General features: G+C 40.4%; 1 long non-coding RNA gene across 1 annotated transcript; it reads left to right on the forward strand.

The window, feature by feature from the left end:
• Window positions 1–23,052: 23,052 nt before the first annotated feature.
• LOC125961256 (uncharacterized) lies at window positions 23,053–60,497 on the forward strand. Its single transcript, XR_007471706.1, has 3 exons — window positions 23,053–23,116; window positions 54,264–54,358; window positions 60,319–60,497. It is a non-coding gene; the product is annotated as an uncharacterized LOC125961256 (long non-coding RNA).
• The last annotated feature ends 451 nt before the right edge of the window (window positions 60,498–60,948 follow it).

The raw sequence follows: 60,948 nt of genomic DNA on the forward strand, positions 1-60,948 counted from the left end.
GGCCTCTTTATGTGGAAGCTCAAGGTTCTAAGAGAATGAAAGTGAAAGCTTCCAGACACCTTATAGGTTAGGCCAGAGCTATGGTTAGTTTACTTCTGCCATATTCTATTGATTAAGGCCAATTCCAGGGCCAGCTCAGATTCGGGGGAAGGAAATAGACTCCACCTGATGATGGAGGAGTGATCGGCACACAGGGTCGGGAGGGATTGTTGGTGTCCTTATTACAGTCAGTCTACATCAAAGACCGTGGCTACCTGAATGTGAATGGGTGTTTTATTACACTGTAGACGTCTTCATGCAAGTCGTTACATAGGTTCAACAAGGCTTCTTTCTCTGGTGATCATCTGAATTTACAAGCCGTGTCCTTGAACGTCAGCCAGCCTCAGCCCCCATGTGGGGCTCTCCCAGCCAGGCGAGCAGAGGTCGGAGGCAGCCTGAGGTGAGGTTCCAGGATCTCAGATTCAGCATGGGAGTAAGTGCAGTTGCCCATGGGAAAGATGTCGTGGCATTTCTGTGGCAGAAATGATTGCTTCTGTGAGATCAGTTCTGACCACAGGACATACCGCTTTCCCAACTAGAGTTTAAGGACGATGGTGTCTTTCAGTGAAAGACAGTAAATGTTGACACAAGGCAATGCACAGGAACGAGTGAAATGAGGGAAGAAGTAGCTGCAATAATAAAAATCAACAGCTGAAACTTAGCGTGAGAGTTTTAGAGGCCACAGGTATTGAACTTGAGTTGCTTTGATTCTAAATCCCTGTTCATCCACTACAACCTGCACAGTATTTTTTCGAAGCACTGAAATGTTGTGGAAGAACTTAAAAGATGGGTAAAAAAGGAAGATATAACTTAATGCTATTAAGAAATGGAATGATATTGTAGGGTAATGCAAAAGATGTCTCTTTTTCAGGCAACTTGTATTTTTTCCCTTAAAAACGTATTATGAATATCTGACACATGCAAAAGAATATATATGTTCTATATGTAAATAATGAAACCTAATAATAAGAGTACAACCTCCTATGAACCCACCACCTAACTTAAGAGCTGGAAGATTGACACTATCATTGCATCAATCTTCTTCCCCTTTCCATCTAGAAGATCTCTATCTGATCTTCTTTAATCACAATTCTGAATTTTGTATTTATCATCCCCTTGCTTATTAGGTAACTAGATCTTCATATTTGAATTAAAAGGGGGAAATCTAGTGGGGCTCCTAGTTAACTCCAAAGCAATTTTCTGGTTAATTGTTAACATAGGAACTCCCTGCTTTTTGTATATTCTGTAAAGGAGTGACAATGACACCGGTATGATGAGCAGCCTCTGGAAGCAATAGTCATTTCCTGAGAGCTGCTGACTTTGTGATCATGCTTCACGGGTAACCAGATGTAGTTGTTTCCTTCTTCTGGTCTTATACAGGCATTGCGAGCTCAGGGAACTTTCAAAACCCTTTCTTCTCATTCTTCTGCTCTTAAGTTGCATCTTTTTATCTGCTTCCCCTTGGGTGTCTGGGTCATCTATACTCAAACTTGAATCTGGGGCTTCTGGAAGGGTAGAGAGACTAAGTGTTTCAGGCCAGAAAATGTGGCAACTATAGAGCTGTACTAGCAGAAGCGTGTAAAGTGATTTGCATAATGTTTCCCAAGAAAATAGCAGAAGCATGGAAAGGCTTTTCCAGGGATACACAAAATCTCAGAGGTAAAGCGTCCACTTGGGACATATTTGCTGTAGAATTACTTCAGGGGCATATAGATCATGCAAATGCTGTTACGATCACTTTCAGTACAGACAAATACATTTTTTTCCACTTGGAGAGTTTTAAATTTCATTTCCCTTTTATCAAAGTAAAATTCTATGCACATGGTTTTTTTTGTTGTTGTGCAGATTTAATTAAAATGTGCGTTATTACCTCCTCTCCCACCCCCAATATGATTTCCTAGAGTCAACCACTTTGAACAGTTTTCATTTCTAGTTCTTCTGGTGACTACCTGGACATCTTTTTTTTTTTTTTTTAAGTTTTTAATTAATTAATTAATTATTTTGGGGGCTCTGTTGGGTCTTTGTTGCTGCTTGGGGGCTTTCTCTAGCTGTGGCAAGTGGAGACTACTCTTCGTTGCGGTGCATGGGCTTCTCGTTGCGGTGGCTTCTCTTGTTGCAGAGCACAGGCTCTAGAGCTCAGGCTTAGTAGTTGTGGCACATGGGCTTAGTTGCTCCGCGGCATATGGGATCTTCCTGGACCAGGGATTGAACCCATGTCCCTGTACTGGCAGGCAGATTCTTATCCACTGCGCCACCAGGGAAATCCCTGGACGTCTTTTAAAAATATGGTAGGTACTTCCTGACTTCTCAAAAATTGTTTATTCATTTATCCTTCTTGAACTTTGATATTATTTTATTTTTTCTAATGTCTGCATTTGCACACTCTCTGACTCATCCTGCTCCCCAAACACACAGGTTTCCTCCTGCCTGGATTTGTTGCATTTGTGGATCCCACTGCCTGGAATTCATTTCCTCCAGACATGCACATGTCCCATCTCCTCTAGTCTTTACTTAATCGTCACATCAATGAGACAGAGCTGGGGTTTAAATCCAGATAATCTGGCTCCAAAACCCCCACTCTTAATGTACTCTACAACCTCCAGTCAAGACTGATAATATTACATTTTGTGCTGTAATTACATTGACATCTTCCATGAGTGAATGCTTAAAGTCTGAAAACCAATCATCTGTTTTTACCCTGTGTGCTAGGTTTATTGTCCCTTTTTGCAGGTCCAAAGTCATGACTCTTTTGCCAATCAGAGGAGACTGTTCCTAGCCAACTCTTTTCTTTATGCCCAATTTCCTTTATTTCCCTTTCTGATCCTGGAGTCTGGTGATGTTGTGGTCAGTCAGAGCTGGTCTTTTCTCCACCAAAGTGTCCAGTGGTTGTCCCGTTCCCATTCTCTCTGCTGTTATGGATTTATCCTTTTATTACCATTTGACTGGGATCTTAACTGTAGTAGAAGGTGTGGCAGAAAGGGGCAGCGTGAATGACAGAAAGCAAATACTAGTGCTCAGTGTTCCAGCTTGACCTGGAAGCCCCAACAAAGGCATTCAAAAGGTACAGACTCCCAGTTAAAAGATAAGTAAGTGCTAGGGATGTAATGTACAACATGATAAATATAATTAACATTGTCATATGTTATATGGAAGTTGTTAAGAGAGCAACTGCATAAAGTGCTTAATTTATGGATCTCTAAAAGAAGCTGGAAGATAACTACTGATACACACCTGGTTCAGAGTTCATTGGATTAGACTATTGTTCAAATTTACATAAAATAAAGTAAAAAGACTTGGAAACCCAAGGCCAAAAGACTTGGAAAATAAGGCAAATTTCTATCATTCCTAATGATATTCTGAAAGGTCGTAAGTGTAGCTTTGATGAAGTTTTGGTGCATGGGGAAATATTTCCCAAAACTGTCTGACTTTTTTTTCCGTCAAGACCAGTTAGGGGGCTTCCCTGGTGGCGCAGTGGTTGAGAGTCCGCCTGCCGATGCAGGGGACACGGGTTCGTGCCCCAGTGCGGGAAGATCCCACATGCCGCGGAGCGGCCAGGCCCGTGAGCCATGACCGCTGAGCCTGCGCGTCCGGAGCCTGTGCTCCGCAATGGAAGAGGCCACAACAGTGAGAGGCCCGTGTACCGCAAAAAAAAAAAAAAAAAAGACCAGTTAGGATGGAAAAGATCTTACCTAAGACACAGATGGAACTGTAGGAACAAAAACCAGTGGATTAAAGAAAACCCTGCAGGCAACTGCAGAATTACATTTTGTAGCAAACACATTAAAGTAACTTCCAGTCCACATGTTTTAGCGAAAATGAATCTCCTCTGTGCCATCTTTGGAAATTCAAATTTAGTCCTTTTTCGAAGGGAAAAAAAGTTGCATAAATGCTAAGGGTGACTACTTCCTGATAAGCTCTATTCCCAAGCAGACAAGTGTACTGGAATTACTTTAGGAAGGTTGTCAGCTCTTCCTTGTTTTGGTCTAAATGAACTCCCTATATAAAAATGTTCCTGATTTAGACCTTGGCAGTTCCCAGTTTACAGGTGAATTGAGTTCCCCAAATTGGATTCTAATCCAGTTTTTAGGAAATAAGAATACATTTTTGCAGTGAAACAATGTTATAAATGATGGTTAGAGTCCCAGGTCAGCACACAAAACTCTGTTTAACTCCCAATGTTCCAAAAGGAGTATTCTAGACCACTGTTTTTCAAATTGAAAGCCAAAACTAACTAGTGGGTCATAAAAGCAATTTAGTGAGTGGTGACAGCCTTTATAAAAATAATGAAATAGAATAGAATGGATGAGAAAAGTACCAGAATGCATTGCATGAGGTAAGGGGAGGTACTATTTCATGGAATTTCTGTTTCAGATATGTGTGTCTATGTATATCCTGGGTAACAATGCAAATGTATTTCTCATTGTATGAGAAACACTGCAGTAGGCCAAGCCTGTTGCCACCAAGTAAAATGTCTTCCTGTAGGACATGTTCAGAATCACAGTTCTGGATGTCAGGATTCCATACCTGCAGAAACCTTGGGTTTCAGGTGATTCGAACCAACTCCTGTTAAGCAGGACATGGTTTATAGCAGTGTGGAAACATGTGTGCACACATGTAGGGTGTGTGTGTGTATACGTTTGTGTGTGTTTAGCTCTTGCATAAGAAGCTGTGGTGATTGGGGAAGGAGATGAAGAGTAGGAACAGTGTGTGCAGGTGGCATGGGAAGTTCTGACTGGGATTTTAGGGTGGGAGCTGGGAAACTTTTTGTGTAACTTCTGAGCTAAAAGTGAGTTTTACACTTTTGAAAAATTCTTTAAAAAACAGAAAAAGTGACAGAAACCATAGGTGGCATGAAAAGCCTAAAATATTAACTATCTAGCTATTTACAGAAAAAGTTTGCAGAATCCTTTTTTCTAGGGGAACAAGGAGCAAGTAATTATTAGGACTCAGTGAAAATAAGGACAACTCAAAGTGTACTCTAAGCACAAAGCCAGAAGGATGATGATAAACCCTCACCTAATGAAACTGCAAAGGATCAAGGGTAAGGGTAACTATTAAAAGCGCTCAGTGAGGAAAGACAGAGTACCCTGGAGGAAAGGACTGACAGCCGACTTCTCATCAACTACAATGGATCCCAGAAGCAAAGTGTTAGAACAAATACTTCGACCTGGAATTTTATGCCAGCTAAATTATCGTCCAAGATTGAAGGTCAAAGAAAGACATTTTCTGACATTAATTCCTCAATAAAATAACTATTAAAATAAGTATTCAGCAAGAACAAAAGAGACACCCCAGGGAAAGCAGGGGATGAATGAAATAATGGGGAATCCAGAAATTGTTAAAATGTGTCTGAAAATTTAACTATTGATTAAAAACTACTTAAAACGTTTTTTAAAAACAGGTAAAACTGTAAGACTAGAAAGCAATTATATGATGAAAGAGGGTGTTCAATGTTGAGGTATATTAAGGTTATTGTGGTTATTGGGAGGATGGTGGAAATTTTGAATAACTTTTGGCTATCTTAGGAAATTTTATGGTTAAATATATATTTTTTCAAAAATTAAAAAGTTGGAGCATAATTTTTAACTTCCAACTTGCTGGAGATGAAGAAAAGAAAGATGCTACAAAAACTGACAATAACAGAAAAAAGGAAATCAAAATGGCTGATAAACATGAAAAGATGCTTTCCCCAATCTGCTACCAGGAAAATGAAAATGAAAGTAACATTGTGACATCATTTCACTCACATCAGAAAGGGAAAAATTTTAAAAGTCTGACAGTGCCACGTATAGTGAGAATGTGAAGCGATAGGAAAGCTCGTGTATTACTGGTAGGAGTGTGAATTGTTACAACTACTTTGAGAGTAATTTGGGAATAACCAGTAAAGTGGAAGATGATTACAGCTCATGATTCACTTCTAAGGAACTCTCAGATTTGGGCCCAGGGACACAAGGACTAGAATGTTCACAGTAACATCACTTGTAAAGATATGAGCCTGGAGATCCATGAATGCAGATGGGTCCCCTGCAGAGGCACAATTTTATCAATATTATGGCCAGAAAAGAGCAGCCACCCGCTGGAGAAGAGGGAGGTCCTGTCAACACAAAATTCAAGGAAACAGTGACCCAAGATAAATACATTCAGAACCACCACGAGGTTCAAGACAGCTGTCCACCCTGGTGGTTAGAGATTTCTGTCAACTCAGCATGAAGAGATATTTTGTAATTAAATAAGAATTCATGGATGTAAAACATGTTGAAATTATAGACAATGTCTGCATATATAACATTATGTGCAAATATAGAACGTTACCTGTAATGTTCTTTTGGTCTTTTTCAGTAAATGCCTTTAATTCCGAAGCTTCGAGTTAAGAGTTAGAATCTCATTTAGGTGTGGTTTCTGTGGGAACTCCTGCACTGAACTGGACCATCTGATTATGATTTTGCTGCTTTGGCTGGGTGTGCCTTACAAGCTAAACACAGTCTGGGTTAAGATGCTGGTCACAAGTGAATGTTAAAGGTGATGCATTTCTCCAGGATACAGGTCTCTATCCAGTGACTCATTCCCATCCGTTCATTCACTCACCCATTCAACCCACAGTTACCAAATATTTACAACATGATAAAGAATACAGAGAAGACTTGAACAAGGTTCCTAATTTGGGGCACTCATAGTCCTGTGAGTGGGAAAGAAAAGAACACACAAATCATTGCAGTACAAGACAATGACTGCTGGAAAAACAATGACAGCCAGGTGCTCTGGGAGCTGCCGAACGTCCCCCAGAGTTTGGAATAACTGAATGGGTTCTTGAAGAATGAGCAAAAGGGGGTCCACGTTGTTTTTTGTTGTTATTGTTGTTTTGCCGTATTTGCATATGAAAAGCTATTCCCAATACTTTCACTTAGGGTTTCTCAACCGTGGCACTGTTACCATTGAGGGTCCAATACTTCTTTGTTGAGGGGGGACTGTTCCATGCATGGTACAGTGGTTAGCAGCATCCCTGGCCTCTACCCACTAGATGCCAGTAGCACCTTCCTCTTGTGTTGTAACAACCAAAAATGTCTCCAAACATTGCCAAATGTCTCTGGAGCGTGGGCACAAAATTTCCTCCCCACCCCTGTTGCGAACCACTACTTTAACTGACGTTGTTTCTGCTGTTCTTTTTCACTTGTTTTTGCCCTAGCATCTCTGTGCATTGTCCAATTAGAGAAATGATTTTTTTTTAATTCACCTCACACTGTACCTCAGTTTCCCTTTATTTCACTTTCCACTGGACTGGGCTAAACTGAGGTTCTGTTTTGTACTATTCTTAAGACTTTCCCTTTAATTCATCTCTCTGTTCTCTAAGGGTAAGTCCCTTATGGTTTCCTAAGGGGTTTGACCTTGTCCCCTCGATCACAAAATCTGAAGCTTTATCATAGTTACTCTCTGTTTTTTGTTTGTTTTGTTTTTGTTTTTTCTGCTCACCTTTAGGAACATATTTCTCAATTCTTTTCTAACTTTATTTTCTCTTGTGTCTACTCTTCCGTTTACCATAGCTGGAAGGGGCTATTTATTCTGCGTGTATTGTTTTAGAAAGCGATTGCTTGTAGCCAAAGTACTGCTATATTATTTACAATAATAGTCAAGACATGGAAACAACCTAAGTGTCTATTAATGAATGGATAAAGAAATGTGGCATATATATATATATATATATATATGTATATATATATACACACACACACACACACACACAATGGAAAATTACTCAGCCACAAAAAGGAGTGAAATCCTGCCATTTGTAACAACACAGATGAAACTTGAGGACATTATACTATGTGAAATAAGTCAGACAGAGAAAGACAAACACTGCATCTCACTTATATGTGGAATCTAAAACAAACAAACAAACTCACAGAAACAGAGTAGATTTCTGGTTGCCAGAGGTAGCAGGTGGGAGAAATGGATGAAGGTGATCAAAGGGTACAAACTTCCAGATATAAGATAAATAAGTTCTGGACATCTGATGTATGGTATGATGTCTATAGTTAACAATATTGCACTGTATACTTGAAAGTTACTGAAAGAGTGGATCTTGAAAGTCCTCAACACACACACACACACACACACACTGGTCACTCTGCGAGTGATGAGTATATTAACTAACTTATTGTGATAATAACTTTGTCATATATATATGTATCAAATGATCACATTGTACACCTTACCTACACAATGTTATATGTCAAAATATCTCAGTAAAGCTGGAAAAAGTGTGTTCTAAATTTTTTTAAAGTACAAAGGAAGAAGAATGTAAAAAAACTCATAAAAATTTGAGCAGTTATTATATATGGGTAGTGAGATTATGAAAAATTATTTGCTTTGTTTTACTCTTAAGAGTCTCCTAAATTTCTCCAAAATGTTACTTATAAAAATATATTTAAGAATCAATACATTAGGGCTTCCCTGATGGCACAGTGGTTAAGGATCCGCCTGCCAATGCAGGGGACACAGGTTCGAGCCCTGGTCCGGGAAGATCCCACATGCCACTAAGCAAATAAGCCTGTGTGCCACAACTACAGAGCCTGTGCTCTAAAGCCCACGAGCCACAACTACTGAGCCTGTGTGCCACAACTACTGAAGCCCGCGAACCTAGAGCCAGTGCTCCATAACAAGAGAAGCCACCACGATGAGAAGCCCGCGCACCGCAGCGAAGAGCAGCCTCCACTTGCTGCAACTAGAGAAAGCCCGGACGCAGCAATGAAGACCCAACACAGCCAAAAATAAATAAATTAATTAAAAAAAAAAAAGTCAACGCATTAAAAGAAAAAAACACACAATCAATAAAACCAAGTACTGCTATAAAAACTTCCCCACTAGGGACAAGCCCCTTTCCCTGGCCCAGTATATTTCCCTCTGAACTTCTCTTTTCCCACAATTGCTGGGCCAGAGAAAAAAATGGCCATATTTAATATGCAAATGCCACAGGTCCCCCCTCCAGTGGCAGCTGTCCCAGCAGAAAAGCCCTTTCTGGCCCCATTAAATTGTTTGGCTCCTTTCCTTCTCACAATGTGTAGATTACTTTTGTGCTTCCAAAAATCCTTATGAAAACACCCTCAGTCCTGGATAACAAAAAGGTCAACACAACTGGTCATTTTGGCAGATTCTATAGGCCTGCTTTTAACGTTCAAATACTCCTGACGAAAAGAGCATCCTTCAGTTGAGTAAATACACAAATTATTACTTTAAGAACCTAGGCATCACATCAAGAGCAATCTATTCATTTTTACATCAGCAGTTCTCAACTTTAGCAGACATCAACGTCACCTGGAGGCCTTGCCAAAACCCAGTCTCCACTAGGTCCCATGCACAGCGTTTCTGATTCAGTCCGTTTGGGGTGGGGGCAGGGAATTTGCATTTGTAGCAAGTTCCCAGGTGTTGCTTCTGCTGGTGTGGCTGGTTTGGGGACCACACTTTGAAAAATCACTGTTTCAGATTTTGCTGGCTGTCAGCCACTTTGTGGTTTAGATGTCCTTTTAAAAAATGACCTCTTTTATTTCATCTCCTTGGAATTTAAATGCTGGTTTTAGGGTTAAGAACTGGTAGATCCTGCTGTTTGCAACCCATGTTCTGTCCTGTGAAAAGATATAATACTGTCCATATGGAATCCATCCATCACTTGCCTCCTTCTCCCTGGACCTTGAGTGTTGAGCTCATAGGATTTTGATGTCAGGTTGTTGAGATACAGAGTTACCAACAAAAGCCTCAAAGATTGCCACTGTATCTTTTTTAGCATCAAAGATTGCCACTGTATCTTTTTAGCATCAAAGATTGCTACTGTATCTTTTGAAGCAAAGATTGCTACTGTACCGTTTTTAGTGTAGAAGATTGCTACTTTATCTGTTTTCTGATCTGCAGTAGAGAATTTGGGCTTCTCCTTTGGACATGTGCCAAAGGTAATTTTTAAATTAAATATAGAAATTATTATGCACACGCATGCATACACACACACACACACACAAACACTGACAATGGAAAAGAAAAACACTGCTCAGGGCTGGAATAGGGGTCCAGGGCATTAAATTGTAATTAACTGATTCTCTTGTCTGGTTTTATTTCTGACTTATTTAGGACTTTGCTCCATCAAGTGGATGTTCTTATTCTAAGGTTTGCCTTATTTTAAAGTCAGTTTTTTCCTTTTCCTTTTTTTAGAACGGTGAATTAGAGTCATCATGTCAGTGGCAGGAATAGCCACTGAACAATTCCTTTAATGGGGAAACACAAAAGAAAAGAGATACCAGTATTTTCTTCAATTAGTTATTATTGAAATCTTTTTCTGATGTTTAACTCTCCTTCTAAAAGACTATATTAGGATTCAAATGGAATTAACCTGATATTCTTTTATGAAAATATCTAGACTAACAATACTTAGAGAAACCTGGAAGGAAGAAAATCCTGATATCTGCTTAAAACACTGGACTTTTGGATAAGTTCTCCTGAGGGCAGCAGAAGAAAAAGCATAAGTGACCTTTCAACCAGTCTTCTAAATCTCTTTGAGGAAATTTCTATAGAGCCCTCTGGACAAAGATGGACCACTTACCAAAACTCCCTCTTCTCAATCTGTTTCCTGTGCTTCCAGCTCCACAAAGGAGTGCCTGCTAAGTGTTCTTCTATCCATCCCTTGTATCTCTGTTCTTCTTTCCCAAACTCTTCTCCTTTCTTATTTTCTTACCCACAGCCCTCTCTTCTGTTCTTAGCCCTCCAGAAAGCCCCTGGAGATAAGCTAACAATAATGCGTGTCTTCCCAAAGGAGAGATATACAGTAAGGAAAGGAGAAAGTTTGGGTATGTGGGGAGGTGGGTGGGGAGTGGGGGTTAGAACTTAAGAAGGGAAGGAGCATAATAACCCCAAAGTGGAAATAACCCAAATTCCACCACCAGATGGATGGATAAACAAATACTGGAATACATCAACACACAGTGGACTATTACTCAGCCATAAAAAGAATGAAGTCCTGATACATACCTGTATCAGGTATGTACATGTACCTGATGTACATGTATCATGTACATGGATGAACTCAAAAACCTTTGCTAAGTGAAAGAAGCCGGACACAAAAGTCACATATTTCATTATGCCACTTACATGAAAAATCCGGAATAAGTACATCCGTCGAGACAGAATAAAGCTTGGTGGTTGCCAGAGACTGGAGGGAGAGGAGATAGGAGAGTGACAGTTTCCTGGGTGTGGGGATTTACTTTGAAGGGTTGGAAATGTTTTGGAACTAGATAGAGGTTATGGCTGTACAGCATTGAAAATGTTCTAAACGTCACTGTATTGTTAACTTTAAAATGGTAAATTTTGTTACATGAATTTCACCTCCATAAATTAAATTTTTTTAAAAGAGCATTATTCATCAACATTTCAAACTCTACTTCTCTTAGATTTTACATCTGCCTTCATTAGCCTTCATTAGCCTTCATTAGCCTTACATCTGCCTACATTAGCCTTCACATCTGCCTTTCTCCTTAATTGTATTCCAAAGAAAGTTCTACCTTTAATTTAGATACTAAAGCAAGGAGAGGTCCTGGATTGACCTCTAAATCTAAGTATTATATCAGTCTTCAATAAAATAGCCCTAATAACAATGGGAATAATAAAGTCACCCTGTGAGTCAGTGATAGAACTGGGAATGGATCCCAAGAAGCATTACCTTTTAGTCTCTTCTGAATTCTGTTGGTATCTCTCCATGTCCCTGAAACTCCTGACATAATTGAAGATGACTTGTCAATGATGTCATTCCCCCAACCAGAAGAGACAGCGCAAAGGAGCCTTGAACGTAGGCTACACATCGCCATGTCCTCTGGAGGCTGCTGCTTTCAGATTCAATTTTGCCCTTGGCAAAATTGTGAAGCAACATAAAGTTTGTCTGGCCTGCTCTTAACTCACGCCTTTCTATATGCTATGAGCCTCTCTGGGGCCCTCCTCTTTATCCGTTAGACATCTAGAGAGAACTTTCTACTCATTCATCCCTCCATTTCTTCTTATTCCATCTGCACCAGTATTTAGAAAAGGGGTTGACATCATTTCTTCCCTGTGAGTAAATTTTATATCTAAAGTTGCTGGAGATATCACTGGACATTTTTGCAGGGTTGCTGGTGTCCCCACGATCTTTTGTCAGTTGTTAGGTCCAACTGCATGGTGTGCTTCAGGAAGAAGAACACAGGGGTAATTCACTACTGCAGATCACTGTCAAGTTTGTTTGAAGTCTAGGTACCACAGAGGAGAAGTAGTGAAATATAGTCAGGGCAGCCTAGCAAGTAAACTGACTTTCAAAAGATTGTAGACAATTCTAAGTATGTAAAAGTGATTAGGATTCTAACTTGAGCTTTGCCCAGAGGCAAACTGCTGGGTTCCTACAGCTAAAAAAATCAAAGAGAACAGTTGACTCAGTGGTCCAGTTTGGACTAGATCCGTTTTAACTCAAAAATAGTTTACCCTCAGAGAGTTTATGAGTCATTTCTATATTCTCCTCCCCACACCACAGGGTATCCACCTGTAATAACATGAACCCACATTATCCCTGTTTATCCAGATCACAAAGATGGAGCACCAGTTGATGGGCAGCTAAACTATAATCAGAAAAATAATACATCTGTGCTTGCAAATAATTCGTTGTTAGCCCCTCACTTTGTTAGCACAACCTCTTTTTGCAGCTTCATTCATTTTTATCTAGTTTCAAGAAAGCATACCTCATTTTTTGATTGTTCATTATCACCATGTTTCTAAGGGAGCCCCAACTTTCTAGGAACACAAGGTGCTGTTAGTGTTAGATGATCCAGTTAGTGAGTGTTGTGGACTGCTGGTCAACCAAGATGTCCGTGGGGGCTTGTCAGCTGTCGGGTATCTCTTGGGGACTTCAGCTTGCTCTGAGCACTGCCCATTGCCGTCTGTCAGGTCACAACCAGGCGCCAAAGAACTGGAAGTTTGAGCAAAACTATTTAGACCTACATGTTACTCCTAATTTTCATGAGTTTTAAATGAAGACTGATAAAATATGCAAAAATATTTTACAAAGTAGTGCAAAAAAAACCTTTTCAGAATCTTTATTCTTTCAACAAGACTTATAACATTCTTCTATACCTTTTCGTAACATTTTGGTTTTCTGGGCTTTCATAAAATATTTGGCATTAATTTTTTAAAATCCTCTTTGGGGGTGGGGACTACATTCCCCCCCGCCCCTGCTTATATTCAATATTTATTTTTCCATTTGGAGTTCAGTTCTTTTGGGGGAAGTTCCTTGATCTGTGTTTGGGAAAATTACTTTTGGGGCTGATGCCAAAACTCTGGGTGACTTTGAAATCCAGACAACACCAAACTAAACACAGTCATAGCCTTTCTGCTGCTGTTTGCGCAAGTGTCAGCTACATTCAGAGCCTCTGGACAGGCCCAGGGAATCTTTGGAAATTAGATTGTTCCCAGTGAGTAAATTAACTCAATACTGTACAAATAAAATCAACATGCTTTTGATTACACTAGCATGGACATTTGTAAATACTCTTTAAAATTTTCAAAATAGCATGGGCTAAAGAGGTAAAGTAAGTTATTATTTTAAAATCTTTTATCAACACCATTTCAGGAGATGTTAGGGGTCACGCTGAGTGATAACAGTTTTGGATAGATAACTTTTGTAAATTTTTTTTGTTAGGCTGATTGCCTGATACAGCCAAGGGGTGCTGTGGGGATGGGGCTCAAAATGACTTACTTTGGAAAAGTTCAGCTCCTCTTCCAGTTCCTAAGATGTTATTTAGAGAACTGGTTGAGAAGATTTACCCATGACATTGGTAAATGGAAAAAAGATTGAATGGACCACCCTTTCTTCACCTGCTAAACCAGACCCTCTATTTACCTAATATTTGTCCCTACCTGCCTGCACTCTGTAATGTAGATGGTGCTGTTATTCTCCCCTAACACTCAAATCTTTAGCATAGTTAAATCCTGAGAAGGTAAAATAACTCCTGGATTCGATGGGAGGCAATGACACAGTCAGGTTTTCAGGGCGTGTCTGTGTGTCTACAGTTTTCTCCACATTTCTGAGCTGTGGTCACCAGTGATTTTGTATTTAGTTATATGCCTGGTATATTAGTTATCTATTGCTGCATATCGAATGGTCCCCTACATTTAGCAGCTTAAAATAATAGCACACATTTATTATTTCACACAGTTTTTGTGGATTAGAAGCAGCTTAGCTGGTGGTTTTGGCTCAGGATCTCTCATGAGGTTGCAGTCAAGATATTGACCAGGGCTGCCGTTATCTGAAGGCTTGACTGAGATGGAGAATCAGAACGTGGCAGAGTCAGAAAAGTTAACACTTACCTGATCCAGTTCCCTCCTTTTGTAACAAGGAACTACTGTTCTTCACAAGACCAATCTAAGATAGTTCTTAGGCAAGTTCCCTATGTTAACCCATGCCTCAAAGTGAGATCATGGGATCAAAGTAAGGGCCTTTGGAAATTTCTTTTAGTGACTTGGTTACTAAGATACAGAAGGTCGAGAGTATAAGAGTCATCTTTACACTGCTTCCCTCCTTATTTTAGGGCTTTGCTATCTGCAGTATTGCACATCCCCCTGTACACCTAGGCCCCTGTGGTTGTATGAATGAATGAACAGAATATCTGTTTTGAATAAGGAGATGGGAAAATTGCTTAGAGTCTTTGATGCCAGGAGTGCAGAGATGGTGAATGACTAGAGGGAGGTTGGGGACACTTTATTTCTCAGGTCAGCCCAGTGTATGTTCCTTCCTCTAATTTGGTGGGGTGTGGGTCATGTCAGGCATTGGAGGGGTAAATGGACCAAACCTCTCCTACTCAAATCCACCCTTCCTCAGGCCCTCGCTGTCAGATTTCCAAACCAGCTGTCTTCTCTCAAAAGGACCCACGGAATGCCCTGTTCCTTACTCCCATGGCTGATCCTGTGAGCATAACTTCCAGCAAGGTCAACCAAATGGAAACAGAAGTCATTGCTTTAGGCTTGAATCATTAGTGAGTGGAAAACTAAAAGATAAACAATTACATTTCTTGAGAAGATGGAGCAAGAGCAAAGAATCCAAACTAAAAGTTCCTTTGAGGCTTTCTTTTTTAGAAAGGTATTTATTTTAGAACTGCCTTTCCCCTCAGTCTCCATTCTGTAATTATACATATTAACACAGCACCAAACGCCAACATAGCTCACCTCATAGAAAAACAGCAGCTCTTCTCATCACAGTTCTAATCTACTGAATAATGAAGAACGTAGATAACTCACGTTCTAAGTTAATCCCAGAGAAGTTTAAGGCAGTGTTGTTCTAGGCAAGGAGAGATAAAATTGCTAGTATGGATGATGTATACCTGAAATTAATTAACCTGGTCTCCCCTTCAATATCTAAGCTCTACAGATATTTTCTACCATATTTTGTTGGTGTTTTCCCATCCATTTGGACATGAGCCAGAGGTAACCCCTCTCATAAAGAACATTGAAAATATGACTTGAAATAATGCAGACTTGCATCATTTATAGCTGTTTGGCAAAGTGGTTTGAAAAATGTGAGCACTTGAATATTTCAAACTGTTGGCAATAATAGGATCTTCTGTTTCCAGGAACACTGTCTGGTTTCCTATCTTGTTCTGCTTAAATTATACCAGATACTAGCAATATTTCTAAGAGTGTTTCCTAAAGTGGGGTCTGAGATGGTCATGTGTGCGTGTGAGAGAAAGAGAGAGACAGAGAGACAGCAAAAGAGACAGAGGGTGAACGTTGATTGCAGCCCCTGAGGGAACTCTTAGAGGCAATTGGCACTACTGCCAGAGCACCAAAGACTGGAGTGGCAGAATTAGGTGAGTGTTGGCTGAAAAGTCAGAAAATCTCTTAGGAACACAAAGCAGCCGTTGAACAGAGGTTAAGGAATATTGTCTAACAATAAAGGGAAGGAAACATTCTTACTAAAAACAATAGGGGTCCCAGACAATCTGCTTGGTGGTCAAGAGTTCATGCAGAAAGAAGTTGGAGAATGTCACTTCTCAGAAGACAGGCCATTGGCTCAGTGTGGAAGGTGACCCGGCAGGTGCTTCCCAAGGCTGTGGCCCTGCGCTGTGACACCCCCATCCTACACCCCCGCCCCGGCCAATTTCAGGAGAATGTCTAAGGAGTCCTTCATAGCAAGGGGTGCAAACACCTTGTAGGTTTCCTCTAATCCAGCTGGACCAAAAGGAAGCCCTGAGAAACATAGATAAGCTGATTAAATGCGGTCGCATTCCTGATAGGAATTTGCACTGAGGAATAAAAGCACAAAAGCTAAACGAAGTGAAAAGATCCAGGCGTGTGTTTCGGAACCAAGAGAGGGAGCGTATCAATGTAAGTTGTTGCTCGCCACCAACATACTAGTAAAAGATGAAGATGACAGTACTTACCTCATCCAGAAAAAGAAAAAAAAAGACTCTGTACAAGATGATATTCCCTTTTGTATTATTAGGGAACTGATTTGTGAATATCATTTTTATCTTTCCATGGGGTTTTTAAGGACTTTATAAAAGTAAACATGTCACGAAAAGATGTTTCCAAATATTTGATTTATAAGCCACCTATTGTGCCAGAGGCCCTGATCCCCGTGACTTTTCTCACCATGGACAATGAGACTTGAAGAATGCGAACAGTTATCTCTGTGCCAAAGTGCCAGTTCTTCGTGGACCGAATGCATCACACAAGAGAGGATGGTGCCAAAACCAAAGGTGGACTCCAACAGGCGCTGTGAGCTGCCCTGTAGCTGAGGAGCCGATTCCCGATGACAGCTAAGCAGGTTTATAGTCTGCAGACGGACCTTGAGGGGTGAGAAAGGAAGCCTCAAAGCTCCTGAGAAGCTGGAAGGCGAAGAGAAACTGCCTCCTGAGCCTCCCAGGGGAGACGTGGAATGGGGAGGGGACCTCAGAGCAGCCCTCACAGGCCTCCCGGGGCAACACAAGGCACTGGGCCAAGACTCAGGTGAGCTGTGGGTGGAGTTCACCTGCATGCCCATGTGGATATGTGCAAGCTCACCATTTACAATATGTCAACAACAGAGAGTGAATATTTCTAGGCGGTGTGAGTGAAGATACAGTCGTCTCTCCGTATCTTGGGGGTTAGGTGACAGGACCCCGCAGGAACCAAAATCCAAGGATGATCAAGTCCCTTGTATAACATGATGTAATATGTGCATATAAACTACACACATCCTCCCATATACTTTAAATCATCCCTAGGTTACTTATGATGCCTAATACAGTGTAAATCCATGTAAATAGTTACTGGGCGTGGAAAATTAAAATGTTTTGCTTTTTGGAATTTTCTGGAATTAAAAAAAACTGCATTTCTGCTCCACAGTTGGTTTAATCTGCAGATTAGGAGCCTGTGGATACAAAGGCCAACTGTAATTACAGCCAGTCAGGCCATTCAACATGTAGGCAGGTTATTTCCACCCAATACCTCTCCCCTGGTACCAGCTGCCCCAAACTCTGACTGCTTTTCATTCCTCTAAACACTTTGAGTCTCTAAAAGCTGGAACACGTATTTATCTTTCTGTTCCATAATGGTTCTCATGATGGTAGCAGTGGGCCAGAGCTGTCAACTTGCAAGAATAACAATTTTTTGGATCCAGGGCTGGTATCGTTTTGGAAGAGGACAGTGGGAATGCATTCTACATTTCTAACAATTGCTTTAAAATGAAGTTTTCAAAAGTGGAGAATTGTTTGTATTTAAGAGATAGCCTCGGGGCAGTAGAAGGAGCCTGGTTTTGCTGAGACTGGCAAGAAGGTGCAGCAGGGATGATTCATGGGGCCAGGGATGAAAATCCTGCCGACCTCCTGTGTCTGGTGAGCTCATGGTGACAAGGCTTCTAGCTCAGGAGTGGGATTTGCTTAAACTCTTAGGAAGAGGTGAGGGAAAATCCCATGAGGCTGGGCTAGGTGGAGATGCAAATTGAGTTCTCTTACAGTGAACTGACTTAACCCCGGGTTATAAGCAGCCCACACTTTGATTTTTTTGTTTTGTTTTGTTTTGTTTTTTTGCGGTATGTGGGCCTCTCACTGTTGCGGCCTCTCCCGTTGCGGAGCACAGGCTCCGGATGCACAGGCTCAGCGGCCATGGCTTACTAGCCCAGCCGCTCCGCGGCATGTGGGACCTTCCCGGACCGGGGCACGAACCCGTGTCCCCTGCATTGGCAGGTGGACTCTCAACCACTGCGCCACCAGGGAAGCCCCACACTTTGATTTTAATAAGCTTGAGGGTTGGTACATCTTAGTAGTGAGCAGAATTTAAAGAAAATGAAACCAACTCATAAGTTTTAGTTCATTTGTTGTATAGCAGAAAGCACCCCGATTAGTGATGGGAATAGCAGTAGGTAATGTCTTGGAACCAACTGACAAGTTAAAAAAAGGAATTGGGAATCAGACTAGTTCTCCAGCCTACATTTTAGCTGATAGCATTTTGGTCTCTCTCTTCACAGAACAATGAGCGGGTTCTTCTCTGATCAAGAAAGAAGGTGACTGGACTTTCAAGGCAGCGCCACCCCCAAGCGGTGGAGTGCAGCCTTCCTTTATGAGATGGGCTAGCTCATCTTCAGAGCCGTTGAGGATATTATAATTAACACACCTGCAAAGACTTTCGGGCCTTCACTATGAGAGAATGTCCTGGGGGAACTCGGCAGCCATTTTTTAGTAAAAATAAGTATTCATGTGTGTCCAAGAAATGCCCCCGTGTCTACCATATTTAACCATACACAGCAGAAATGATAAATGTCCTGAGTCCTCACAGTTCCTTGCGTAACAGGTAAATGCGCGAAGAATTGACTTGTGGCATTGAAGGAGAATCCAAAGCACAGAACCATCGAGGGCTTTGGTGAATGCAACGTAACCAACGTCTGTGGAATGCCAGTGACAGGGCCGATCACCATAGAACTATCTAGAATGGGCATTGCCGAACCATTCCAGAGTGTTTATCTTCAGGCACCTTGAGGCCCATACTGAGGAATCCTGAGCTTCTGGTAGGATCAGCGCCCCTTCAGGCATCCTTGGAGTCACAGTATGTAATATTCCTAATAGTGCTTGACAGGGTGGGTGACAGGGAAGTCATGAGTATGAAGCCACAGTACTTGGTAAAACTTAAGAAATAATAACATGAATGGGAAATTCAAGCCCTGGAAATGCTTTCTCAGACACGAATTTACTAAATGTCCTTGGCTTTTGTTTTTTTCACCTGTGAAATGAGAATATAATTCTGCTCTGACTTTCAAAGATGCCATATGGGCTGACAAACTAATGCAAATCATGTTTGTAAATATAAAACTTTGATATAAATAAGAAATAATATGCTTTACCCTGCGTAGCCTGTGAACAAAATTAACGTGAATGCAGAAAGCTATTTTATTTAAGTGGTTAAAAATGAGTAGCATTTCCTTTATGTTTCGGTTTTAATTTAAACTTGGGGCTTTAAAAGAGCAAACCCCTGACTGAGCATAGACAAGGATGATGATTTGGAGAGAAAAATATGATTTTGAAACTCATGCTCAGTGTCAGAAGCTTGAAGGCACACATCAGGTTTCAGAGAAGATTGTGTGGTTTCCAAAGAGTGAAAATGCAGAGATTTCCTTTGTTACTGGTCCATGGTATGAGACAAAAATAAAACATAGGTGATTATTTCTCTCAGATCTCAAAGATGTTGCAAGGGATCTTGCCAATAGAAAGACACTGATGGAAAAATTCCTCTGCTCCCATTTAAAAATGTCGCCCCATTATAGTGAAAATCTATAATGGTGCTTATCCTACAATGTAGTTTTGCTTCTAAGCTTGGCAAAGAACATCTTCAAATTTACCTCTCTTCTGTTTAAGTATCCCAATCCCAATGCCTAATGGGCTCATAGCATCCCCGCACTCTGTGTTTGCATAGACTGAACTTCAATAACTGAAAATGCAAATCAAATTGTAGAACGTGAGTCACTGCCCTGGCTGGGTGGGCTTGATGGGGAGAAGCCGTTTGCTATCAGCACACCGGGGGCCAAGCGGGGGGAGCTGAGGTCTGGTTCTGGTCATGATTTGGCTCAAGGGGTTTGCACTCCTGTTCTGCTTCAGGTCCCAACGTGCTCATTGACTCATGAACTGGGCACCAATAAGCACATGGGTATTAAGATTAACAAAAGAAATTGAATTGAATAAAACAGACAACAAAGTGGGTGGGGACGCTCCAGGGGACGCTGCAGAGTCAGAGATGTGAGTGGTCTGCAGGTCAGATTGCACCAGGCTGGTGCATTTGTTTCTAAATAAGAATGGTGAGAGGGACGGAGTTTGCGGGGAGATGCCAGACCAGGTCCATCATCTTGAGGGCAATCACACTGCAGTGTTTTGGTCACAAGGGGGAACAAATACTGTGCAGGTGGGTGAGCATACCGAGAATTGTGCACCCCGGCTGCATCCCAGCATTTCTATATAGGGGAAAATACGGGTGGTTGTTCATTAAAGAACAGCAGGACAACCACCCTACTGTGAGGGGCAACAAGAAACATTGGGTCATATTGGGCCTATTCAGTGAGAGGAGGAAAGGGGTCTGACAGTTGCTCTCAGTGGTAGAGAGTGGTCTTAGCCCCAGCTTTAGAGCTCAAGTGTGTAGGTACAGGGTTTTTCCAAACTTTAAAAAAATTGAGGCATAATTTATATACAGTGTCTTAGTCCATTTGGGCTGCCACAACAAATACCACAGACTTGGTGGCTTATAAACGACAGAAATTTATGGTTTACAGTTCTGGATGCTGGGAAGTCCAAAATCAAGGTGCCATCATGGTCATGTTCTGGCGAAACCCTCTTCCTGGTTCATAGCCATCACCTTCTCCCTGTGTCCTTACAGTGTGGAAGGGGTGAGGCAACTCTGTGGGGTCTCTTTTATAAGGGCACCAATCCCATTCATGAGGGCTCCACCCTAAGGACCCAACCACCTCCCAAATGCCCCACCTCCTAATACCATCACCTTTGTGGGTTAGGATTTCAGCATAAGAATTTGAGGGGGACACAAATGTTCAGCCCATAGCAAACAGCAGAGTTACATGCAGTAAAATTGTTGCATTTTTGCATATGCACATCCCCCTGTAAACAAGCGCCATTTCTTTTACCCCAGGACCCCTGGCCAATAAGGCCACTGAGAGGCAGCCTCTTCCTGATTTCTATCATCATAGATTAATTTTGCCCGTTCTTGAGCTACATATAAATGGAATCTTAACAGTATAGACTCACTGTGTCTGCCTTTTTCACTCAACGTTAGTTATTTGAGATTCATCTTCGTTGGAGGCATTGGTAGGTAGCAATTTGAAGAACATGCTTTTCCCTTCCTTCTGTACTTATTTCACTTCAACTGGGATTGCTGTTAAGTGAGAAGAGGGCAGGTGTCATAATATGTAAATTCTTTAAACTAAGAAAGAAGTTCTGTATAAAAATACCTTGTACCCAGCATGGTACAGGGGACACCGCAATCCCATGCCATGGCACAGCAGCTAAGCAAACGCTCTTGACTTTGCCTAGTTTTTACTGTGCGTGCTTCTCTGCTTCCCACTGCGGTATAAGCATTTCCTCCAGCCTTGCGAAGGTGGCCTTTTTTTCCCAAAGAGCCACAGAACTGCTATTGCCTAAATCACAAGGTGGTTAAGGCTGTGATTGAAATTTCGGAGACAGTGTTCAATGTCACCTTTGATGATCTAAAATTGCACACAGGTAGACTGGAGATCCTCCATAATAGCGCACAGAGGCTCATTTGGGGATTATGGGCTCGCAGGGTCTTGCTGCAGTCGGCTGATGTTATTAAACTTTAAGGACCCCTCTGAGAAGGATGTTTGGCTCCGAATAACAGTGTTCTCAGGGAGATTGTGACCTGGTGACCTCACACAATTGAATTTTTCATTTTATAGAGAATCTGAAGCTCCTTGCCATTAAGCTGACCAAGAATAGCAGTGCAGTTTTTTCTTTTCTGCTTTAGCACATTCCTGGGGATTGGGGGCTGTGCTTTCTGAGCATAACTGGGACAAGAGCTTATGGAGATGTAGTGAGATGAGGGATGCACAGAGCGACGTTCACAGATGCTGCAGTGAGAAATGCTGGGTCCCTTAGCAAGTTGCACTAAGGGTCCCCTGACATTTGGTAACAGTAAAATAAACAGATCTCCTTTTGTGTAGTCCTGCCCCTGCAGACCAAAGAGCTAATTAAACCTCAGCTGAGGTGAGCTGTGTGCTCCCTTTGGAGTGACCACTCAAGCCTGTGGCTTCAGTGTCTCTGGGAGGTGAGAAGGAGGTAGGGGTCAAAGCAGCCCCTTCTTCTGATCAACATTTCGAGGCCTCATGAAAAAAATGCCCCAAATGAGAGAGAAACCGTCATCTATGGGGGCACCTGATTATGAAAATGTGGGGATTTTCCTCAAGTTTGGATAAACCAACAAACAAAAACATTTAGAAAGAAGAAATGAGAAAAAGTTAACTTGCAAAAAGGTAAAGGGAATCAGACATCAAAAAGACTGACCCTCCAAATAAAGACCCCAATAAAGGGGGAAAACCACAGGTTATAAATTGGTCAAACATATTCTTGTGTTCATGGTGGAAAGCAGTAACTTTCTCACACGATCATCATATCCACTGATCAATACATTGGTATTATGAAAGTCAGGCACTAAGCTATATTTTGCTTGGGAGTTCAGGTTTGTAGGAGTGCCCCTATCATTTCTGGTTTGTGTCAAGGTGCAAATCCTCTTTTCTTCTTGTTTCCTGATTGTGGTATGTTGTATCCTTAATCATGATGGAAGCAGAGCAAACTATCAGTTTTGCTTCAGGAGTCCATGCTTTGTTCAACTTCCTGCCCCTAAGGTATGGATTAGACCGCATAAGATGCTCAGTGATTTTCTGTTTCACTGTCATTAATATGATGTTTTATTTTAGTGGATGAGTTTTGTTTTCTTTTTTTTTGGCTGTGCCTTGCGGCTTGTAGGATCTTAGTTTCCCAACGAGGGACTGAACCTGGGCCACGGCAGTGAGAGCACGGAGTCCTAACCACTGGACCGCCAGGTAATTCCTAGGGTTGTCTTATTTTCATAGGCGTAACTAATGTTTAATACACAAAGACCCTCTTGTTGTACATTCAAAAGAACAAGAGCAACATGATATTAAGGCTTAAGAGTTACTTCTATCTGGAGGTCTTGTAAAGCCCCTAGGGGTATAAATTTTATGTCTCAGAAGTATTTTAATTTCCTTGTCAGTTTGTCCACTGAGATCAGGACCCAAGAAGCCTCAAATTCATTTCTACTGGGCTTTATCTGCAGCACCTTTAAGTTTTGGATGTAAGGATTAGCCAGGGCTCTCCAGAGAAACAGAACCAATAGGAGATTGATAGATAGACATACAAATGATAAATAGATTGATGATAGATAAGATGATTGATAGATAGGTAAGATGATTGATAGATGATGCACACAGATTTATTATGAGGAATCAGCTCATGTCATTATGGAGGCTGGGAAGCCCCACAGTCTGCTGTCTGCAGTCTGAGGACCCAGGAAAGCTGATGGTGTCTGAGTCTGAAGGTCTGCGAACCAGGAGCACTGATGGTGTAACCCCCAGTCTGAGGGCAGGAGAAGACTGATCCCAACTCAAACAGTCAGGCAGAGAGGGAGAAGTTTCTCTTTCTCCATGGTTTTGCTTCATTCAGGCCCTCGAGGGACTGGATGAGGCCCACCCACACTGGGGAGAGAGATCTGTTTTACTCAATCTAATCTCATCTGGAAACAGACACACCCAGAAATGATGTTTACCAACATCTGGGCATCCTGTGACTCAGACACACTGACATATAAAATTAGCCATCACTGTGTGTCAAGGTCTCCTCTTTCCCTGACATCCCCTTGTTTGTCAGTGTTTCACAGGACAGCTTGCAGACCAGGTTCGTGGGAGGACAGTGGCAGCCTTGTTCTGTATTGAAGGCATAGTTCTTGGGTTTATGCTACTTAATTAGATGAGAATTCTGACATGATCATAGTATAGAATTTTCTTTTCCCCAGAAGATATTTATTTATTTATTCTCAGATAAATATATTTAGAATATTGAGAGCTCAGATTGGCGTGATTGACGCAAGTAGATAATACCCAAAACAAACCTGGGCTAAGGAAAATAGTTATCATAAGCAGTTTCGTGGTCCAATTTTTTCCCTCTGTGAAACAGGTAAGAGAATGCACCAAGATATCACACATGGTCATTTACATACAGTGTCATTTTAGATCATAATATAGACTGGATTTGATTTATCCAATTGTACCCTGGTTGGAAAAAGAACACATTCTTAGTGAACCTGGGCAAATAATAACCATTGATACAGGGAGTAAAGAAACTTAGTAAAGGTACTTTGAAAAATATTTAACCATTGTTGCCATTGTTTTATCTTTTTTAAAAAAAGAATCATTCTTGTTTTCCCTCATGATTTATTAATTTGTAACCTATATTAAGATCTTTCATAGGATTCCCCTCACTCCCAATCCTCAGGGTCCAGTTGGAACAAGATTTCATTTAAAGAGGGTTTCATAACTAGTTTGAACAAGTATAACCTGTCAAACTGAGGGTCAGGGCTGGATTAAGAAGAAAAGAGTTTCCCCCACAAGAGCATTTAAAATAGAACACTGGCCACAGTTAAGTCAGTTCATCCCATTCATTAAGTTCTAAGGAGTTAATTTGTGTTTTGTTGATCTCAAAGTAAACAGTTTATCTCCATGAAGTCATTTGCTTTTGGAGGGGAAAGTTCTGGGTGTCCTGATAACGGACTCTTGACAGTCTCACAGAGTGTGGTGAAGATATGTCTTTTAATGGAGCTGTGAGTCTAGTCCTTGTAGTTTCAACTGTCCTGAGTCTCTGGCTCAGTCCTTTGCTGAAGCTCTTTTGATATAGTATTTTTTTCAGAAGATTCAATTTCTGATCTGTTCTTGTAGCAGAGACTTTTAGGCTAGTGTAAGGGAAAAGCAGAAAATGCGTGTGGATAATAAGACTCAAAAGTTCTGTTTAATTCATTATAATAAGCAACAATATCAGGATGCAGAAAAGTAGAATCCTCTATTGAGGTACAATAAGCAATCGGTTTATAAGGATTTAGTTAATACTTATCGTGAGGGTGAGAACACATTATAAACAGTGAGGGCATTGTCAAATCTCCAGAGTATTTAATTTATCTCACTAAGTGTATTCTGATTATCATCAATTGACAAGAGTATTTATTTAGAAAATCAGAGGTCTTTTGAAAAATTAATTTATTTTTTGAAAATCATAGTGCCCATCTTTGTGCATGAACGTAGTATGTTTCTGATGTAAAATTTCATAATTGCCAGAACATTTATGTCATTAAAATTTTATTTATATGTAAAGCTAAACAGAGAAGTTTAGCTTTTTGACTTGCTGATTTTTCATATGGTGGACATAATAGTGTTGAGTATAGTAAAATCAGATTATTTCTATGATCTCTTATTTTAAAAGCTGAGAGATCAAATTTTTGTGATACCCAGTGGACATCTGGGAAACTCCAAAGGTGACGTAGGTATAATAGATATCTTTACAGCTTTGGAGTTCTGATTTTGGGTCCTGAATTTGGGAAAGGCAGTACCAAAAAGAGTTATCAGAGGAGCCATGGTAAGAGCCTCAGTCACGATGAGTGAAGACAAGAAACGGTTTCAGGTAATATTTAAAGGAAACACGGCAACACATAAAAATGATTATTAGGAATTCTATTTCAAAACTAAAGACATTTTGTTAATATTGATACAAAAGTGAGACAAAAACAACAAGTTACACAGCATTTTAGTAAGAAAGAGAACCACTGATGTCTGGGCACAGAACATCTTTTAACTCTTCTCTTTTGTCTGTGATTTTGTTAGTAGCTTTCTATGTAGACAAGGATCAATTTACCATTTTAACAGAAGGAGACCCAAATTCTATTTTACTTTTTTTGATTACCGTTTATGTAGCAGTTTGCAGTAAATGATACACAAGCCTCTTTCCACCTTATGAATAGATCGATTATCACTGAGTCAAATTTGCGAACATTTTAAATATATTTCTTTGCTCATTTCAAATTCACTACATGCAGTTATCATAAGCCCAGCCTCTCGATCTTACTTTTTCCTCTGTTCTATATTCATGGTGTATCCTGAAATTGTCTTCTATTTCCTTCTTCATATTTTGGCACAACCAGAAAATTTTAATTAAAGCAAAACAAAATACATCCATCATCTTACACATGCACCTCTCTACAGTCAAATACATCTTTAAGAAATTCTTAAAATAGTAAATTTTTACGTCCATTGTAACCAGCTAACTTATAGCAAGAGTATAGTAAAACTAGAGTTTTCAGGTGTATAAGATATGTACTAATAGCTTGATTTACTATTAGTTCAAAGTCTTAAAGTTAATTCGTAGGAATGTAAAATGATGTAACCATGTGGAAAACAATTTGATTGTTCCTGATAAAAAGTTAAACATAGAATTACCATAGGACCCAGCAATTCTGTTTCTGGGTATATACTCAAAAGAACTGAAAACAGGTATCAAATAAACACTTGTACATGAATGTTTATAGCAGCACTATTCACGATAGTCAAAAGGTGGAAACAACCCAAATATCCATCATGAATGAATGGATAAACAAAATGTGGTGTATATAAACACAATGAAGTACTATTCAGCTGTTAAAACGAATGAAGTACTGATGTATGCTCCAGCATGGATGAACCACGAAAACATTACGCTAAGTGAAAGTCAGACACAAAAGGTCACATACTGTATGATTCCATTTGTTTGAGATAGCTGGAACAAGTAAATCCATAGGCACAGAAAGCAGCTTGGTAGTTGCCAAGGGCTGGGGACAGGGAGGAATAGGGAGTAACTACTTAGTGGTTTGAGGTCTTCTTTTGGGGTGATGAAAACCCCCTCTGGTTTTGGAACTAGGTAGAGGCTATAGTTGTACAACATTGTCAATGTACTAAATGCCACTGACTTAGACACTGCAAAATGGTTAATTTTATGTTAGATGAATTTCGCTTCAATTTAAACGAGGGATTTCATATATTTATATGATTTCATATATATATATGATATATAGAATTATAAACACTTAACAAGAGTAAACCCTTTTAAAGGACATTAATTATTATACTTTATTTAGTTGGACAAATAGTTTTACTTTTTTATAATAATAAAAACTTCCTTGACTCATGCAACTTTAAAGCATTCAGATTAATTAGGCTTTCCATGATAAAATAAACCCAAGTTTTGTATAAACTAGAATATTATTTTCTGTATTGTGTTAAAATCAAGAAGAAATATAATTAATTGCTTTGAATTAGAATTTTCACCTTGAGCAAGAATCTTAAGCTTTTCAAAAGCTTTATACTTTATGAATATCTATAGTTATAAACCTAATATTGAAAATTCTTTAAATTGTGTTTGAAGTACCTTATCATTCTTTTACTTTTTGTCTTATTAACCTATAATCAAGACTATTAATTTATCTGAGAGTTCAACTTTTTTATTCCTCTGAGGTATATATGCAGCAAGCTTCTGAAGTTTTTTCTTAAAGAGCCATCACTTTGAAAACATTAAAATTTGATTTTCCTCCCTTCTGGAATGTATTTATTCCAGATTTTCCTCCTTTTCAATTTATTTTAACCTTCAAAGTTATTATTTTGAATTTATATGAGTGCTTCTATATGCCAATGAAGAAAAGTACTCCCATAAGTACAAGTAACTTTGTAATGTTATGTGTTAATTTTTCCCTCCTTTGTCTGACTAGTTATCCATCAAGTGCACAATCATTTCAATAGATGAAAGATATTTATAACCAATTAATCTCTAAAAATTTTTGGGGGGGAGGGCAGAAAAAGGAAATGAAAAGTAGAAGAGAAAAAGTGAGTGACTACAAATACAGAAGGTGGTAAACAAAATATTTCATTACCTTCGTTTTATAAGGAAAGAAAAAGAAAAAAAAAGGTATTTTTCACACACAAAAAGAGCTAGCAGCTTCAGTTTTACAACCTCAGCTAGAGATAAAAAATAAACAGAACACAAAAGCTCACTCATGGGTCCAGCCACTGTAGATCTCAAAGGTTGTTTGCCTCTCCAGAAGGTACAGAAAATTTTCGTGAGTGATGTGATCTCATTGATGGGGAGGTAATTTTGGCTGATGACTAGCCATAAACCCAGTTCACCCAGAGAATCTGGGAGGCAGAGGTGAATAGGTTTGGGTTCCCTTTGGGCCTCAGTTAGTTAAGGACATCCTCTTCCGGGGCCTGATGGCACTGCTTTCGATGTCCAATCACGTCGCCAGCCTAGGATGTTTCTAAAACACGCCTCTCCTCATTTTATACAATGTTTGTATTAACATTTCAACAGTCAAAGATATCAGAATCCCCACGTCAAACAAATAAACAAAGATGACACATAAACCAGAGTCTCTGTTATTTACCGCCTGACAGAAGTCGCCAGAAACCTAGATTCTCAACTTTTCAGTCATTAACAGGGAATAAATTATTGCCCGGGCTCAAACCACACCTGGAACCAGACTTGATCCAGAAACACAAATAGAAACAGCCAGAAAAGCACAGAGTTAGGAAGAAGAAGAAGAAGAAAAAAGCAGTGATAGTATAGCTCTCTTGCTGCAGGAGATTTATTCTGTAAATGAAACAAGGCACGTATCTGTTCACACTGCACGTGAGATAAGTGTGTTCTGAGGTGAAGCCGTTCAGTCAGCTCCGGCAGGTGAAGGCCCTTCCTCACGTAAATCTCCTCCATGGAGCCTCCAGGACTGCAAAAAAGAATTAGGCACAACAGCACATGGAAAATAAAAACATTTTTTCTTCACTCTCAAAGTGCTAGATGTCAGACTTCAAAAGGACTGATGTGCCCAGTAAAAACCACAACAGGTGGGGACTTCACTCGTGGTGCAGTGGTTGAGACTCTGCGCTCCCGATGCTGGGGTCACGGGTTCAATCCCTAGTCAGGGAAAGAGATACCGCATGCCGCAACTAAGGAGCCTGCATACTGCCGCTGAGACCCAGCGCAACCAAATAAATAAAATAAATATTTAAAAACAAAAATAACCCACAACAGGTGTTTAGTGGGAAAATACCACAAAGCTTAACAAAATGATCAAATTAGATGGTTGGTTTATGTTAATTGGTTTATGTTAATATGATATTTGTATTTATTATATTTATTTATATTAGTTGTTACTTGTCTGTTCATGGGAGAAAAGAATAATTTTTTACATGATCATCACAGTCACAAAGTTTATGTTATATCTGTAAACACCACTATTATAAAAGTCAAAGATAAAGCATCCCCCCTCCTTTTTTTAAGGTCTGTGGGATGTGTTCAAATTTTTATTATCTTGGGGGCCATAACTAGGCAGAGTGACTTTGTTATTCTTGGTTTATTTCAAAGGGCAAAGATTTTCTTTTTCTCTATGTTCCGTCATGTGCTTAACTGCAACAGGAGCAGGAAAAAGTGTCAGTTTTGTGGACATGACAGTATACAGTGTTTCCTGGAGACTTTGGGGTCTCCTATCACACCTGTTATGGGGTGACATGTGTCTCCCCCCAAATTCATAAGTTGAAACTCTAACCCCTGGCACCTTAGAATGTGACTGTGTTTAGAGATAGGACCTTTAAAGAGGTGATTCATTTAAAATGAGGGGTTAGGTTGGGCCCTAATCCAATCTGACTGGTGGAAATTTGGAAACACAGAGATGCCAGGGAGGCACACACAGAGGAAGGACCGCGTCAGGACACAGTGAGAAGGCGGCCGTCTGCAAGCCAAGGAGAGAGAGGCCACAGGAGAAACCAGCCCTGCCAGCACCTTGATCTCGGACCTCCAGCCTCCACAATTGTGAGAAAATACATTTCTGTTGTTTGAATCCCCCAGCCTGTTGCACTTTGTTATGGCAGCTCGAGCAAATTAATATAACACTGCAAGTTCCCCCAAACTAGCAAGTCCTGAAAATGAGGCAGTGTGGCAGCCGGCTGTTGTGACGTACAGGTAGATCTTTTGGGCAGTGATTCTCATTCCTGGCTGTATGTTAGAAATACCAGGGAGTTTTAAAAATAACAGTTCTCAGACCTCACCTCCAGAGAATCTGATTTAGTTCATCTGGGGCAGGTCTGGATCCTGGTGTGTGTTTTTCTAAGCTCCCCAGGCGATTCCAATAAGCAGCTACGGCTAAGAACCCACATCTACAGCCCTAAGTTTTGCAGAGGCTGCTTTCATCTACCTAAAGCTAGTCTACCCAAGCTTCTGAGTTATGATGTATGCTTTTTAAGCTGCATCAACATATTTTCCAAATTCTGCTGGAGAAACAGGAAACCAAGCTTGTATTCCAATTTGTAAATTTAAAGTAGGTGCCCCTAAGGGCAGTACACAGAGTCTAGTCCTAGAAACTGGGAAAAATATCAATAGTTTGTCTACACATATTTGAACTAGGAAGAAAGTATTTAAAAATCCACCATCCATCATTTCTTGATCTTTGAAATGGATTTATACCCTCCTGTAGGACCTTGATATTTGACCACTGAGATCAACATATATTGATTACCCACTCTGTACCGTGCTGGTATTCAGCCTGACGTCTCCCTCCTGGAAGAGGATATGGAGAGAATGGGCCTCAGGAAAGCTCGAGAACAGTTTCTTAGGGTGTGTACAATGAGAAAAATGTCCCTTGAAAAAAGAAATCTGCATGTAGCTAACTCTGGGAAATATTGCGTACTGTATCCTCTCCTAGTGATTCATAATGCACACTAACATTTTAGGGATCTAAAAAAAAGTTCTACATTAATTCAATCAGCAGTTTCTAGACTTCGGTGATCAGGAATTCCCCTCCCTTTTCTTCTTCTTTTCCCGCTTTGGGTAACAGCCATTATCATCCTGCAGAACTAGTGGTTCTTGGAAGACACTTCAGGCAAAGTTATATTACTGGATTTTTATCTCCAATTTTTGTGAGGGTGCAGGGAATATGTTCCTGAATTTTGGGGAAATAAATGCTTCATGCTAAAGCATTTTTGAAGTTTCTAAACTTGATTTAGAGAGTTTGGCCTGGGCTCAGGAAGGAGGTGCTTCCCCTGGCACTTGTCATGGTGCATGTTCCATGGTGCTGTGACGCTTATGCATATCTTTGCCACTATATGAGATGTCAAGAGTGTGATGTGTGCCTGGCCATGTGGTAACTAATGTTTGTTGAATGAGTGAATAAATAAGTCATGTTTCTGTTGTGATTAGGTACTTGTAGCAGTGCCACACCTCACTCCACCCTCCTGAATTTCTATGTCCTAAAAATTAATATATCTCATTTGTTCTAACAGATTATTACATAGCAAGAGGTCTGTTTGAGGAGGTCTCTTTGTCCTCTTTGAGCCCCATTTAGTCTTCAACTGGGGCCCAAGAAAACTGGTTCATTGCAAGTTAGGTACATCCTTGCCCAGGGCCTGACGGCACTGCTTTCTATGTCCAATCACGTCGCCAGCCTAGGATGTTTCTAAAACATGTCTCTCCTCATTTTATACAATGTTTGTACAAACATTTCAACAGCAGAACATTTTCAGTGTATTACTGAAATTACTTTTATTTCCACATTGTTTCAGTGACAAATGGTTTGCAAGATTATAAATTTCATGCAACAGTAATGTCAAGATGACAGCAATCTTATGCAAAATTCATAAGCATTTTCTGGAAGAAGTTAGCCAGTAGAGACAAGGACTTAGAGTGTTGTCATTATTGCAGGTGATTATTATTAAACCATCATCTCTATACATTTGACAGTGGCCCCAATAATTAATTGCTGTGTGTTAACTAGTCATTTATTCAGAGTCAGGCCCTACACTAGAGGATAAAATAATAGACAAAACAATTTGTGTCCTTGAAGAGTTTCCAATCTAGTTAATCATGACTAATTATGAATAGAAGTAATAAATGTGTGCAGAAGCAACTTGCTACTAAGTGATTGAGGCTAAATGATACATTTGTGCTTAAAGTCTGTAGACCAAAGAACTGTGGAGTAGATGGTTTTTAAAGGATGAATGGAGGAACTGTGGTATTTACAGTTAAGAGAAATAAACCTCTCAGAGGAATAGGGATCAAATTTATAAAGATATAATAGATTTATTAAGTGAATTATTTATAATAGCACTTATACATCAAATAAGGAAAATATATTACTTTTCAAATACTTTCAAAGATTTTCTCATGTGTTTAATTTTGAAGTGGGAACGTAAGTGATAGGTGATGAGGTCTTATGAGTGTGACATCTGGTGTTGTCATATCTGATGTCTGAGGAGGAATGACAGTTGTCTTGCTGGAAGGATTAAACTCATTTAAGATCATGGTTTCTGTCCTATTGGCTGAGAGGAGGGGGAAAATTACTGACTTTTTTTTTAAATTTTTCGTGGTTTGCGGGCCTCTCACTGTTGTGGCCTCTCCCGTTGCGGAGCACAGGCTCCGGACGCGCAGGCTCAGCGGCCATGGCTCACGGGCCCAGCCGCTCCGCAGCACGTGGGATCTTCCCGGACCGGGGCACGAACCCGTGTCCCCTGCATCGGCAGGCGGACTCCCAACCACTGCGCCACCAGGGAAGCCCTACTGACTCTTATTTAAACAGTGATGTGCAGCCCAAACCTGCATTTCTTACTAACACTTACATCAGAGGCAATTTCTTTTTCCAGGCCCAGGATTTAATGCACCAGAACCAGGAAACAGTTTAAAGCTTATAATGGGGAAGTTGAATCCAAGAACCCCCTAACCTTTTCAAGACGTTGATCACTTTCTAAATTCAATCTGTATATGGTGAAATTCTCATAGGAGAAAGTAGCACTCCTCTGCCTGGTGGCGGTTTGAGTTGTTTATAGTTGATAACGTTCAGGTGGAAATTTGATGTTTGAGTGAAGAAAAATAGTGGCAAACCATGAAGTGGACCTAGCATGGGGAAGGGGGAAGAAGAATTGGAAGAGAAGTATAAAAAGTTTTCCTAGTTGCATTTTTATGTCCTTGCAATTCTGTTCCATGCAGAAACCCAAAGGGCAAATTCAGGAAGAGTTGTGAGCTTTGAATATATTGGCTTTCCGAAATAGTTTTATATATTGTGAGATGCTAAAACAAATTCTATGCAATCCCCAGGAAAGAATGTTGGATTCAGAAAAAGAAAAGAATTATAGGGTGCTTTTGATAGTTGTTGTAGGGAGGAGATTGGAGAGAGCAGGTTACTGATATTCAGAGGGTCTTTTTCTTTGAGGATGATCTCAAGAGTCACCGATGACAGGACATAATGGTATCTAAAGACTTATATTAGTGTCCAGACTACTAAATCCTTTGTTGAGGTCAAGGTTAATTCAAACCTTGGGACTACCCTAATCCCTTTCCCTGAGCTCTCTCTTTGAACATCCTCAGTGCTGGCAAATCTTTATCCTTTGAAGGACTATACTGAGGATTAAAAAGGATACTATTCCTAAAGCCCTTAGTGCAATTTCTAGCCCTGAATAAGTGGGAGACATGGCGACTTTTTATTTTGACAATTATTAATATTAGATTTGATTTTTGCAAGCAGTCAAAAGTAATTTAGAAGGGGAGTCTGATGTATAAGGAAAGGGGTCAAGCCAAGACCTGGCAACTGGAGTCCAAAATGCAGGCAAAAATGGTGAGGTTGTTTCATGTGGTTCATAAGCTGAAAGTGAAAGGCTGTATTTCATGAAAAATTACTGGAAAAGAGAAAGCTTCGAAAATATCCTGAGAGTAAATCTGTACATGCCCAAGGTGACAGTGTATATGCACATTCTGGTGTGCTCTCTGCAGGGCACTGTGGGCTGTTGAAAGGGGAATTAAAAAATAAAGCCAGAGGAGAGTTGTGAGTGAGGGGTGGGGTACAACCCAGAGAAAGCAAGAAATAGCATCCCAGCAGGAGGCCCCAGTGCTGAGGCTACTGTTGCCACAGGTACAGTCCCCCTGCTGCTGGCTGCTGCCTTGGGGACTAAGCAGGAACCCAACCCTCCTTTATGGATGAGCCAGAGGAACAGCCTCTAGCGGTAGCTTGCCTTTTGACTTTGGAGCGCAAGGAGTTTGGGTGGCCGGACATACCCGGGTTTGGATTCTGGCTCCATCATGTATTAGCAATAGGGCAAGTTATTTAGTCATTCTTAACCCACTTATCTTTTTTTCAAAAATTGGGGCATTTGACATGTTCTTCAAAGAACTTTCTTCGAAGGGTTTTGGTTTTTTATTGTGAAAACTTTCAAAGATTTCACAATTAAACAGAATACTGTACATGATAACCCGCCGTGTATTCATAACCCTAATTCAAAACCTATTACTTCAAGTCAATCTTGGTTTTTTTTCTGCTTTTACCCAACACCCCCCATTCTAGATTGTTGTAAAGTAAATCACAGGCATCCTGTCTTTTAATCCATAAATATTTCAGTATGAATCCATAAAAGATAAAGCCTCCTTTTAAAACTATAGCAATTCTATAATGACACCTAAAAATATGATCATTAATTTCATAATAGCAAATATCAGCTACCTAGTCAGTGTTCAAATTTCTCCATTAGTCTCACAGTGTTTTTAAGAGTTGGTTCACATTCAGAGTAAAATATGGTTCATACTTTGCGATTAGTTGATTTGTTTCTTAAGACTCTTTTAAGCAAAGATTCTCCCTCCCTCTTATTTTATCGCCTTGCTATTTCTATTTTTTTAATTGAGGTAAATTCCCTTGCAATTTGTTTGTCATTTGTCTTGTAGAGTTTTCACACAGTCAAGGTGTTTTAAAATGTAGGTTTTATGGGAATTCCCTGGCGTGGTTAGGATCAGCACTTTCACTGCCGTGGGCCTGGGTTCAATCCCTGGTCGGGGAACTAAGATCCTGCAAGCCGTGCATTGTGACCAAAAAAAAAAAGTAAAAATTAAAAAAAAAATAGAATGTAAGTTTATTATTGTTTAGGTATGGTGAGGCCAACAGATCAGGAGACAATTGCCACTGAAAAGAGAGTTTGTTACTCACAGTTCCCAACAGGAAGGGGCACACTGGGCCATGCCAGGCCATGCCAGGCCACATGAGGAAGCATTGGAGTCATCAGGGGACAGTAGTGGGAGGGAAGTGTGGGCAAGAGCTTTTATTGTGGTTTCCATGGAAAGGAAGGTACCGGTTGTCTGGATTGGTTACTTTGTATATGAAAGATGTGCTCGAAGGTGAATTCTTTGCTATTACTAGTAATTGGTTAGCCCTGGGAGGGCAGTCTCCCATGGTCTGTAAGGCCTCAGTTGTCAAAACATTAGAATAAAAAGACATGCTTATTATATAAGATTTGTCTATTGCATCCCCATGATGTCACTTTATATCTTTCTCTGTCCCCTATATTTGCTATAAACTGGTAATGAAATCGGGAGGCTTGATTGGATTCAAGTTTAATTTTTTTATGACTTCCATCACAAAGAACATAATATCCAATTATCTCTCTTTTTGTTATGCCAGAAACCATTCAAGGGCAATCGCTAAATTAATTATTTAATTAGGAATTACAAAAGAGGGATATCCTAATCTCCGGTAATATACAAACAGCTCATGCAGCTCAATAACAAAAACAAACAAACAAACAACCCAATCAAAAAATGGACAGAAGATGTAAATAGACAGTTCTCCAAAGAAGGCATACAGATGGCCAAGAGGCACATGAAAAGATGCTCAACATCTCTAAATATTAGAGAAATGTAAATCAAAACTACAATGAGATATCACCTCACACTGATCAGAACGTCCATCATCAAAAAATCTACAAACAATAAATGCTGGAGAAGGTATGGAGAAAAGGGAACCCTTCTACACTGTTGGTGAGAATGTAAATTGGTACAGCCACCATGGAGAACAGTACGGAGTTTCCTTAAAAAACTAAAAATAGAGCTACCATATGATCTAGCAATCCCATTCCTGGACATATACCCAGAGAAAACCATAATTTGAAAAGATACATGCACTCCAAAGTTCATTGCAGTACTATTTACAATAGACAGGACATGGAAGCAACCTAAATGTTCAACGACAGAGGAATGGATAAAGAAGATGTGGGACAAATATACAATGGAATATTATTCAGCCATTAAAAAGAATGAAATAGGGCTTCCCTGGTGGCGCAGTGGTTGAGAGTCCGCCTGCCGATGCAGGGGACACGGGTTCGTGTCCCGGTCCGGGGGGATCCCACGTGCCGTGGAGCGGCTGCGCCCGTGGGCCATGGCCACTGGGCCTGCGCGTCCGGAGCCTGTTGCTCTGCAACAGGAGAGGCCACAACAGTGAGAGGCCCGCGTACCGCAAAAAAAAAAAAAAAAAAAAAAAAAGAATGAAATAATGCCACTTGCAACAACACAGATGAACCTAGAGATGGTCATACTGAGTGAAGTAAGTCAGACAAAGACAAATATCATGTAATATCGCTTATATATGTGGAACCTAAAAAAAATGGTACGAATAAACTTAATTACAAAACAGAAATAGAGTCACAGATGTACAAAACAATCTTATGTTTACCAGGGGGAAAAGTGGGTAGGGATAAATTGGGAGACTAGGATTGACATATACACACTACTGTATATAAAATAGATACCTAATAAGGACCTACTGTATAGCACAGGGAACTCTACTCAGTACTCTGTAATGACCTATATGGAAAAAGAATCTAAAAAAGAGTAGATACATGTAGATGTATAAACTGATTCACTTTGCTCTACAGCAGAAACTAACACAACATTGTAAATCACCTATACCCCAATAAACATTTAAAAAATAAATAATTAAATAAATAAAAATAAAATGTCAGTGTTCCAAAGTGAAAAAGAAAAAAAAGAGGGGTATTCTAATTCTACCATTCCTTCTTTATTTATTAGTGTGATAATTTTTTGTAAAGAGAAATGTCTCCTCATCAACTATTTGGTAACCCAGAGATAGATTGTATCGGAAAGGTAGATTAAATGCTTGATTCTTTCCCTTTATTGACCTGTTTTCAAAAATAATGTGTTGGTATCAGCATCCTCTGAAAGTGACCAGTGAGTTTGTTTCATAGATTTAGACGTATTTAATTGGTTTCAATCCATTGTATTCTTATTGATGCTGAAGTTGTCGCATTCTGGGCCACTGGGAACTTCTTAGAGTTGGCCCCTCACTCATTCTGACCACCAGTGGTTTACCTGTCTTTTGGGATGAGAAGTGTTTCAGGCTTATATTGTTCATTTCCTGTCCCAGACATGGAATCAACCATATCTCCCAGAAGCCCTGTTCCTTTTAATAGGAGGCTGTATTTAGAGACGATAATCTCATTGCTTTTTGGTACTCATTGCTTCTGAGCTGGTCATTGTTTCTAGGTCTTATCAATGGATAGGGCAAGGGAATATGTGTATAAATAATTGATTGACATGTTTATTAATTCTCTTTTAAGTATTGGTTTTCCCTCTCATTTGTTTCTTCTTTGCTTAGGTATGCTCTCTTTTCAGTTTGGTTGTTGAGTCGGTACTGAGAGTTCCAACTCAAATTTACGTACTCAGGTTTGTTTGTTTGTTTTGCTAACTTTTTCAGTAATACATCTGCATCACTTTTTCTGTTGCTGGAATCCTGGTTCCCAACTGAAACCAGCATATTATTTATTCAGTTGCTTTATCTCAAAATATGTAGACAATAACAATCGCCAACACTACCACCAACAATGTGATAACTGAAAGCAGATTAATTTTTCAATAGTTCTTTTTGTCCTTAGGTTATATTTCACTAAAGGATGTTCATTTAAATTCTGTGTCTTGGAGTCATTGAAATAATCCCTCTCAGTGTGGTTATGCTGCCAGCTCAATTCTGCACTAGCCCATTCATTTGCTTCATTTTGCTTTAGACTTTTAAGGATTACACATTTTTAACTTTAAATTTTCTTTGTAGTCAAAGTATATTCAGAGAGGCCTAGCTTTTACCCCTGTCTTCCCCGCCTTGTTCCCCTTGCTTCCATTGCTTTATTTTTTGGTTTACATTTTCTTCTTCTTTTTTTTTTCTCATAAACAAGTTTTTAAAATATAAGCAAGTATCCACTCCCCCCCAATAAAGGTAGCATATACCATTCATGCTTTTCTCCACCTTGCTTTGTTCACCTAATACATGCTACACATCACTAAATAGGACTATATTAAATATTAAATAAAATACATTCTACAGACTCTTATCCACAATTCCCAAATTCTCAAAGCTCTGAAAACCCAGAATTTTATTATAAGTTTGCAGCAAACTCATTTGGAAAAAATCAGATCTGAACCCACATAAAGTTATTTATTGTCTTTATATTTTATACCTATGTGCATTTATACTTGATACATTTCTGATGCTGGAATATTTAATATTATGGGTTCAGCTTCATATAGCTTGATGAAGGTGATATATGCACTGTATTAGCTTCCTGAAACCTGAAAATTTTGAATTCTGAAACATTTAGGCTCCAAGGATTTCAGATAATGCATTCTGAACCTTTAGTATATAAATCACTGAGTTACTTTTAGTCCCTTTTCTTCTCCCAACAGCTGTTTTTGAATTTTTTAAAAAAGAAAGTGACTATAGGGCTCAGCCTCCCATTTCAGCATAACCAGGTAAATAATAATGATCCTCTTAGCACAAATTGAATGGGAACCAGAAACCCATGGGTTTTCCTTGCATATGCCAAGCCTGGGGTTCTAAGACTTCCTTCTAGGTAAAGTAACTTCAGGGGCAAAGATTTCTAGTGAGAGGCTTAGAAGACTTAGATTAGTATTTTGAAAATTTAAGTATAATTAAGAAGCAGATACATTTTAAAGAAAATCCTGGCTAGAGTGTTTTCATAGAATTCCCCTACTTTGTTGACCCCTTCCGTGTTAGAGTATCATAGAATTTTGGGTTGGAAAGAATACAGTAGTCCCCCTTATTCTCAGGAGATACTTCCCAAGACCCCCAGAGGATGCCTGAAACTGTGGATAGTATGAAACTCTATATATACTATGTTTTTTCCTATACATACATACCTATTATAAAGTTTAATTTGTAAATTAGGCACAATAAGAGATTAACAACAATAACAAATAAAATAAAACAATTATAAAAATATATTGCAATAAAAATTATTACAATAATTTGAATGTGAATGTAGTCTCTCCCTCTCTCCCTCAAAATATTTTATTGTACAGATTTAATGCCTTTTCCACCTTAACTAAGCACTTACCATGCACTGTGGCCATAACTTTTGCAGTCTTAGATGTGACAGTAAAACTAGCGCACGTTTCTTTTTCCTTCTTCACAATTTTACAGATAGAGGATTCCTTCTTACTGTAGATGTTAGCCACCTCAGCATATAATTTTTTTTCTTTCTTATGAAGTGGAGAACTTTTACCTTTTCACTTAAAGGAAGCACTTTTTGGCTTCTCTTTAGCATATCCGAATTGCCAGCATCACTACTCTTGCGCTTTGGGGACATTATTAAGTAAAATGAGGGTTACTTGAACACAAGCCCTGCAATACTGAGACAGTCCATCTGCTACTCAGGGCGGCTACTAATGACTAACGGGTAGAATACACTGGACAAAGAGATGATTCCCGTCCTGGGTAGGATGGAGTGGGACAACCAGAACTCTCATCAGCTACTCAGAATGGCATGCAATTTAAAAGTTACAAATTGTTTATTTCTGGAATTTTCCACGTAACGTTTTTGGACCGTGGTTGACTGCAGGTAACTGAAACCAGGAAAAGTAAAACTGTGGATAAGTGGGGCCTACTGTATTGGTTCTTGCTGGGAAGAGTCTTCCAGAAAAACTGGACCAAGCACAACTCAACAAGACGTCTTTCCTAACTTTGCCCATTGCTTTTATGAGGAACCACTGCGTTTAGGGTGCTTGAGGTGGGCAGGTATGAACAATAATTATAATACTGCCCTGCTTTATTGTCAAATGGTATTCAGAACTACTACATCATAAACTTTATCTGTGAGGTAACTTAGGCTCAACTTTTTCACAAGTAAGAAAGCTGAGGCCTCTCACTGTGGTAGACTGTATAATGTTCACAGTACTTGCTGCCTCTCCTTGTGAGAGGGTTATATGTCCCTGTCCCACTGATAGAGTCACTGGACTTGCTCTGGCCAGCGGACTGTGAATGGAAATGACGTGGGCCACTTCTGGGAGAAAGCTTTAGAAGCCAGCATGTTCTTTTCTGTGTGCTCTTTTCCCTCTATCACAAAGCCATGACCACCCTATGATGGATATGTGGTGTGAGTGGGAAATAAACCTGAGCTGTTATAAACCATTGAGGTTTGGGGCTTGTTTGTTACCACAGCATAACCTAACTTATACTGACTGATACTCTGCCTTTGGTCATGCAGCCAATGATGAAATGTGATGGGGACCCCAGCGTCTGGATGAAATTCTCAAGTTTTTACTAGAGACAACAGTTATCCTTTTGGTTTTCTAAAGCTTGATTTCCGTACGTGTTCTAATTTCTGAAATAGATTGACATACCTAATTAATATTAATGAAATTCTTTGAGCTCCTAGATATATGGCAAATATTAAGTACTAAAGTACCAGCATCTATAGATATAACAACTATTAAGTATTATACATATGCTTACCATCAGACAGGGAACAAAAACAAGGTGACTGAGAAATTAGTAATCTAGAAAGTAAAAGAAGGATGAAAAGGGAACAAGAGGCCTATCATGATGGATGAATTTGTCTGGTATTTTAATTTTCCTTGCTCTGAACTGACAGAGAGGACTTTTGAAAGAAAGGTGCTTTCATCAATCTTTCTCATTTTTTTTTTCACCAGAATAAGGAGATAGGAAGGTTTCATTTTATGAAAAAAAAAAAAAACAACCTCTCCTAGGATGGAATTTTTCAAGTTTAATTTTGACATTGCATCCTTTTGGTCTTATATGCTTATATGAATATGCTGAGTTTGGGGGTTGGGAGACCCCTTCTCTCTCTCTTTTCTCCCCATCCCCCTCTTTTTTCTCCCTCTTCTTTTTCTTTCATTTTATTAAAAGAAAACCCCTAGGGTCAATCTATCATACTAATACTCAAGTCCATAAAAAGGTGTGTATTATAAAGGCCCTTGTAGCTCAGGTAGTGACAAGACTTGGGTAGATTACTGAATTCTATGTCCTCATGGACTAAACAACCCTAAGGCTCCAGCATATTTATTCTTATATCTGTGGAGCTTTGAGAAAATCAATTAAGAGTGGGAGATGACATGATAATAAGGAAGCTGAGAGAATGTGTCTCTTCCAGGAATTCTGTATAGTGCTCTCTCTTATCACAGAGACCTGAGTCAGTGTGTCACGTGCCAGGAACATCTTGCTTCTACTGCCTGTTGAAAGAAGATTTTGTCTCAGTTAAAAAAAAAATGCCATGTATATATATCAGGATTCCATAAACATTTATTGAGTACCTACTGTGTGCCAGACTTTCTAATACTCATTCTCAAAGTAAGCAATTTGGAATAACTTCAGAATGGGCACACAATTCTGAATTGCTTGGACCCAGCTCATAATTATAGAACAATGGAAGAGATTAGAATAAACCCTTGAAATGCACCAATTTGGCTTGGCTTATAAAATCTCAATTTAAAGTATGAACTGAGAAGGCAAGAAGGACACAAAGGTAAGCAGATGGAAGAGACTCAAACTGGGCACTGGGATGGTGGTGTCTGGACTTTTGGGCAGCTGAGTGGCCAGGATCAGTTGTGCAAATCCACCAGCTGAGATACTCATGAACTCACTGATACTCACAACTCACTGACTCACCTTGGGACTTTTGATTACCAAGTAAAACATGCATTTCTTTTGAAGGATGATTACAGTACAGTGACTGTGATGAGCCACACTCTAACAGACTTGCAAGTTACAAATAATGCACACAAGTTTTTTAAGAACATGGAGCACATATATTTATATCCACAACCAGCATTCTATTTCACTCTCTAGTTCTGACATAAGTGAAGGAAAAAATATCCCTTATCCTGTCCTGGGGTCAATATGAACTCAATTCTTTTTTTTTTTTTTTTGCAGTACGCGGGCCTCTCACTGTTGTGGCCTCTCCCGTTGCGGAGCATAGGCTCCGGACGCGCAGGCTCAGCGGCCATGGCTCACGGGCCTAGCCGCTCCATGGCATGTGGGATCTTCCCGGACCGGGGCACAAACCCGTGTCCCCTGCATCGGCAGGCGGACTCTCAACCACTGCGCCACCAGGGAAGCCCCTGAACTCAATTCTTTAGTCACCTATAATTTGAGGACAGCAAAGTGTTCTTTCCTTTTCATCAGCTTTTTGTCTCTCATAGAAGTTTGAATAGGTATGAGAAAAATAAGTTCTGGCAAGCAATAACTTGCAACTGCAGCTGTTTGGGGAAAAAAGAAAACAAGGTAAGTTCAATCCACCACAAAAAGAAGCCTGTTGGCTATTGTCAGAGAAGCAGGATCAAAGACAAAAGTCGAGTTCTTCACCCAGCCTTAACTTACTGTTTTATTACTTCCCCACAGCAGTCTGGAAAGCATAGAGAACCCTTGTCTTACATAGAAATACTTCTCTGGGCTTCCCTGGTGGCGCAGTGGTTGAGAATCTGCCTGCCAATGCAGGGGACACGGGTTTGAGCCCTGGTCTGGGAGGATCCCATGTGCCGCGGAGCAGCTAGGCCCGTGAGCCACAACTACTGAGCCTGCGCGTCTGGAGCCTGTGCTCCACAAAAAGAGAGCCCGCGATAGTGAGAGGCCCGCGCACTGGGATGAAGAGTGGCCCCCACTTGCCGCAACTAGAGAAAGCCCTCGCACAGAAACGAAGACCCAACACAGCCAAAAATAAAAATAAAATAAATTAATTTTTTAAAAAAAGAAAAGAAATACTTCTCTGATGAAACACTAATTGGCCAGAGTCAATGGGGCTCGCTGGGCTGTTTCTGACTGTTTTGCTCACAAGGCACCAAGTCAGGAAGGCATTTTTATGGGCAAGAGCCAAATCAGGTGGGTTTCACACATTGCTATTGTAAGATTTGGGAAAGAGACTAGGAAAGGAAAGATAAAAAGATAATTAATGAAGCATATCAAAGTAAAGCCTCAGACTTACCGGCGCAGTGGTTGAGAATCCACCTGCCAAGGCAGGGATGCGGGTTCGAGCCCTGGTCCGGGAAGATCCCACATGCCGTGGAGCAACTAAGCCCATGCACCGCAACTACTGAGCCTGCACTCTAGAGCCTGTGAGCCGCAACTACTGAAACCTGCGTACCTAGAGCCCATGCTCCGCAACAAGAGAAGCCCCCGCTCACCACAACTAGAGAAAGCCCGTGTGCAGCAACGAAGACCCAACGCAGCCAAAAAATAAATAAATAAATTTATTTAAAAAGAAAAAGAAGGAATCCGCCTGCCAGTGCAGGGCACACAGGTTCGAGCCCTGGTCCGGGGAGATCCCACATGCTGCGGAGCAACTAAGCCCATGTGCCACAACTACTGAGCCTGAGCTCTAGAGCCCACGAGCCACAACTGCTGAAGCCCGTGCTCTGCAACAAGAGAAGCCACCGCAATGAGAAGCCCACGCACCACAATGAAGAGTAGCTCCCGCTCACCGCAACTATAGAGAAAGCCCGCGGGTAGCAATGAAGACCCAACGCAGCCAAAAAAAAAAGAAAAAAAAAATTGACCAGTTACAAAAATGGTTTAAACATTTCTTGACTGTAAAGGGAGAAAGTTATGTTGGTCTAGAGCAGGAATTAGCAAAACATGGCCCATATACCAAATCTGCTTCTGACTCATTTTGTAAATAAAGTTTTATTGAAATACAACTACACTTGCTTATTTACATAATCTCTGTAGCTTTTTTCATGCTACAACCTTAGAGTTGGTATGACAGAGGTCATAGGTTCTGCATAGCTTAAAATATTATTATCTGGCCCTTTATGGAAACTGTCTGCCAGCCTCTAGTCTAGAGGTAAACATTGGGCTGGACAAAATTACCCTCGGTGGAAGTTTGTAACATGGATATGTATAGGGGGAAAATTCTTTTTCTATTAAAAATTCACAATAAAAGCGATCTTAATTTTGTAACAGTTAGAAGAACTTTTAAAATTAAAAAATGTATATATTTTTGGCAGTGAAAGTTGTGACGCTTCTCTATATTTGGGTCAGTTTATTAGTGATGCCTGCAGAAGAGAGGAAAGATCAGGTTTAAAAATAAGGCTCTAATGTTAATGGCATCAGATATTAGCCTCTACTAGCCTCTTTATTTAAACTGCAGTTAAGATAGAAAAAGCTTACTCGTATCCCACAGGGCTGGGGCTGTTTAAAATGCAGGACTGGTTATGTCTGAGGGTTCCTTCCCAGCCACCCTTCTAAGCTGCTCCTTCCCAAACGACATGTTCTGTGTGCCTTTTTAGTGAACACCTGAGCTCAGCTCCTCCCATCTACCTCTCCAGAGTTGTCAGCCAACACTGCCCTACGACCCCGTGTGTGTGCACATCTGTGCACATATACCTGGATGTGGGTGAACACGCATGCGTACACACCCACACGCACACACACAGAGTGCTCTGGCTGTATTAAGCTCATAGCTCTCTACATACTTCGTGAATTTCCATGCCTCCTGTGTCTTTGCTTTAGTGATTTCCATGCCTCTTGTGCCTGTTAAAACCACTCATTTGCCTGAAAAATCCAGCTGTGAAGAACATGCTTGGGAAATGTGCTCTTCTGTTTCAGTCTCCTGTTTCTGAGCTTTCATTACCAAGCCTTTTGGTGAATGAGAAGAAATTCACAGGGTCCAGTTAGTGGTCACTGCCCTTGGTCTTTTGAGCTACACTTTTATTCCTTAGAGAAAATAATCCTAAATTCACTACAGGGCTAGAGTCCAGAAACCACAGGGAAGTTTTCGACTCCTTTTCAGGCAAGAACTAAAGTCTTTTTAACTTCAACCACAACTTCCCTATAAGTTCTGTCAGGGCAAAGCTAGTGTTCTATTCTTTGAGTGGCCACGAAGGCCCTCAAGGGAGTGGCTGGTATATGAAGGCACGCAGTACGTTTATTGTAAGAAAGAATGAACGAACGCGGCCGAGTGGTTATGAAGGAATGCTTGGTAGGAAGGTGAACTAGTGTAGTCAGATCACTATCCGATGTTCTAGTGGCATATGAGCCTCTGCCATGTCTGGCAATTTCTCTTAGATGATTTGTTTGCAGTGGCTACATTCCCATTGTCCAGAGCAGGGCTGCCATGTTGCGCAACTCCGGTGCATTCAGTGCACAGGCTGACCTGCCATATGCAGCCGGTCCCAGGTAGTGCTAAGAGCATGGATTTCGAGGTACACATTTCCAGGTCCAGATTTGATTCCCAACTTTCAGCGTTTACTAGTTTATTGACACTGCTCAAATTCCTGAAAGTTCTTCAAACCTCTGTTTCTTCATCTTTAAAATAGGGCAAATTATATATCATAGTGTTATCATGAGGATTAAATGAGGTAAAGTATGACACTTAAGAAAATAATAAATGCGTAATAAACATGCTTTTCGTGATGTGTGGCTGGTTGTGAATCTTCACTGGGGATTTATGTCACTGTAAACCATTTTAGTATAGAGTGGGCTTTGATGTTGTTTTACATACGTGTGATTGTATTAGTTTCCCAGCGCTATTGTAAGAAATTATCACAAACTGAGCAGCTCTAACAACAGAAATTTATTATCTCACAGTTCTGGAAGCTAGAAATCCAAGATCAAAGTGTCGGCAGTGCTGTGCTCCCCCTGAAGGCTCTAGGGGAAGATCCTTCCTTGCCTCTTTCGGCTTCTGATAGTTTCTCATAATCCTTGGTGTGTGTTCTTTGGCTGCATCACTCCAATCTGCCTCTGTTGTCACCCTTTCCCTTCTCTGTGTGCTGTGCCTAAATTTCCCTCCTCTTATGATACCAGTCATTGGACTAAGGCCCACCCTAATCCAGTGAGACCTTATCTTAACTTGATTGCATTTGCAAAAACCTTATTTCCAGATAAGGTCACATTCACAGATCCCAGGGATTAGGACCTGAACATACCTTTTGGGGGGACACAATCTAACCCTCAACAGTGAGCATGAACATAATCTTGGATGGTGGCAAGAAGAGGAAGGTTCTCTCCAGGAACCTCCTGTATGACCTTGGACGAGTCACTTAACATCTTTTGTCCTGTTTTCTCATTTGTACCGTCTGTGAATTGAGGAGATTGGATAACATACTCAGATCCCTCACCTTTAGCATTTTATGGTTTCATGAAGTATCTCAAATTCCAGATTTGCTGAACCTGAATTCATGAGATTTTTCTGTAATTAGGTCCTGAGACAACTAAAGGAAGGACGGCATCAGCCCTCACAGGTGAGCTTCTGTGGCATCAGTCAGGGTGGGTTCGCCCACTGTACTCACCTCCTCTGTGTCCTGGGAGCAGCCTTCCCACAGAAATTTGTTATTTATTCCCTTCTTTCATTGCTAAACCACTGTTATTAAATTTTATTTCTATTTTTATAAAACCTGCCCTCCATTTTAGCAGGGTCTGCTATAGCGTCCAACTTCATTTCAATCACAACTGTTGGCAATTTTTGAACACTGTTAAAAGCCAGTGTAAGACTCACAGAATTGGAGGTGGCGGGGGGGGGGGGGGCGGGTGGATAGGAGAGCCCACATAGGGGACTTAAAGTGTGTTTATATTCATCTCAAGTCTTTAGAGGCCCGACTCTTCCAGTGGGACCATTGAGGTCCATGTGGCTCATTGGCTAAAAGTAGACATAGAGATTCACATCTCACATGAACCTGAAGTGAGGAAAAAAGAATCCTTTAGTCTAACAAATACTCCATAAAGAAGACTATTTGTTTTGTTCTTATGAAGCAACTGAACACATTTTATAGCCTGAAAGAACACTTGGGGTGCACCTAGAAATTTATTGTTAAATAACTTTTAAACCCCAATACTATTAGAGTCTTAGAAGTTGCAGTTTTTATTATGAATGATAGCATTACCTAGGAAATAACCACCAGAACCACATTCTTTGTACGTATTATGTTGACTACACCAGAAAATTATAGATTTTTCTGTATACATGCATTAAACAACAGAAACTTGCTAAATTGATTATTCAGATTTTGGAAAATAAGCAAATATTTGCTGCATAAATATTTCTAATATCTACACTCTATATTAGATACCCTAGAAACTATATTTTGCCTTTCTATGAAGTTTGGCAAGTGTGGCTTAAGAATAATAATAATGATGATAATAGTCAAAATAGCAATGCAGTATTTTAATTGAGAATATTAAAGTGCTCTGGAACCCAATAATGAATATAAATCTCATACAACAATACGGTTAATCTCTTGATTTATTAGGAAAGTGTCTACAAAGGTAAAATTCAGCTCGGTTCCTATTAATATAACACTGTTTATGAATTAGCGGCATCTGAATTAATGAGGTTTTATTGTGAGTGAAACTTTACTTTTTAAAAATTTTGTTTTGATTACATAAAATTTTTTTGTAGTTGCATCTGTAATGTCTCCGATAACTGAAAGTGCCACTCAGAGGAACCAAAGCCATCACTGCGAGGGTCTCACTATCAGGGACATCATTTTTAAGACATGTGTTATGTTATATATATTATATTATATTGTATTGGACTCTTACATTATTTGGGATCATTGCTGGCTATTTTAGTCCTGAGCCTGTGATCTGTTCCGCAGCCTGCTCTCTCGTGATGGCTGGGAGGCAGAGTGGTGAAGAACCTGAACCCTGGAGTCAGACAGACCTGAGTTCAAATGACATTTCCACAACTTTCTAGCATGCGACCTTGGCCTTCTTAACTTGTCGAAGCCTCAGGTTCCTCATCTGCAGAACGGGTCCTTCTTTGTAGGCGAGTTAACAGGATTGAATGCGGTAGAGCAGGGACAGTGCTGTTCAATGTTAGCCCGTGATAGGAATTGGCTCCCGGTAGTGGTCTCTACCCCTGCAGCACCTAACATTCATAACCGGCTTATAGGCATTGTTCATGAACAAAACTGAAATCACCACTGAATGCACTGCAGGGTTCATGGAGGTAAGACGGGAATGAGCCTCACTTTCTTACTGTAGGAGAGCTGGTTTGGATTAGAGGATCTCAAAGAGCCTTTTTAAGCTTAATGCTACAGAGCCTGTGTGGTATGATAAGAAATAAATATGTGGTTTTTGTCCCAGATTCCTGGCACAGAGCTCCTAAAACTCTTAGAATTTCCTGAGTTTAGGAGTGATAGGAGCATCTTTTTTTATTCATAATGGATTCCTTTCAACCATTCAGCCTGAGTTTTTGCAAATGAGGTGACTTTGGGCGAGGCCCTTGATAGCTTCTGGATGCGGGGGGCTGGCCAGAAAGAGAGAGTCTTGGTTAAAAGGTTGGAACTTTCATCCCCACCCCTTGACCTCTGAGAAGCGGAGAGGGGCTTGAGTTTGTGTCCAATCACCAATGGCCAGTGATTTAATCAATCGTGCCTGTGTAATGAGACCTTCAAAAGAACTCAAAATGAGGGAGTTCTGGGATCTTCCAAGTTGGTGAACACACCAGTGTGCCAGGAGGGTGGCGCACCCCAGCTCCATGGGGACAGAGGCTCCTGTGCTCAGCATTCTTCCAGACCTCGTCCTGTGTCCCTCTTCATCTGGCTGTTCATTTGTATCCTTTATAATAAACTGTAACATTAGCATTTTCCTGAGTTCTGTGAGTCATTCTAGCAAATGATCAAAACTGAAAGCGGGGGCATGGGAACCCAGAATTTGTAGCCAAGCAGAAGGAGCGTGAGCAGCCTGGGCATCGCCTGCTTTTGAAGTGAAGGGGGTCTTCTGGGACTGAACCCTCACACCTGTGAGATCTGAGCTAACTCTGGGCAGTGTCAGAATGGAATTGAATTGTTGGACACCCAGTTGGTGCCAGAGAATCAGAGAATCTGAGAGTCTATAAGGACCATTTCTGATAAGTTTTGCAACCTGATCCCCCTGCCCCCAACCAGCACTGTGTCTCTGGTTTCTGAACCATTAACTAGAAGTGCGGACAGAGTTTCTCATGCTTCTAGGCTGTTACAGGGAGAGGTGTGTGTGCAGTGACACTGATAAGGAGAGCCATCTCTCTCCTCTGGACTGATGTTTTCAGATGGGCATCTCGGGGTGAGAAGTCAATTGGCGTAAATGTGCAACTACAGGACCGAGAGTCAAGAAAATAAGGAAGTTAGTTACCATGGCCAAGGTCATCCTTGAACCGCAAAAGGGGAAGCTGCGTGTAACATCTCTCATAGGTACCATACCTAGTATGACAGTCTTGCAGATACGTTCAAAATACTGCCCGATCCAGACTGAAAATATGTCCCCTACTCCCCAGAATTTTCTCATTCACTACAAATCCCTTCTGGAAGTGGGCAGGGTACAGCAAATATAAATAAACACATAGATAAATATATCTCATCTTCATTATTTTGTAATATATCACTAGGATGAATCTCATTCCAAGAAGCTTCCATGCCCTCAGGAATCATGTCTGCTCCTGTGGTTCACGTTATCAATTTTGAAATGCTTTCCCACAAACCATTTTCTTTCAGGTTCTGGGCCTATGAAGCTAACTTAATTCACTCTCCTCTTTTCTGTGGTGTCAGCTCAGAGGTTAAGTTGGATGCTAGAGGACATGTGTTATAACGCTCGGTGAGAACTAAAAAATGTTTTCCAGCTTGTAAATTGCTTTTTGTTTATTTAATTTTGTCTTTCACGGACTGTATATTCAGCATATGCCTCTGGGGTCTTTTATACATTAATAATTCAGAAACCACTGACCTATAATCATATTAAAACTCTCATTTTATCTCCAGTTTACCCATAATAGAATCCTGTTACATGAGTTGGGCAGAAGCCTTGTGAATAGATAATCTTGTCTCTAAAAGCTATGGCTTTAAGGAGTAAGTAGGGATTGTAAATTCAAATTGTGAGCCATTTTATTACTGTACATTCTGTCATTATGGTACGATTACAAAGCATTTCAGATTTTATTAGTTAATTTATTTAGCCATCTCCTGATCAGTTTAGTTCTTTTTTTTGGTCAGGGTTGCTGACCCTTCCAACAGGTGAAAATGAAAGCAGTTCATAGTGAAAGAAACCCCTTCCAGTTTCTTCGCAGGTGTTGAATGAGCCCTGGGCGTCTCACGTCTCAGTGATTCAAAATCAAAAGGCCATTTCCACAATCACCTGGGGGCTGGAATATACCACTTAAGCCTCTTGTCCATGTAAAAAGGTAGTTTAAACCCGGGACATTTGAAGGCTCGTCTGAAATTTGTTTCTCCAGCTAAGTTTTGCCCTATTAATCATGGAGGTTAGTCCCTTGGCCTGTTTCTGAGTGGAAAACCAAAGTGTTTTAAAACAATTATGCTGAATGTCTGCCAGGTTTTGATTATCCAGATAAGTCGTAATGTCAAGTTAATGACAGTTTGATCTAAATTTCATTATTTAGTTTTATTGAGAGCTATATTATGAGAAAAAAGGGAAACAAGTCAAAAGCTGCATCTACACACAGCCATTCAGTCAACGTTCTGTGTGCACAATTGTCTGGAACGCCGTGTGGTTAAGCCAACTGGATCATTACAACAGCAAACAGAATCGACCATGTAGCAGCATAGTTATTTTGGCCACGTTAGGACAAGTGAGGTGATGTTTTAGGGCAATGTAACCAGTTTACTGAATGGGATGATCTTAGTGGATGCAAATAGGACATGGCATTAGTTATTTTTCCCCTCACGGCTTTGTCAGCTCTGTTTCCTGATCTATGACAGCACCACGGACAAGTCTCATGGCTTTTGGGTGGCTTTCAGTGATAAGAATCATCTCACTTGGGTAGCTGTGACTCATTTTTCAAGAGTTAAAATGTCTGCTCTAGTCTAAATCAAAACTTCATTCTCCCATTCAATCCAAAGCTTCTTCCTTCCCCACCTCTGGCCTCACCTCTGCTCAAGAGACACAGTCAGGAAGGGCTGGTTCTTTCCCTTCTTTCCCCTTTCCTTGCCTTCCCACCATCTTCTTGAAGACCCCCCTCCCCAGCCTCTGTGAGGGGTCTCTCAATGGCCACACACTTCCAGCCTGGAGTGGGAGGAAGCTCTCCCTCTGCCACTTAGTAACTTTCTCCAATTATTCTTTCCTATTTCTAGTCTTTCTTACTTAAGCTGCAGATGGACGACAGGGATTTTGCTCTGATTTTTCTCAGCATTGGGCTGTCCTCACAATATATTTCAACACGGAAAGTCCCATTAAACATCTGTTCACAGATACATAGACCATAGCACAGGTATATTCCAGGGCAGAAACTTCACTGCATGTGATCAGAGAGTTCTTCAAAGCCTAATATAAATCTTGGGAGTTATTTAGTTTACTAGGAAAGAAAGAAATGACTATAGAAGTCAGTGCTGAGAAGAATAGCCAGTGTTGAGCTTTGATGCTGTTACTTTGCACGTATGGCCCAGAGGATCTGAGGAATTCTTAGACGATCTCCCTTGTGCACAGAAGGTGATGTTGGTGTCCACATTGGCTTGACTGGTTCCCATTTCTCAGAGACAGAATCAGGGCCAGCTGTCTCCTCTAGGTTCCACCTCTTGTGTAGTGGGTGGTCCGAATAATGTGAAGGGGAGTCCCGAACTTTGTGCTGTCTTCAATTTGTTTCTATTTTCATTTGACTACTCTGTTGGGAACATTAAATCAATGTGCATGATTTTTGAAGAATGTGATCTAGAAAATTCAATTATTGAGTGTCTGGAAGGGTTTCAGAGATTAAAGTGCTGTGTAAAGATGTGTAAGCAGTTATTATTAAAATTAAATAAATGTTTGCTCCATACAATTAAATTACATTGTCACATGGTTTGTATAACTCCTCAGGACACATTTTGTTTTGACTTTTTCTAATTCCCCCAGGTGGGGTTAGAAACTGCTTTCCTCTGTTGCTCCCATAGCTTTTTCTTCATACTTCTATTTTAGCTAGATTCAATTCAATTTGACTTGCTTTAGTTTCAGGTAACGTTTATTAAGTGTAAACTAAGTGCTAGTTGCTGTTTTAGGCCCCGAGGAAAAAAAAAACTGAGCTGTACCTTCCAGCAAACATCTAGAGCGTGTGTAAGTGTGTTGTGTGTGCATTTGTGTGTGTTAACATAAATGCAGTTAGGTCCATGGGAAGAACAAAATTCAAAGGAGGCAGAGGGAAGGGAATACCTATCCATGGTCCAGGTGCTGAAAAGTTCAAAGATGAATGATTTTGGCTGCATTGAATTAACTATGAATGCTTTCAGCAAATCTGTGCCCCTTGCCTTTTGGAAGGATTCAAATCTTTCTGGATGGATGGTTGGCGAAAATACTCCTCTTACAGCCCCCATGGAAGAGGCACAACAGAGAACTATGGTAGCAAAATTTTCCTCTCACTAGTTTTGCCCTTGAAATTGGTGAGCACAGTTCTGCAAATTAGAAATTATTTCTGAGGTTTCCACATTGTTCAGTTTTCCAGCAAGTGCGCCAACCATGATGGCAACCTTCTTCCTGGAGTCAAGCAGTTTTCTTCACTTGCTCATAACTCTGACGTGTTTATTGAGGGTTGATGTAGAATATTAAGCAGTTGGTATTCAGGAAAAAAATTGGTAAGGAACAACATTCATGGTTATAAAGTCATTGCAAGTGGAAGAATTGGAAAGTCAAGATTTTGGCCTTCCCTTTTGAGTATCAGCAGAGATTTTAAAAAGGAAAGACATTAAATAAACTAAACAAAGCCAAACAAATTACATATTAAAGTTAAAATAAAAAAAGACATCATAATATTCACAAACCATTTGTCTTTCTTAAAAAGCAGGGTAGGTGTCGCCCACATTGTAGATATTTATTATTGAAAGTTTGGATTCTGGAAAGGATGAGAAAAGCATCTTCCTGTTTACTTCTTATCTATAAACATGTTTCACGGCCTATTAAAAGCTCCTCAGAAGCAAAAACATTTTTTAAACCATTTTTGTGAGGCAGCGTTTGATAGAATACGAGGTTAACTGAGTGTAAAAGACCAATAAAATAAATAAATGGTGAAAGATGGGGTAAAAAAAAGCAAAGGGAAGGATTACAAAACAAGTGGAGTAATTTCCATTTTTTACATGCTTTGGAACAAATCATGGAGGATGTGAATTTTCATTCCTTGAGAATTTGAAAGAATCTATTAGTAAAATGATTTGGTTCTGGAACTTTTGGGGGGAAGTAGTTCTTTAATAGTTTTTTCAGTTTATATTATTGTTATTGCTCTAGTACATTATATTATCTCTGGTTTCAGTTTTGGAAATTCACATTTTTTCAGCAAATGGCCAGATTTTGAAATTTCTTAGCATAGAGTTGAACATGGTATGAGAATTTCATATGCATGTCTATGCTAATCTATTTAAATTTCCTTCCATGTTAGTTGTTGCTTACTTTATCATTTCTAAATATTTCTATTTGTTTCTTCATTCAATTTGTAAAACATGGCCTATTATGCTTATTTTTCCTCAAATATAAAGCTCTTGAATTTGTTGACCAGTCCCTAATGTTATTATTTTGGGATATCTACCTCTTTTATTTTCTTCCTTTGCTTCATTTTAGTTATCATATGATCTTTCTCTAGCTTCCAAATTCAAATGGTTATATTTTCTCTTTTCAACCTTTCCTGAATAACAGTGAGAGTTTTTTAAACTTTTTAATTTGTTTTTGGGTACAATTTTGGCTAAATACCTTAAGTTTTAATATGTATGGTTCTAATTTCTGTTTTTTCTAAACAGTTTGTATTTTTATGGTAACATAATAGGAAGTGTATTTGTTGTCAAATAATGAAGGGTTTTTTGTTTAAACTTTTATTACTTTTTTCAATTGTCGTTGTAGGAGATTAGGACCTACACAATTTTTGCTATCTGGAATTTATTGAAATTATCTTCTTTCTTACCACATATTTAACTGTGTGTGCATGTATACATACATACACGTACATGTATATATATGTGTGCATGTGTGCGTGTGTGTGTCCCATGAATGCTTGTGAACTTACATTTTTAAACAAATTCAGTTTTTAGGTCAACCTTAAGTAAATATATGGGTCAAATAAATAGACTTCTTTTTTAACTCTACAGTATCTTCTTCCTTCTCAGTGTACAAACACATTTAGGTCTCTCCCAGCCTTGGAGACTTCTCTCGATGACGCTATTCCTTCGAAGTGGTCCTGGCTCGCTCCTTACCGGCACTGGTAAGTATTTGGAAGTGGCAGCTACACTTACTAACTTCAGTACTTCACTGCTCAGCCTCTCTTTACTTTATTAAAATTCAAACCTGTATAAACAAAAAGGATTTACTGTATAGCACAGGGAAGTATATTCAATATCTTGTAATAAACTATAATGGAAAAGAATCGAAAAAACAAAGACTATATATATATGTGTGTGTAACTGAATCACTTTGCTATACACCTGAAACTAACACAATATTGTAAATTAACTAATTTTTAAAAAAAGAGAAAGAAAAACATCAAAATTTTAAACATTCATGGAGGATCCACTGTGAGGTAGGTGTAGAGGTGTGATCCGTGAGATCCATGACCTCAAAGAGCTTGAGTTGGGTCTGAGTTCCAGAATTTGCATCAGGGTTCTTTGATTTGGCTTGGTAGAAGCTAGTTTCATCCCATGACTAGTTAGGAAGGGTGTAAAACAAAGACAGGAATGGCTTCTCTGAGTAGAGGCTTTATTACATCCTTCCCTTCTTTCACATTTGCCAGGAGAATAAGAGTGAGGAGGAGAAGGCTGGCAGCTTTGAGCGTCTCTGGCCTCGAGAGTAGAAGAGTGTAGAGCAGGACCAGTCTCCACGAAGGTGGGAGAGAAAGCCATCTATGAAGCTGCCGAAAACTTTTGTGTCTTCAGTTGGGTGTAGTTGGGACCCAGGGAAGAGAGCCAGAAGTCTGGCTGATAATATGTCAGGTCTTCCACCCAGGGTGGGGTTCCTGTTTCTTCTCCATCTACTTATGGGGACACACCACCCTTTTTGATGCACTCAGGATCTCCTGCCTTATCTGTGTTAGAGATAATATTTTGAGGGCACTATCTTGGCCCATCTCAGCCCCAACTGACACCTTGCAACCACATGAGGGATCCTGGGCCAGAACCACCTAACTTAGCTGCTCCTGGATTCCTGATCCCCAGAAACTAGGAGCAATAATAGATAGTTTTTTAAGCTGCTAAATTTGGGTATAATTTGTTACAGCAGTCCGTACTATAACAGTGCATTAGAGCTTCGCAAAGAGGTACAATGAAGGCTAAAGAAAGGAGCGGTCACACCCCCGTGGGAGAACAGTGAAAGCCTCCGATGGAGGTGTGTGGCATTTGAGATGGGTCTTGCAGAGAACTGGGCATGTATATGCATATGGAGAAGAGAAATAACATTTCAGGAGAAAGAACAAGGAGATGGAAAAGTGAAAGTCATGTTCAGGAAAGAGGGCAGTGTCAGTGATCTGCCTCTGTGATGCACGTCAGAAACTGGTGGGAGATGAATCAGGAAAGGTGGGCTAGCACTACAAAGAAAGCACCTGTGTGCTTCCTCTTTCTCACCCAAACCCCTAAAGACAGCCATTCTTCACGGGTTGGTCCTTGGACCTCTTCTCTTTCTTTATGGAGTTCCTTGGTGATCTCATTCACACCAATTTCTACCTGGGTTGCTTTAAAATCTAATCCAGACCAACCCTTAGTGATTGTCTCACATCTCCAATTGCCTGCTGATCTTTTCCACCTGGATACATTACCGGCCTCTCAAATGTTTTTGACTCCTAAGTCCATCTTCCTCTCCAGCCATCCTCCTTTACTGACTGCCTTAAATCTAAGGGATGACACTGCTACTGTTGACACCATCCAGGTGGTTTTCCCTGGACCACTCATCTGGGCAGAATTGTGAGAATCCAAGATGGAAACTTTCTAGTGGGATGTCTCTAGGGACACAATTTAGTGCCACTGATTGGAAGCCTGTGGGACAATTCAGAGGAAGCATCATCCACATTGCTACCCCTCTCGCCATATACACGTGTCATATGCTTCCTTGTTACCCTCTGTAGATGACTGTTTTAGATCACCTCCAAAGCAGCCATTTTCCTTTAATTCTCACCCTGAATGCAGCTGTTCTAGGTGTAGTGTATCCATCCTGGGCAGTGTAGATGAGGTTACTGAGAAGTTTAGTCCTTAGGCTAAAAACCTTGTCATCCCATTGGTATCTTTCTGCAATTAGTCATCAAGTCTCATCCATTTTATCTCCCCTTGTCTCTCATTTTCAGCCAGACCCCCCTACCCTAAGTGGTCCTGATAGTGCTGAGAGATTCTCAACCTGGCTGCAAATTAGAATCCCTGGAGAGCTTTCAAAAACTCCCTTGGGCCTCACTCAAGGCCAATTATATCAGAATATCTGGGGTGGAGCCTAGACAGCTTATTGTTTAAACGTTTATCCCGAGATTCTACTGTGTAGTCAGGTGGAACTCCACCGGTGGACAAGGAAAAGCGTTGCCTTGAGGGATAATGCTAACCTGGTCTTTAATTATGCTGACCTGGGGAAATCATTCACACCTTCTGAGAATCAATTTGCAATTCTATAAAATGTGATAAAAGGTTCCTAGCAAGATTATTGGAGAAGCAAATGAAACAGTGGGGTGAAAAGGCATGATAGCTGTAAAGAAGTAGGTACCGTTGTTATGATGATCACACTCTCACTGCTCCCAGTCCAATTCAGGTCCTAATCACCTTCGGGGGGCCCTGGGTAAGGGCTCTCTAGCTGAGCTTCTTGCCTCCATTATCTCTGCCCTTCAATTCATCATCCTCTACATTGGAGCCAGATCAGCGTTACCGTGTCACAGTCTTTCTCAAAAACCATCCTGCTTTTCATTTCCTACCAAACCAAGTCTCCTACTCTATACATCCTCAAATCAAAACCCAAAGTGCTTTCCTAACCTCCTCTTCTGTTTCCTAAATGCAGCCTATCTGCATCCGACCATCAGCCAGCCAGCCAGCCAGCAAACGCTGGAGATCCTATTGTATGACGGCATCCATCTGTGGGGAAATGCAAATATGAACCAGAGATCGGTGAACCGAGAAGCTAACCGAGAATAATTTCATAGAATAATTAGTTTTAGTTAAATATAATCTCCAAAGACATCTTTGATTTTCCCACCTCTCTGCCTCTGCATTCTCCAACGCAACAGCGTACACAATGCAAATTGGGTCTTAAGTGGTTCTTGAACAAACTTTAAGAGATAAGCGAACATAATGTCATTACTAAATGGTAGAATAAATGGTGTCTATTTCCCATGTTTTTTGAGAATTACGGTAGTTGGCTGGGCTGGCTTCAGGGACGTGTGACCTGCACAGTCACACGGGGCCCCACACTCTGAAGGGTCCTATGCTTGGCTTAATGCTCTGCTGTCACCATCTTGAAATTTTTAATAACTTTGGGGCAGGGGACCCACATTTTCATTTTTTTTTTAATTGGAGCATAGTTGGTTTACAATGTTGTGTTAGTCTCTGCTGTACAGCAAAGTGAATCAGCTATACGTATACATATATCTACAAATTATATAGCATGTACTGATAGTGAGTGACAGTGTTTGATTATTCATTTATGTTATTTTTGTTTTAAAAAGAATTTAAGGCAGCATAAATGATGACTAAAATGGAGGAAGATAAGTAGCTTTTTACTGAGGCAAAGGAAAAATAAAATTAGGAAGTTAAGACGGAGCTGGACTGAGTTTATTACATTAAAGTCAAGATGGACTTCTAGCAGTCCAATTTGCCTGCTAGAAGTTGCACATGAGTGGGGTTTGAAGACTTTCTAGCAGCCACTGTGAGGAGGGGAGGATGATAGGTTGTATTCATGGTCAGTGGCTCAGGAAGAAACACAAATATCCCTGATAGGAGACCACAGGGAAATCTGTCTCACGGGTCTTCCTAACTGGGACACGGTACAAAAGTCTTTACACTACTGGCAACATCCATACCAAGAACCCAGCAACACCTATCACAGGGCCAGTTCTTTTAATGTACCTCACACAGTATCAGCACACAATTCAAGGTATATCAAGTGAGAGGAGCTCAGTACTGCATAAGGCTGAGTGGGTGAATGGATGAATAATAGGGGACAATATGAATCAAATAGGTGTCTAGCTCTGCTGGTCTGACTTAATTCAGGGATAGATTTTGGGGTATTTTGAAGAACAGATAGGCTCTCCATATTATTTAGAGAAATTGCCAAAAGAAATGCTATTTCTCTCTTGTGTATCAAAGGGCACTATCAGTGGAGTGGAAGGGCATCCCACAGAATGGGAGAAAATATTTGCAAATCACATATTTAATAAGGGATTAAAATCTAGAATATATAAAAATGCCTAAAACTCAAACAAAAACCAAACAACCTAATTTAAAAATGGGCAAAAGACTTGAATAGACATTTCTCCGAAGAAGATCTACAAATGATCAATAAGCAGATGACAAGATGCTTAACATCACTGATTATTAGAGAAATGCAAATCAAAATTACAATGAGACATCACTTCACACCCATTAGACTGGCAGTAAAAACAAACAACCAGAAACAAATGTTGGCAACGATACGGAGAAATTGAAGCCCTTGCGTACTGTTGGTTCAAATGGAAAATAGTGCAGCTGCTGTGGAAAACTGTATGGCAGTTCCTAAAACAAAACAAAAGAACTACCATATGATCCAGCGATCAGCAATGCCATTTCTGGGTATGTACTCAGCAGAATTGAAAGCAAGGACTCAGATATTTGTGCACTTATGTTCATAACAGCATTATTCACAATAGCCAAAAGGTACAAGCAACTCAAATGTCTATTTGATGAATGGATAAATTAAATGTGGTCTATACATGCAATGGTATATTATTTGGCCTTAAAAAGGAAGCAAATTCTGATATAGGCTACAACATGGATGAACCTTAAGGACATTATGTGAAGTGAAATAAGCCAGTTACAAAGGGATCATACTGTATGATTCCATTTACATGAGGTACCCGAAGGCAAATTCATAGAAACAGAACGTAGGATGGTGGTTGCCAGGTGCTGGGAGGTGGAAGAATGGGAAATTATTGTTTAACGAGTGCAGAGTCTCAGTGTGGGATGATGAAAAATTTCTGGAGGTGGGTGCTGGTCATGAGTGCACAACAAGGTGAATGCACTTAATGCCACAGAACTGTACACTTGAAAATGGTTAAAATGGGAAATTTTATGTTATGTATAGCTTACCTCAATAAGAAAAGAATGCCATTTCTCTCTGTTGGGCCTTTGAAACTCCATGGCAGTCAATGTAAAGTTATTAGTTCTAATAATACGATATAAGAACTGTGGAAAATCAAAGCATATGTGTAGAAGTGGCATATTGGTATGATTTTGGCTATCAGTAGCAGAAAACAACACAAAACGGGTTGAGCGGTAAGTGGATTTATGACCTCAGAAAATGAGAAATATGAAGTGAAGTCATCACCTGGCCCTTTACCCTCCTTCTACCTCTAGGGTATTCTCCTCAGGGACCTCCCCTCATTGTTACAAGATGGTTGCCCCCATCCTGACATCATATACAGATCAGTAACATCCAGCAGGAGAGAATGAACTGCTTCTTCTTGGTGCAACTTCTCCATAGTAAGAACCCTTTTCTACAAGCCTTCCAGCCGACTTCCTCTGTGTCTCACTGTCCAGAATTTCATCACACGCTCATCCTCAAACCACCAGAGAGAGAAATGGCACCACCATGAGTGACCACAGGACTAGGCAGGATGGTCAAAGCTCCGTGCGCTGGGGTGGACGCTGGAACAAAAGAAGGGGCATGTGCCCCGTGGAAGAAGAGCACAATGGACCTCCAACAGGTCACAGCCGAGCCTTGAGAAGCAGGATCCTGGGCAACTTACCTAAACATCTCTGAGCCTCAATTTCCACCACTGTGAACTGAGGATAATAACGTCTGCCTCAACTGGGGTGCTGGGAGGATTAACTAAGATAGTGTTTGCAAAGCATCTAGTATAGTGATTATACACACTATTGTATTGATCATGATCTCATTACTGATACACGCGTTAAATGCTTCAGAAATGGTAGCTGTCATGACTATTCTTCTTCTCCCAGGAGTGTGAATGCACAATTGCTGGGTTATCTTCTTTTTTTTTTTTTTTAGCTGCACTGTGAGGAGGCTTGCAGGATCTTAGTTCCCTGACCAGGGAATGAACCTGGGCCTCCGGCAGTGGAAGCATGGAGTCCTAACCACCGGACCGGACCGCCAGGGAATTCCCTGGGCTGTCTTCTTGGGAATTCCCTGGGCTATCTTCTTTAGCTTACCTAATGCAGGTAAATACTCAGGAAATAAATGACACTTGGATATTCCACCATGGGCTGTGGAGTCCTAGGGTGCATTAGTTTATTAGGGCTGCCAAAACAAAGTGCCACCAACTGGGGGACTTAAACAACAGAAATGTATTGTCTCACAGTTCTGGAGGCTAGAAGTCTGAGATCAAGGTGTGTCCCTGTGTCTTCACATCATCTTCTGTACATGTCTGTGTCTAAATTTCCCTTTTTTTTTTTTTTGTTTTTTTTGCGGTATGCGGGCCTCTCACTGCTGTGGCCTCTCCCGTTGCGGAGCACAGGCTCCGGACACGCAGGCTCAGCGGGCATGGCTCACGGGCCCAGCCGCTCTGCGGCATGTGGGATCTTCCTAGACCGGGGCACGAGCCCCTGTCCCCTGCATCGGCAGGCGGACTCTCAACCACTGCATCACCAGGGAAGCCCTAGGGACCACTTTAATAAGAAA

The sequence above is a fragment of the Orcinus orca genome, chromosome 15 (genome assembly GCF_937001465.1).
Source record: "Orcinus orca chromosome 15, mOrcOrc1.1, whole genome shotgun sequence".
Taxonomy (NCBI): domain Eukaryota; kingdom Metazoa; phylum Chordata; class Mammalia; order Artiodactyla; family Delphinidae; genus Orcinus; species Orcinus orca.